The 72,089-nt window shown below is 37.5% G+C and overlaps 1 protein-coding gene across 2 annotated transcripts; it reads left to right on the top strand.

Annotated features, from left to right (window-relative positions):
- Positions 1–5,221: 5,221 nt before the first annotated feature.
- Positions 5,222–44,620, top strand: HTR7 (5-hydroxytryptamine receptor 7). 2 transcript variants are annotated; one of them, XM_054072087.1, is made up of 3 exons: positions 5,222–5,956; positions 30,033–30,784; positions 39,840–44,620. In XM_054072087.1, exons 1-2 carry the CDS (start codon positions 5,472–5,474, stop codon positions 30,781–30,783), a joined length of 1,236 nt encoding a protein of 411 aa, XP_053928062.1. In that variant the 5' UTR covers positions 5,222–5,471; the 3' UTR covers position 30,784; positions 39,840–44,620. The 2 variants fall into 2 exon arrangements, with proteins under 2 accessions (XP_053928062.1, XP_053928061.1); XM_054072086.1 differs by having other exon boundaries at positions 30,033–30,779.
- The last annotated feature ends 27,469 nt before the right edge of the window (positions 44,621–72,089 follow it).

The following is a 72,089-nucleotide window of genomic DNA, read 5'->3' on the forward strand; positions in this document are numbered from 1 at the left end:
GCCTGTGGTACAAATTGTTAGATTTTTTTGCTTTAATTCTGCCTTTAGCACTTTTAAGGAGCTAAGACGTTATCTGACACTACTTCAGCAACTCAGTAACATGAATATCATGGTGATTTTTATCATAATCTCAGTAACCTCCTTTGTAAAGGTTTAGACTGAATTTTCAGGGATGGGAGCTCTGTCTTTCTGAAGGCTATAGAATTATTTGCATAGATTTCACTTTGTTTGTTTTCTTTTCAGGTGACAGCTTGCAGTTGTTTGTATTTGCTAATTCCAAAAAGGGAAGACATCATTTCACATTTAAGTTGCATAGATGTGAATATTTATTTTGACAATGATAAAAAATGCCAAGGATGAGAATGGTTACTGCTCTGGTTTACTGCCGCAGAGTGGTGATGATGATTTATTTTCATGAAGACAAGAAAAGGCAGAAAAGAAAACTGCAGCTGCAACATCTTTGCTATAAGTTGGACAAGAGTGTTATTTGCTAAACAGTACATGCTGGGAATAAAAATCAAGCTTTCGGTAATATTTGTCCATGGAATTCCAACCAATCTCTGATAAAATACTCTAAACATTTTGAAAAGGTTTTTCCCCAAGTCAGCAGGAGTATATGCCTATACTTTATTTATTATTCCCAGCAGCAGGTCCTCATCAGACTTACTTTCGTTTCCAAGAAAAAGATGAAAACAAAAAGAAAGAAAGAAAATTACAACAGACAAATGAAAACAACAGTTTATGAAGATAGGCTGGCTCAGGTAAAGAAGGACAAAATAGGAGATGATAAGAAAGGAAGAGGAGAAAGAAAAATTTCTTCTTTCATTATTCATTACATTGCATACTCATGTTGTGTTATCTTCCTGCCATGCATCCAAAACTGAATTTTTTAAGAAAGGGAATTGTCCCACCCCAGGCCCACGAGCCACACGCTTGCGTCCAGGCCTGACTGGGGAGGGGAGTATTGTTAACTGCATCACCTCCCCTGTAGCAATCAGCTCTGGACCTTGAGCTCAGCCAGGCGAGGGAGAGCAGTGCTTACTCCTGCACCTCCCCTCCGTTGAACCCAGTGCCACAGACGAGGCACTCGGCAATATCCCAAGCTCCATCCTTGGGGAGGTCTGCTGCTGCACCACTTCCAGTATTCATTGCTGTCACCACAAAACAAACACACAAATGGGCAGCCTTCATATAAATGTTTAAGACAAAGAAAGAAACAAAGTTGGGCTTTACATTCCACCCCATTACTTAAACATCTGTCACAGAACTTACATCCAAAACTCAATTCTGTGATGTCTATAGTGGTGACCCTTATAAGAAGGGGAGAGGATAAGGAGAATAAGGCCAAGGAAGAGAAAAGATGTAGTCACATCCCAGATCCACGAGCTATCAACTTGCCCAGTGGAAAGACAGGTGGTATTTCCTAGATCCACAAGCTGTCAACTCGCATAGGCCTCTTTCAACTTGCCCAGTCAAAAGACATGGGGTATTTCATAGATCCATGAGCTATCAACTCACAGCCGGGCCTCTTTAGACTCGTACAGTTGGAAGACAAGAGGACTTTGGGATTGGGATATACCAGACAGAGGAAGAAAGATAGGGAGGAAAAGACAACTAGGATGCAAAAAAAGAAGCAAAGTAAGGCTTTACAGGAATGTAGCAGTACCTTTAAGCTTTTATGCAAAGATGAGGATGACTGTTGTTTTATAGAGGTGGCTGTGTGGCAAATGAGTTACTGTGCCAGGTTGTCAATACTTTCTCCTCTGCTGGTGAAGTTCTTGACTCACTTCAGTCAGAGTGCTCTGATTTAGCAGAGGCCTGCTGTATCACAGACTCTGCAAGCATTAAGTCATCTGGAGAGAGACAAAGGATCCAGGATTTAGAGCAAGTTCTTTCAACACAAACACTTAGATAGAAGTATTCTAGTGTCACTAAATAAATATGTGCTGGGAAAATTGTATTTTCTTAGCTAGCACTGACAATGTATATCTTACCCTACCTCACTAACATGGAGCCGAAGAAATGATACCAGTACCCTCTCTTAGTATGCATCACAAATGTGGAAGATGTTGTGATTATCTCTGTTTCTGAAGGAGGGGAAAATACCAAAGAAAAAAGTTAATTTTTTGAGACCAAAAAAAAGTAATCCAAGAAAAATGTTCTCTTGCCTTTTTTTTAACATCTGGAACATTTCTATATAACAAAAAAGAAATATCAAAGATGAGATTTGCAGATGAAGTACATTATCAGGTGTGAACAAAATAATTTAACTTCAATAAGTGTTTGAAAAATGAGGGATGATGGCCTTAGCACAGAGTCAGAGGTATACCAAAGAGTGAAGAGGTGCTTACACATAGAGAGTCTAAATCACTCAAAGGACAGAAAAATAATGATATTTATTGAAGTCTAATGACAGGTGAAAAAGTAATATATTGGGGGTAAGGGAGAAGAAAAAAATGTCAGCTTGTTATCCTTGACACTCAATCAGCCAGTTGTTTTATTTCTGTACACTGTCTGGAACAGCATGTTAGAATTTGTAAATAGGGTCACTGAAGACAAAAGCGGAGGTAGACTTGGAAGGATCAACTCCTACCTTCATGCATCATTATTTTAAACACATATAATAGATTGAGTCCCATGGAATGATCGATGCTCTCTGCTTTCGCAGACACTGGGGATGTGAAAGCCTCTAAAACCCTCAAGGACAGCACCTCACCAGATTTATCCTAGCCATGGAAAACAGAATGTTATTCTAGGTGTGTTCCAGTGAAAAGATTTCAAGGAAAGGATATTTAGAGAGGTATCAGATGCTTCATCTTGATAAGGTTTCATGTTTTCTCTGCAATAGTATGTAAAGCCCTTTCTATGTGGTATGTGAATTGACTTAAATGGGTTCATCTCTTCAAAGATAAGATTATGAGACTAAATACAAAGAATGGTAATATATGACCTTTGAGAAGGAAAGAACTCAGGTGATTAACTTCTAATGAACTATATAGGAATTTAAGGAGCAGAACAAAAGAAGAGGCTAAAATCCTCCTTTCAGGTTTGAATGGATAAGAAGAACGTGCAAATAAATGATCCTGTGCGTAATCCACTGAGTAGACTTAGAGAGTCACATTCCAGAAATGTATTGAAAAGCTGTCATGAAGAATGACTGATTTAATGAACTGTGTCAACACATTTGAAGGAAGCACCAGATTATAATTTACTCTGCCCTGGTGACATTTTGAGCAACTGAAAAATTGCATTTACAGTGAGTATTAAACTGTACAATGTTATCACCTTTTATTATATGAATCTATTTTGAACAAAATTTATCCAGTTCCTATCTGCTCAGCTGTACTTCAGACATAATTGTAAAAAAAATGCATTCACAGAGCGAAGAAATATTCTCCTCTCTCCGTGTTTTTCCTTAATACTTTAACTTCTTTTGATGTACCCTGGTCATTTCTAAAGACCTTTTTCACCCTAACATTTGCTTATCTGGAGAGAAGGGACAAAAGACTTGCTTTATCATCTTGAAGGGGAAAGTCACCTCAGGCTCAAGGCTCATGAACATGTTCTGGGTGGTTAAATAAGGAAAGCTTTTACTGTGAGTGGACTTAGTAAGGCAACTGACAAGAGGCAGGAAAATAAGTGACTGAATAGAAAAACACTTTCAGTTTGATAATGGTCAAAAAACTGCCCAACTATATCGCATCCTCACCATGCTTATTTTATTATCTTAGTCAAATCAAGATATGAGGGTGGAAGGGAAAGCAAGCAACTGAACTCCCAACTCGTGCTCACTGCCTGCTCCGTTTCTGACTGCAGGAGAGACAGCCTGTGCTCAGATTGTGTTCAGCACATCTGACCCAACCTCAACCCTCTGTCCCATGCCTGTTTGTGGGGGAGCTGAGCCAATGTAGAGTCACATACGATGGAAAGTCTGCTTTCAAGAGTAGATGATCCTAACAGAATGGAAGATTTCATTAAAAATAAGAAATGCTGTGAGCCAATTATGAAAGCCAAAATTGCTTTGGATTCCTGTTATCAGTAGTGCCTTCGAGTGTTCAATGAGGGCTTTCTGATAGCTAGGTACTTGTTAGGTCTTTCTTCAAAGCAGTTTTTTATGTCTGTATTATGTGGGCTCATACCACCACCTCTCTTACTGCTGGGCCACTCACTGTGGTCTTCCCTCTATCTGGTGCAAACTGAAATAAAAATTGCTATAGCGTTGCTACCTGCAAGATCTCCCAGCATTCAGGTATCACTGGTTACTGATCCATCTGGGGTCAATGGCCCTGCTTTCATTTCCTCTCTTTTTCTAGTTCATCTGGCTTCTGTATCTTGCGGGAAATAAAAGAAGACACTCCTGAGCAGGTGTTTCCTGGTTTAAATCCTTGCTATCTAGCATGTTACCATAGCAAGAGGTGTAATCTTCTGCTGGCATCCCGGGGTAACTGCCAATTCAAACAGTTAGTTTTCACCCCACTTGGAGGCAAGAATATGTCTCAATGAATGGAGGAAGCTAGTGAGTCCCAGAAATGGGCCAGTATCCAACATTTCAAGGAATCTCTGCAGGAAAAGCAGGTGCTGCAAAGCATTGGATGTTTTTAACTTTACTTAAAGGGTTATAAATGGAATGGTGAATAAATTGAAAATAACCTTATATAAACATTAATGAAGGAGAAAACATGGTAGTGAGATTCACATTAATTTAGTCAGAAGGTAGAAATATTGAGAATCTGTGACCCTGAAAATACAAAGACATACTTCAGAGATGACCGTGTTGTTGGACGTAGATCTTACAACGGCGGTCACTATTAACTCTCCGAGCAGCAGCCAGGATGCAGCGCACCCCAACCCTTCAGCACGCCCAGCTCCGGAGCGGGGCCAGCGGCCGGGCTAGAGGCAGGGCTGCACCGGAGCGACATCGCCGATCGGCAGCTGCTGCTGCTCGCAGCGCGTCCACCCGCCCGTGGCTTCTCAGAGGCGACCGACTGATCGATTGATCTAGCTAGCTATCCATCCGCCCATCTATCTACTTATCTACCTTTCTTTCTGCTATCTATTTACCTATGGGGGATCCAGATCTAGCTTTCTTCCTTTCTTCCTTCCTGTCTCCCTCTTTCTCTTTTTCTCTTTAGTTCTCTCTCTCTCTTTCCTTCTCTCTGCCTTTCCTTCTTTCTATCTATAGGGGTTCCCGAGCTGTCTGTCTGTCTCTCTCTTTCTGCTATCTATTTGTCTATGGGGGTTCCCGATTTCTCTCTCTCTCATCTCTCTACCAGAGGGGGTTTCGAGGCGGGCACCGCGGGGCGCCGCCGGAGGGAGCGGAGGGGCGGAGCGGCGCCCAGCCCGTGCCGGCCGGGTGGGAGCGGGCGCTGTGGGCGGGGACGCGCCCCCGCCGGCCGCCCGGGCAGCGCCGCGGGAAGGCGAAGGCTGAGCCCGGGGCGGGCGGAGGGGCTCCATGGGCGGCTCACGCCAGCATGGTCCTCGCCCCGCACGGCGGCCGCCCCCGCGGTAGCGGCAGGATGATCGCCGGGTCGTGGCCCCCGCGCGGCCCCGCGCGGCTCCTGCCCTCTCCCGCCCCGACGGCGCTGCCCGCGGCCACCGCGCTCCCCGCTAACGAGTCCCGGTGCGGGGAGCAGATCCTCAGCTACGGAAGCGCGGAGAAAGTTGTCATCGGGGCCGTCCTCTCCCTCATCACCCTGCTGACCGTCGCCGGCAACTGCCTGGTGGTCATCTCCGTCTGCTTCGTGAAGAAGCTGCGGCAGCCCTCCAACTATCTCATCGTCTCGCTGGCGCTGGCCGACCTCTCAGTGGCCCTGGCCGTGATGCCCTTCGTCAGCGTGACCGACCTCATCGGCGGCGAGTGGATCTTCGGGCGCCTCTTCTGCAACGTCTTCGTCGCCATGGACGTCATGTGCTGCACGGCTTCCATCCTCACCCTCTGCGTGATCAGCATCGACAGGTGAGCCGCGCCCCAGGGGCTCCGCGCCGAGGACGGGCACCGGGCAGCCCTTCTGCCGCCTCCAGCCCCCGCGGGACGAGCCGCGGGCACGCGAAAAGCACGGAGCGAGGCGGGAGGAAGCCTCGCAGCCGCTCCCGTTCGAAGGAGCCGCCGGAGCGGTGCGCGCTGCCCCCCGCGCTGGGTCACCTCCCGGCTGTCCGCACGGAGCGCGGGGGGGGGCTGGAGATGAACCGTATGCGGTCACTGTCGCTCATTTGCAGCTGCTTTAGGTCTTGCAGCTTAGGTCTCTAAACTGCTTTATGCCGTGGCTAGGGGTGAGCCGATTCTTCCCGAGCTGGGGACAGTGTCGCCCCTCTGAGTTCAGTCGAGTTTTACCGGATCGGAGAAGACTCAGAAATTACAGATGATTAGGACTGGATCGTTATTCTGGTACAGTTCCAAAATAACTGCATTTCAACTGATAGGACCGTTGTTGACAAATAACCTTTTGTTTGAAGGAAAACTTACTTTAACATGCTTGCTTTTTTGTTTGTTTGTTTAATTTCTTCTGCCCCCTTGAACTCAAGCTATGCTGGTTGACACGTAGCTTTTTCCAAAAGACACAGGGACTGGGGCAGTAGGGAGGTATATACAGACTGCAGAACGAGGTCTTAAGCATTTGTTTCTGATGTTAAGGCCATACCTAAGATCTCACATTTGGCCATGTCCCATGCAGAATGAGACTACTTGATTGCTTTATTCCATGCAGGTCCCATTCTAAAGTAAGTTCCAGCCTGTCCACTGCCTAAATCCTGTGCTAAGAATTTTATTGTGTAGAGGGAGACTTTTTTTTTTTTTTAATTATTATTACAACTTAAGACAATTAGGAGAAATTGAAGAACTTCCTAACTAGACTGTAGAATTAGTTTAATATTTCTGATATCCAACAGCAGCCTTGACTGTCTGCTTGAGCAAGTTTTGGGAAAGAACACTGCCTTAAGTGTCTGCAAAGAGTCTTTCAAAAGAGTTTCCCACAATAAACAGAGGTTGTTTCATGCCAAGGAACTTCACAGTTTATATTCATTTCAAAACTTTAATTTCTGTGTAAGGATCCCCAGCTCCTGTGTTCTCTATATTTTGTGACTTCTGTAATGGCTAGCAGTGATTTGAATGCTGTAAAGCATTTTGTAGCAATGAAATCCACATACAGACTTTGAGTATCAAAGGATAGCGCTTTTTTACTGTTCTCGCCTTGAAATTTGCTGGTCTTTAACTTAATTCCAGTGTTGTAAGAAAATACAAATAGGCTTATCTACCTTGCAAACGTTGTTCTCTCTTTTGCTATCCTACTTGTTTTTCAGATACGATTTAATTTTTCCGGTCTTTCCACACCAAGTACTTCCTTTCTTTGATCATTCTTGATGTCCATGTCTGAGCTCTCTACCTCTATTTCTAATAAACTTTTAGAGACAGGTTAATGTAATTAAACTTTCTTACCCAAGTAAGGGTGTGTAACTGATTCCGATAGTAGCACCGGAGTAAATAAGTTTTACTCTTTTTTGTTTCTTAGCTTAACATTTGAGGTCACTGCTGTATGCTGAACAGGAGCTTTGACTGAACTGGTTACACTGATGATTGGGTCTGTTGCTGTCTTCTTTCCATCCCTCCTCCACTACCCCCTCTCCCTAAAATACCAACAGGAGATATGTGTATTTAGACTGGAATATAACCTGTTGTGAATGACTTTTCTATTAACAAGTGCTGGTTCAGGCCAGAATTATTCTCCTCTCATCTTTGCATTCCTAATTCTATCACTGAATGTTTACTGAACATGATCTCTTCGTAATTCACTATACTGTTGTGTACTCCCTACTCGAAATGAAAATTCTGTGAATCATGGTGCTTTAATATCTGTCACCCAAATTCATCATATAGTTAAGATAGGTGATATCAAAAATAAAAGGAGACAAGCCACCAACCCATTAGCAAAATGTCTCTACCACCTGGCAATAAATAATGAAACAATCCCCACGTTTGTAATCGTATTTAGAAATGAATAATCTTATACTGTTGTAACACCACTCAGTCAGGCCAAAGATTAGCTTGGGATGTTAACTAAGCTTTGAATGATGAATATGTACAATATATGCAAACTAAGAAGAAATGGTGAAAATTAAATGTGAATGATGAAGTGTTGCCAATGTAGCATTAATCTTAATGGTGCTATTTTACCTGCAGTTGCTGTTCTTATGCAGTTGGGAAAGCCTTGAATGGTCAGTGAGGGAGATGTATCTCTGAAAAAATGAGTGTCTCTAGATATCGTGTTGTATGTGGTACAGGAGCTTGCAAATCACAATGTAAATAGTGCATTAGAGGATCAGACCATTTTCAAAAGCACCATTTTTGCATGGGGTAACTTGCATATTATCTGGGAAGAGATCATCTCTGGTGATACAGCCCTGATTATCTCAGTGCAAAGAATACATAGAGGAGATGAAGCAGGAAATCAAGAAGCAGGGGAGGGGTGGTGGATGAAATCCACCATTTGGCCTCTCCTTGGTGCCATTTAGATACATTTCAGCACTCTAGCACAAGTGGTCCTGAGGTCATGTGGGAGACATTTGTTTAGGAAGAAAGATTGAGATAGGGCAAAAAGGTACAGCTTTGAAGAATAATTATTAATTGCACTGCCACCTGCCTCTTTAGGATAGCTTAGGAAGCCTTTCTTGTGGTAAAGTCTCTCCTGAAGGGAAAGATGAGGCTTGTTGCTGTCAGAGGCAGTGCAGAGAGAGCAAATAACTCGGGTATTTTAAAATTTTCATTGCTAAACCTCTAGGTTTTTCCCAAGGCAGCTATGAGAAACATTTGAGGGTAAATAGCTGAAAGAATGTTACTATTGAATTAATCTTTCATTTTTTTCTTTTCTTTTTTTTAAAAAAGAGTTTGTTACAAACTGTTAGATGAGGTTTGTAAGGAGAGGTAATATCTTTTGTTAAACAAACAAATATAGCTGGTAGAAAAGAGGCTTTGAGGCCCTCCCAAACAGGATAAAATGAGTAAATTGAAGAGGCTTTTTGATTTGTTTCTCTTCCACAAGTATGTACTACTTAGCTCATGCCACTTGAGCCCCAAAATGCCAGCACCTGGCAGGTATAGTGCACACAGAGATATTTTACTGCACAGCCCTTAGTGGCGAATGCATTTTTCAGCTGAATTTATCAGCTGGAAAGCTCTAAAAAATGCATATGAGCATGGTGTCTATAAATGGGCCAGTTTCATTCCTTTGAAAAAAAAAACCATCTTTTTTTTTCCTAGTCAGACACATCAAGCATTGCTTGTATTTTTAAGTTGCTTCTGCTCTAAGGTGTATAGATTTTAAGACTGTGAAGTACGTTAGTATGCTGTTATGGAGATCTCTAACTTTGTACAGGGTGCATAAGAATGAAGCTGCTCTGAAAAGATCATTTTATTATCCATAAAGAACTAAATTTGTGGAGATCATTAGATATACCCTAACAATACCAAGATTTGGGCTGCTATGCTTTTCTTCAGATCGTATCTCTCCTTTTATTCCACAACATGAAAACCTCCACAGATCTTTATCAGGGTGGCCTGAGATAAACGTGTTATTTTTGAAGTATCTCTGTCTTTTTCACCTCCACACTTTAGAAGAAGGCTGTCTGCTTACAGGCAGGTCTGTCAGAACTAAAACGGATGTGATGGAGAGGGAAGAGTATTTCTCCCTTTTCAAATTTCATAAGGTTCAAACAGGCAAGACAGCTTGATACCCTGACAATCAGTATTACCTTCACTATACTTGCCATTCATGATTTGAGGAGTAGCTCTGAAGAAGGGTAGGAGTTGCAGAGACTTTGGCAAGGATAGTTGTGCCTCAGTGAATAGAAGCCTCCTTCAAGTATTTTGTTAATGTGTTTGATTTTTTTTTCCCTACTGGGTCCACTTTTCTGGTTCTGAATTAAATAAATTATACCACATTTAGACTCCTTTACATTTAAGAGTGAGTGAATGTTGGAAATGAATTACGAGAGATGGATACAAACCACATTGTAGTGAGTGTATGAACATATAAAAGGAATTAACTGAATTTGAACTGGTGGTGTTTGCATGCTGATTCATCATGTTCTTCTAACTCGATACAGCTATAGAAATCCTATTTTGGAGAGTATCCACTGGATAACTGCATAGGTAGCAATTTTTAATTAAATTTAAAAATAGCTCTTTGGCTTAGAAAGTGATAAAGTAATGTGACTAGTCATACACAGTTGACAAATTATAACACTTTCCCCCCACCCACACAAGTAATGAAACACTTTTGGGGAACTTTTCCAGTCTGTATCTTAGCCAGCAATTCATGACTATTCCAGACTTCCATTTAATTGATGAAGATTTGGAATTTGTATGCAGATGATACCAAAGTGGACCTTTCTGTTGATCCTGAGATTTTTATGTACAAAGATCAGTTCTCCCTCCCTCCCTGTTTGGTATCTTTTGCCATACTCCAAGTAAGTATGATCACTTAAGCTTCACCTTAGACTATGTCAGTCCCTAGAAACTTGCCCACTTTCTGTGTCCTTGGTGCATGCCCAGGAACTGAGATGACCTCAGGGTGCCTCACAAGAAGAATTTGGGGCTAAATTTAAAGATTTAAGTACTTTCAATAGAATCCAGGTGTCTAATTCCTGCCTACGTCCAAAACTGATAATGTGACCTGAAAACCTTGTCAGCAGTTTCCCTAAGCCTTATGCCACCCAAGAGGACTGAAACTATTCCTCTGCCTTCAGGCCACAGGTGGAAAAGGCTGTTGTCTCTTCTGCCAGCCCTGCTCAGTTCCTTCAGAAAATACTTGTAGAAAGATATGAAAAAATCCTGTATGTACATACAGTGCTCCCCATGAGATTTTGTTCTGTCTATATATTTACACAGAAATAACTGAGGAATCAGGAAAAACCTAAAACCAACTATAGGAAAAGTGCATGATGGAGTTACAGTAATTAAGGTCTATATTGCAGAAGAAAGTTTTGGGATCAACAGGGCAGTTAGTTCCTAACTGCCACCACTGTCACAACAGCCATTTTTTCCATTGTTCAGCCTGATAAACAAATGTAGTCTTTCTGAGTCTGTAAATAATTGTCTTGATTACAAAAGGAATAGAATTTAATAAAGGAATGATCTTTGACTTTTTTGGTATAATTTTCTCTGAAATTTACTTATAAAAATCCTTGTAAATTATATAAGGACAATATCTTATTTCTTTAAAAGAAATCCAGTATTATTTTTAATACTGTTGTTGAATTGGAAACATTTCTTTGGAAGCATTTGTGGCAACTTTTGAAACAGAGCACCTCATTTCACCTGCAGATGATACCGTACATATGGTGCTGTCTTTAAGCTACAAATGCCTCTTTTATTTCTCTCTCAGTATATCACGCAAAGATCTGATCCTTCCTCTGTGGACTAGGAAATCTGAAGGAACAGCTAGCCACTTAGTTTTCTTAAGCACAAAAGAGCTTAAGAAACAGCTGAGTCTGCCAAGGTGCAGTTGTCATAGAAGAAAGACTGAGGAGCAAAATAACAAGTTTTGATATATGAGTGTACAAAGCACGAGCATCAAAAAGCAATGCTCACTGCAGTTTTGTATTAATGATCACTACAATGTGTAAGGTGAGGGTAATTTCTTTCAACTAGAAAGCTTAAATTTTTAATTTTTCACATTATCCTGGATAGTCAACTATTTCTAAAGGATTCATCTAGAGTATATCTATTCCGATCTATACTGAAGACAGGAAAAAACAAGAATCTTTTAGCAAGCTCTTACTACAAAGGTTTAAGTTTTCCGTTCCTGAAGACTCCAGTTAGTAAATATGCCATAGGGAAAATTTGGTTTTGTTCTATTTGAACTAACATAACAAAATTAAAAGAGTGTAGCAGCTTTGATTTTCTTCTTGTACCTTACTGTTTACTCAGGAGGCTTTATAGAAAACATATATCTGACATACATGCGTGGTTCTGTACATATTAGCATGTATGCAAATCAGGTAGTGATTCACCTTTAACAGTAAAGAACTTTTTTGGATAAGCTACAGACTAGAATTAAAAATTCTGGTAGTGCCAACTGTTCTAACAACATACAGAGTTGAGATGTGCAGGGAAATCATGTCAGTACTGAGTATATTCTTTCTGTCTTTACGTTTGGCTGTGCTATCAAATTGTGAGGGGTGTTAACATCATCTTGGACAGCTATTTCACTGCAAAATGGTCATCATTGTTTTAAAAAAACAAAGAAAACACAAAAGCAAGGAGGGACATTACAAAAATAACTTTTTTAAAGTATGGAGAAACCAGGGTGAAGTCTATTCTTAGAGGTACATTGTGTCTTGATGAAAAAGCTGGCAACATAGTTTTTTTCCTGAGATATATCAAGGAAATGGGTGGGGGTTTGGTGCTGCTGAAAGCTTTAAACCAAGTTTTTTAGCTTATGGAATGTAAGTTAAAAATATAATCACAAGAAAAGCCAGTTATTCATTTTTGAAGAGCTTGCCTCATATTAACAAAGGGGGAAAAACTGTTCAGGGACCAAGGGAGACTGGGCAGAGTTTATTGTATCTATTTTAGACATTCATTGAGTTGGGTAAAATCAGAACTGCAAGCAAAGTCTTGCCTGCAAGGATACTGTTTTGGTGGGAGAATTCTGTATGAACCTTTTTACTTCTAACTCACCATGTGATCAGTTTTATGTATTTAAACAGATTGAATTTCTAGTTTTCATTTAAATAAACTTTGACTTGTTTTGAATTGAAAACTCTCCACTCTTTTGAAGAGAGCTTGTTGTTGTAGAACTGTGGCAGACACCTCTTCCCAATAACCTGGCATGCAGCTGTGCCACCTTTCCTTCCACTGAAGAATACTGAGCAGTAACCTTGCGACATTGCTATCATCATTTCTCATCATCTGCATAAGTACCCGTGTTCAGAAATGTGGCCTTTTGCTGCTGCAAGTTAAATTGAGCCATAGATGCAGAACTTCAAAGTACGTTATTTATGAACTCTTCGCTTTTCATGTGAGATATGTTAGACACTAGGGACAACACATTTGAACACATGGTTTGCAGATCTCCAGAGTGGGACACTAAAGCTAACTGCAAAAATCCTTAAGTCTGTTGTCAGTTGTGTCTCTTTGGTAGTTAGAGCACTGTTCCCACACTAGAAAATGAATTTTTAATCAAGGTAAAGAATAGTGGCCGAGAAGATTTACTCTGGTTACAGGTATTTAGAAATTGGCAGCACACATAAAAATTAGTGGAAATGGAAGGCATCACCACAGACAACAGACACATTTGCTATCATCTATACTTATTTTACTATTTACAACATAACTGTCATCATGAATATAGACCATGAACACACATTGTGATTGTCATGAAATATTTTAGATACACAGTACCATTTGCCAAAATAATTTCTGTTAGCAGTTCTCCATGTGGGTTGTTAATGTTGTTTATTTGCTCTAGAAGTCAACATTTAACAAATAGTTGAAATACTAAATCCCTGGTCAAAATCAGTGTGTTGTCTGGCTACAAATTACTTGGAAATATTTATACCCATGACCCAAAGCAGCTGCTGATGAGATGCAAAGCTTTTCTTTAGTAGTCTAATAAGAAATTTTGATGCTAAAAATAGTACAGCTTTGGCCTTAAAGACAATTTCTGCAGCGTTATGTACTTCAGTTCCCCTTTTACCTTAAGAGTCTGCATTTAGAGACCCACTTCTTAGCACAAGCAGTTTTAGCAACAACCGATTATAGTCTCTCAAGAGTGTATTGTCCCATATTAAAAAGCTATTTTTGCTAAATGAGTTTGGCCATTAGCAGAACACAATCTTAATATTTTAAGAAATAACTGAAATTAAAATAGCATAGTGGATTGTTTGTGAATTAAACAACACAAGAAGGAGCTTAACATTTCCAAAGCCTGTTACTTAACATGGAGCTTAACACGGCTGCCTAAATGTTGCAATGAAAGGAACATCTTATCAAATATCCCAAATGGTGGCAGTTTGCAGTGAGATGCCCATAAGCCAGCTGTGGTGATTCATCCTACACCGATGCCAAAGTTTTGCTCCTAAATTCAAAAGCTTGTTTGAAGTTGTCAGCCTGGCAATGAGAACTGATATTATTGGAAGCTGTAGGCACAGCAATAAACCTTAGGTAAATTTGTCTTTATCCACACAAAGTTGCTGCCACCACCTCTCAAAAGAACCTTAGGAACTGCCAAATTGCTGCTGAGAAAAGCAAAGGAAAGGCATTCATTGAGAGAGACAAGAATGTCTTCCTTCTGCTGATCCCACTTATTTCACTGCTCTTGTGTGTGGTGTGGCATCTGTAAATTAAACAGAGAAGAGAGGTCTGCAATCCTTGATAATCTCTAAATCCTGCTATCTTCAAGACTTTGGAGGAGGAGATGTCCTACCATCAGTTCTATCTATTCCTGGTTCACCATGAAGGTCTAACTCTAAATTCTGGGGAACATGAAAAGGCATTGTAGAAGAATTGTGAGCTGCCCCCACTGAGATGGGCAAATGGTCATTTGTGGAAACCAGTACTTGAACCTGGCCTCAAAATCTGTCATTCTGAACAGAAAGCGCAGGGGAAAAGGAGCAGAAACTCCTTTCTTGAGAGGAGAAAAGCAAAAGGTTTATTCTGTAGATTGGCTGTATTATGTTTTCATCCCTGTGAAGTGAGTGGTAGCAGTTTGTGTTGAAATTCGTTCTATATTTTAAAAATATTTAGCATTGCAGATTTTGCATGATTTGAAAAGGAGAAAAATTATGAAAGAAATGATGCTGAAGAAAAAGAGTGCACAGTAGTGAACCTCTTTTGTGGAGAAGCCCTTAATAAGGAAGGCAAAGAGGACATGTTGTTGTAGCTAATCTTTTTTTTTTTTTTTTTTTTTAGGTTTTCTATCTAGCAATCATTAAGCTTACTTGGAGCTGCTTTTACAAAAGGAGACCTGGTGAAATCTGAAATAGGGAGTATGGACTTTTCTGGGTTTGGATTAAATATTACTGAAGCAGCAAGCTGGAAAATAGCCAGCTACATGGTACTGAATCATGGCAGGATTGAGCAAGACACAGGAGGTTTGAAGTTCCTTGGAGTGGAGGATTGGTTAGCTACAAAGAATGGGTGCCAATTTGGGCATTATTTTTCTCCATTCCCAAATCTGCTGGTAAAAATAAATAAATATTATGACAAATGAACTATTAAATACTGTGGTTATGAAGGGCTGAACAAACAGTTTTACTCACCACAGTCTGGGTTTTGCTACAGTTATTTTTTTGTCACTAGATGTTTCTCCCCTTCAGCCTTCTCCTTCAGTAAAAGGGCACTTGCAGCTTGTATTTAAGGATTTTGAGTGAAGAAATACTTGTAAAGTAATGTTGAATTCCTACAGATTTTCTGTTTCCAGTTTATAGAGGAAAGCTTGCCTTAACCAATTTACTTATTGAAATAAACTTCCAAAATATCACTGAGTGAGACATCTTTTGAGGAAAATGACAGCAGGCAGGAGGATTACATATGAAGGGAAAGCTTGGGTTCTGGTATATAAGCATGCTGTAAATAAATATGTTTGTTAAAATGAGTGCTAAGAAAATAAATAACATATAGTTGAGAGATTTGGTAGCTACGATAGACCTCATTCTGTACCACATGCCGAGCAAAATATACTGCTAAAATATCAAGAAATGACAAATAAGTAGCTGTTTGTGTAAGTTACAAGGAAGGAATCATCTGAGAGCAGCCCTGTGAACAACTTGGGTGTACTGAAGGATGAGAAGCTTGACATGAATCGTCAGTGTATGCTCGCAGCCCAGAAGACCAACTGTCTCCTGGGCTGCATCAAAGGAAACATGGCCAGCAGCGAGGGAGGGGATTCTGCCGCTCTCCTCCACCCTCATGAAACCCCACCAGGAGCATTGTGTCCAGTTCTGGAATCCTCAGCATAAGAAGGATAGGAGTTGTTGGAATGGGTCCAGAGGAGGGCCATGAAGATGATCAGAGGGCTGGAGCACCTCTGCTGTGAGGACAGGCTGAGAGAGTTGGGGTTGTTCAGCCTGGAGAAGAGAAGGCTCTGAGGAGACCTTAGAGCAGCCTTCCAGTACCTGGGGGCCTACAAGAAATCTGGGGAAGGACTTTTGCATTTGCTTGTAGTGATGGGATGAGAAGGAATGGCTTAAAATTGGAAGAGGGAGGATTTAGATTAGACATGAGAAAGAAATTCTTCACGATGAGGCTTGCACAGAGACTGGAACAGATTGCCGAGGGAAGTTGTGGATGCCCATTCCCTGGAAGTGTTCAAGGCCAGGTTGGATGGGTTCTTGAGCAGCCTGTGCTAGTGGGATGTGTCCTTGCCCATGGCAGGGGAGTTGGAACTGAATGATCTTTAAGGTCCCTTCCAACCCAAACCGTTCTGTGATTTTATGATTATCACCTGATAAACCCACATTCCAGAAGTTTCTATGGGAAAGGACTGTGAATGGTATTGTGACAGGTTCTTGAATTGCAGATACACAGTTTGTTCTAACCTCCTGCCTGCCATCCTTCCTTGATACCTTCCCCTCATGCTGTGCTCTCTCCAGCCCACTGCCTCCCCTTCCAAAAGTGGTTATTGTTTCTTCCTATGACAGGACAGATTCTTACTAGGAACTGAGACATGCTATTCTTGATATAGAGGACAAAGAACTCCAGAATCTGCATCTTTAAAAACTGCTCGTATTGCAGGAGATCAGAATGGTATGTGCCATTATCAAAATATTTTATGAACTAGAAATTATTTTGCTAGAATTTGTTTTTTTTAAATTAGCACAATTAGAGTTATTTTCTGGTGATGTCCTCTTTTGATATTTCAGAACAAGCTGGTTCAGTTCATTGGCTTGTATGTGAAAAGCAGGATTCTGTGCACCATTGTGTTTCTAACCAGTCAGTTCAGGATAAAAAAGCCTTTGGATTTTTCCTTCATAAAATATAGAATGAAGACTAATTGTAAAGCTTTCCTGAAACACAGCATGGCTCTGTTTGTTTTTTGTACGGCACTACTGTCAGGATGCGAACTGAGCAGATGAAGCTTATTCTTCTAGTGCTCTAGCTAGAGTTGTACTTCATTACTTGCACTCTGGAAGTTTATCACAAACTCACTACCTCAAGTTTTGAGTAGTATGTTTAGGGTTTGTTTTTTTTTTGATTTACTCAACCTTGCAAAATTTCTTTGCTATGTTTGCTTCTGTTCTCGAGTAAAACATCACTGATATAAGTTAGCTAGCCAGAATATATTGGTGTTTAAAGAGATGCTGTGTCCTTTTTTAATCTTGGACTTATTTATGAAACAGAACCACTTAGATGCTTTGGCTACTTCAGTACCTCAGTTACAATCCCAAAGTTGCCATTTCTCACTTTTATTCTCTAAGTGGGGTTTCTTCTTGCTTTCAGACCTATTTGCATTGAGATTTACTTTGTGAAAGTATTATATTAGTGACGTGTATTTTACATTGAACTACAATAACAATATTTTAAAAGTACTTTTCAGGAAAGGGTTGAAATTAAAACCCAAAGTGCCCACTTTCTAGGAACAGTAGGTACTGCTGGCTGACATTTCCATGGGTAACATTGTAGAAAAATCCAGGCTCTCTACAGATTCTATACAAGATGGTTTGCACATCCTAAAGTTTTAGAAATAAGACTTCTAATTGAGCCTGCTTTAGACTCAGATTATCTTGTGAGTTTAACGCAGTTTATTGATATACTGTGTTTTTTTCATGCTAAGCTTGGGCAAAAATGTAAAACCTGAGGCGACATATACAATTTTTACATACCTGATTCAGCAGAGCATAGCAAAATATTTATGTGATTTTTGACAAATTCAGATCTGCCTTCAGGCCAATACGGCTATGGACAAAGCCAAAAATGTCCAAGTAGATTAATTCTATATTGAGATTAATCCATAACGACTATAAAGGTGTTCCTTAGGGCTCTTGCAAAATTACTGTCAGGGAGGAGCAAAGAAAATAATTTGGACCAGGTCCGTCCAGTATTTTTCCTGACTCTTCAGAGAATGGAAGATAAAGAAGTGGGAGGAGGGAAGAAGAATTCTAGAGGGGGCTGTTCCTTAAGTGCTTTTTCTAGAGATGTTATGTTTTATATTGTTTGTATTCAAGGAAGGAGGAGAGGGGACATGAATATCAGCACGTTTAAATAGCTATTCCCTAAAGATACTTTGTTTTAATACAATGATATTATCAGTTCAATGGGCTGTGATTTTTAATTTCATTCATCCTTTCTACTGTGGAAGTTTTCAAAATGCTTCATTTAATTGTACTAAAGGCATCAGTCATGATTTTCTAGTTAAAGTTGTAGGAGGCTTTCATTTTAAAACACTATTATAACTTTCAAAATAATTCCTTTTAAGCTGATGTTTAGTGTCAATCCGAGCATGACTCATGTAGTGGAGTTAGAGAAAATCACCTTAGCCATTTCTACTTCCTGGGAGTCTGACGAGGGTTTTCTTTTTAAAAGAGACAGTTTTTCATAGCTCCGTAATCACACCCCCACAGATTTTAGTTGAAGATATCTGTTAGCTTATCTCAAGCAAAACAAATGCCCCCCCCCCGGTTACACAATTGAAGCACCAACCTTGGCTAGTGATGACCTAGTGATCAGTCTACACTTAAACCGCATCTGAAGTGTCAAGCCTGGTATGCACAGGGCAAACCCCAATATTCAGGTTCCCCGATCACCCAAAGCAGAGCTCTCTGCATCTCCTTGTGTGTTTAGGTTTTCTCCTGTAAAAAAGAAAGGGGCACAGGAGGCCTGTGTCTTCTGCCAGTATGGTGCCAGGGAACAGCCAGAGTGCTCAGCTGGGTGCAGGGATGTGAGAGTTCTGCATTTTTGTGTTGTTGAACTGGATATCCCTGTACTGTTTTCGCAACCTTCTCCTCCTGAGAACCATCTGAAGACCCATTGTCCCATGCCTAAACGGAGTCTTCACCACTAGTCCTGAGAAACATTCCAGGCTGCCTCGGCTGCTGCCTCGGCTGCACCCTCCCACGTGCATCCGCAGGCACTTCAGTACCCTCTCTGAAGGAACTCCTAGCGTTTGCTCTGGTTTCACCTTGTTTCTAGCACATACATCTTGGGATCCACTTTGCTGTCAGATACAAAGGGGTCATCTGCTGAATGTATGTATGTGCCTACCGGTGTGCATAAGGGACAAGTTGGAAGACTGATAGATTAGCCCAAACACAGACACAGATCGTGTGGGCAATCAGCCTGTCTCCTTGCTCACCTAAAGGATGTTTGTGCAGAGTACGGAGATGTCTGGCAGAGTACAGAACTGAGAGAAAACACATTGCAATTCTTATTACAGCTTACTTGAATGCTTGCACAGAATGAGGTGATCCCAAGGCTGTGGCATGTCTGGTGGTTGTCTCCTGGCACGTCTCCTGGCCTGGCTGAAGCCAGCAGGCTAGCCTGGAATCACAAGTGCTTGTCTTTGCCACAGGACACCACCAGTCAGGATATGGGAGGGTGGGAGATCTGAGCTCTATTTGTAAATTTTGAGTCTGAAAACTAAAAACCTTTCTGAATGTAGTAAGGGGTGAAAAAATATGTTGAAAGTACTACGGACTGACAAAAGCCTGAAATCTTCATTGGCTTTCATAATATCTTGGGCGTGGGGGATGAGATGGGCAAGATTGGAGAATTTTCCAGTTCGTGTCTGCAATATGTATTCTTTTCCATTCCTCTGTTTTCCTTTGCTCAGCGACTGCCTCTGCTTAACACAGTAGGGATTTCTTATCAGCTAGTGCTTCAAGAAACCATGCATTTGCTTAAAGTTACTCTCTCCCACAGGAAAGACAAAGCAGCAAATAAACTTTTTCAGTCAGCAAATATCAACTGTGTGGAGTGCTTCTGCCTATCAGCTGGGCAGCTTAGGTTATTCTGATGACATCCACCCATCATGTTTTTCTGTGCTGGTTAGTCCACAGGATCAAATTAAGTTCAGGGACTTGAACCTTATTTTCAGTTGTATAACTGGCTCAGGCCAATGAGAAAATACATTATCTAAGGCTTTAGATCCTCTAAACGTGTAGGCATTCAGCAAAAGATCGTGGTTAATGCCTGTCTTATAACAGATTGTAATTGCCAGAAGGACAGTGAGGTTTATTCTGCAGGAAGGATCAGAACATGAGATCAACTCCTCAGGAACTAAAGCTGTCATAAAGATGACTTCCAGTGCTAAAGCATGCCTCCTCAATTTCTTTATTATAAGGAACAACAGACCTATATAATTTCTCCTCCAGTGCCCTACCAGCATCTAGTGGCCCAGTCCTTCATCCAATCCATTCACTTGCTGTTTCAAGATTCTCTAGATTGATAGAAGCAGGACAAACGTAAGTAACTCCCAGCATTTCTCTGTTTCTTTTCTCTCAAGTCCCGTGTAGCACCAGTTAGCAATATTTCAAGTCAAGCCTCATCGTTCCTCAGTAGTTTTTGAATGCATTCATGCTCAAAGTCTCCTCTACTGCTCCTCAAGCTCACTGCCAGCACCTCCTCCCTCCCATCATGGCAAATAATTTTCTTGTCATCCTCAGCTTAATTTACCCTTTTCAGAATTCACCAGTTCTTTTCTACCATACAAAATGCCAAACGTGATAAAAATGTCTTTCCTAGCTATCTTCCAACCTGAACTTTTTTACTGTACACCCAATCTCAAACAAACAAACAAACATTGCAACACAACCAGACAGAAATAAATGAGAACGTGATTTCTCTCTAATTCTTTTTTTAGAACCAAAGTTTTCTTATCTTAGCCTTCTCAGACAGTCTCAGAAGGCTTAAATATCTTTGTTGCCCTCTCCAAATGGGGCCAGGCATCTTGTAATAACGTAAAATGAGATACTGCATCAAACACGAAGATGATAAAATAGTCACACAAGACAGACATCAGTCTATGTGTAATTAGATACTCAGATAGGTACAACAGTTGACGTGATGCAAATGCACTGCATTTGTTCCTATGAGTCTAAAATATTTTGGAATAATAAAATGGCACTCAATATGGAATAAACTGAAATGTTACTTTTAAACAAAATAGTGTTTTCTGATATAAATCATCTTATTGAATATAGCAACAAACAGCCATTTGGGAAGATATTTTGCTTTTCCTTTTTCTCATTGACTGATTAAATGACTTAACAAGCAGCGTAAATTATTTCATAGGGTATGAATCTGTAACAGCGTACGAGAGCCTGGCCTTCTGCACTTGTGAAACAGTTTGTGTGTATGCTATGATGAATTCCATGAAGAATTTTTCAGTGAAGTGAGGCATTGCTTAAAAAGCCTGAGAATCCCCCCTCTAGCGAACATTCCTGAAATCTTAGTAATATATGTTGTGAAGTTATCCTATACTTCAACACATTTATTTTTTTTTACTTTTGAAAAGACAGAAAAATTTAGGAAGAGCCTTTTAATTCTTTTCACACTTCTTTTTCCACACACGCACAAAAAAATAAATTAGGTCAACATTAAATAAAGGGAATTTGGAAATCTGGGAAGGGGTAAGAGAGCAGAAGTGGGTAGTGTGTCCGCTGACAGTTACACATTTTCTTTTAGAAAGCATGAAATTATTTTTTTATTTTCCCTGCAACCTTGCATGATGTTGAGCAGTATAAAGAAAAATGTGTTCTTCCTATCTGTGACTTGCCTAGATTTAGAGAGCTTTTGAAGTGTTGTAGATAATCTATCAAGAAGTGAGGTAAGAAGCACTTTTGACCTCTCTATATAATCAATCTTATTGCATTCAATAAGCAATCCACACTTACATACAAGAAACCAGAGGTGATGAAAACCGCAAAGTTGGAGTTCAGATATTTTGAAAAAATTGAAAAATAGGAAGTCTGCCATTACATTGTGCAACTTAATTCCAAATATTTTGTTAACATAACCTGTAAGTTTTCAAATGCATCTAGATTCTAGGAGGTGGTGAATAATGGAATGGGATGAAATCCATTTCCCCTCTTATGTCTCCTACCTTTATGTCATTGGTGAGGATAGCAGAGAGGAAAATATATGTGTACTGTTTTTCTTCAAAGACAATAATAATAGTGTTTAGTCTATAATATAAAATATTTGTTTGGGTAATTGAAAAATATTGTCTAGGAAACACATATTATGAAAGAAGGGAGGAATATGGTTTCAGGAACTATGACTAAGATAGCAGATATTGAATGGAAGGACATTATCCACCTCTTTCTGGCAATATTGTTAGGTACTTCTTTGAATAGTAGTAGAATATATCCCTCCCATCTATGGGGTAGATGTCTTAGATCAGTAGGCAAAAGTGAAAAGGCAAAAATACAGAGCTAAGAGAAAAATAGAAATAAAGCAGGGCAAGAAAGAGAAGCAAAAATAGAATGAGTGGAATAAAAGAATGAAAAATGAGCTAAAATGAAGAAAAAGTATGAAGGTATAAAGTTGTGCAAAATGAGAGGAAGAAAGTCCATGAAAGTACAGAGAAACTGAAAGAAATGTAAAACAGGAAAACAATCTTCTGCTATGCAAATTAAATTCCTTTAGAATGAACAGATATTTAATTTTGATTGACTTAATTCTCCCACACTGCCAGGAAAACTTACGCTTGAGTTCCATCAGAAATAAACCACTATGATAATTCTGGGCAAAAAAGAAAACTCAAGTCAGAACATTTACTGTGTTAAATAGAAGTATAGCACTGTACTCAATATGTACCCTCTCTAATAGTGAGAATGAAAGTCTTCCTCCTGTAAAGAGAATTTAAGGTAATACATAAGGATCTAGGAAACTAGAGGCCTGTAGTCTGACCTAAGTGCTGGGGAAGGTCATAGAGTAGGTCATCTTGGGTGCCGTCTTCCAGCACACACAGGACAACTGGGTGATCAGGCCCACTCAGTTTATGAAAGGCACGTCCTGCCAAACTAACCTGGTCGCCTCTATGACAAGGTGACCCACTTGATGGATTGAGAGCAAGAAAAGGAACAATGGAATGTGTTAACCTTTCTGAAAGCAAAACAAATATTTCATTCCCATTCATCCAGGTATCACAATTAAAGTACCACTATTTCAATAATAAGAATAATATTAAAACTGTGTGAAACATGAAGCATAAGCATCTAAAACAATAGCTACCCAAACATATATTTAAGATCTTTCACGTTACTGCATTCACCATCAACTGAGAAGGACAAAGTAGAGCTTTAACCATTTCTAGCAAATACAATTAAGATGTTGAGACTTGCCACTGTGCTAAGACTTTTTATTAACTAAGCACTAATTCACTACATAGAAAAGATGCAACATTTAACTAGATAGAGCACAGAACTAGTTGGACAAATTCTCTTTTGGGATAGAGTTAATTTTCTTCCTAGTAGCTGGTGTGGTGCTGTGTTTTGGATATAGTATGAGAATGATATTGATAGCACCGTGATGTTTTAGATATAGCTAAGTAGCGCTTACATAGAGTCAAGGACTTTTCAGCTTCTCATGCTCTGCCAGTGAGAAGGCTGGAGGTGCACAAGAAACTGGGAGGGGGGACAGCCAGGAGAGTTGACCCAAACTGGCCAAAAGGATATTCCATACCATGTGATGGCATGCTCAGTATATATACCGGGGGACTTTCGTGGGGGTAGTGGCTGGTCATTGGTCAGTGGGTGGTGAGCGACTGCATTGTACACCACTTGTTTTGTATACTCTTTGATCTTTATTATTATTATTATCATTATTACCATTATTATCATTATTCCCTTCCTTTTCTGTCTTATTAAACTGTCTTTATTCTCAACCCACGAGGTTTACTTTTTTTCCTAGTTCTCTCCCCCATCCCACTGAGGAGGTGGTGAGTGGATGGCTGCATGGTGTTTTGCTGCCTGCCAGGTTAAACCACAACAGTCATACCATAATTAACATGGTTACGTTTCACATTGTAACAACGTAGTCATGCACTGTAATGCTCATGTCTCAGCGCTTAAGTTTTTTATGTGTCTATCCATTTAGTCCCATCTTAATTGCTTAAATATGCAGTGGGAATAGAATTTCCCTGATCACTTGTATTCCTTATTCTTTTTAAAAGTAGGTCTGTGGAATAGCATCTTCTACTTAGTGTAAGCACAATATATTTGGAAAAAATAATTTCTGTTAGGTGGTTTGACATAGCCATAGCAGAAATAATAGATTTGATCATTATTTCAACTTGTCATATTTATATTTAATTCACAATTTAATGTATCAAAGTACAAGGAAAAAAAATCTAGATCAATCACTATACTAGAGGCTAGTTCTGAATTCTGGATAGCTTTTAGGATTGGCATGGTTCCCCTATTCTTGTGGAGCGTCTCTTAATGTTGCAGTGAATTAAACAGAAAATATATGAAAGGTTACGAGAGCATCACAACCACTAAAGGAAGATCAGTATATCAAGATTGTTCTTCAAAGTAAGTTGTTATTGCAGGTGAATGATCAGACAGGATTCTGTAGCTGTGGTTTGGCAAAGAAACTAATACAAGGAGATATATACTGAAGCTGGAAATCTGCTGTACTAGAAAAAGACCACAGAAGCAAAGAAGTAAGCATTTTTGTGTCTCTGAAAGAAAACAGTTTTATGACTCTCTTAAAATACAAAAATAGGAAAACCTAGAAGAAACTCCATTTGAGCACAACTCCTAGTCAAGTGGTGAGTGGTAACAGAACAATATGTTGAGACCCCTGGTAGAAATAGATATGATATACATGTATATAATTTCCAGTACAGTATTTCTAATTCTATTCCATAGTAATCGAATCTGCTTCATAAAAGCAAAGTCAGACAATGAAAGATGCTAATCTGATTGCAAAATAATCAGCTGTTAGATCGGGTCAGTGAATTCTGAGAAATGAACGAGGACTAATTAGAATGGAAATCTATCTGCCTGTAAAAGTAGATGAGGGAGACCAGAGACGAAGGAAATACATGTGTGTGCTTCAAAAATGGCACAAATTATGCTGATGTCATGGTGCATTCAATTTATTATTTTTCGGGCAGGAGGCTTCAAAACAGTTTTAATGCTTTTAGCTGTTCAGTTTTCTGTTACTCTGTGACTTTGCTTACAGTGAGAATCGTTTTCTTTATCATTTAGCCATATAACAGAGAAAATAAAGAAAGATTTTGGACACAGGATCCCAAACTGGACTGTGCTGTTAATATTTTTGCTATTGTTGAGTTAATGTAGCTGTTAAGTCTCAGTTTGCTTTCTAGATTTTTTTTAAAGATGTGAGGACTAGACCCATCTCAAAGTTTCCAAGGTAGCTATCAACAACTCACCATTTTTAGAGCATAAATGTTTCAGCTACATTTAGCTTCCTCGGGGGGAGGGAGGGGAAAAACCCACAAAAAAAAAAAAAAGATTTTTTCTGCTAGGGAAAAAAATAGAGGTCACAGCACAAAAAGAACAAAGCAAACCAAACAACAAAAAAAAATCATGGCTGGTTAACTTGAAATACTACTAAGCCTGACGTTGCTATTTTTGTTCCTTCTTCGAGGAAAAATTGGTACCTTTATCTACATCTATAGAATTACTAATAAATTCAGCCACAAATTCAGAGTTATTCATGTCAATATGATGAGAAAGATCTTCCTAAAAAGTTCTTCTAGTAGATGATAAGCAGATGGTTGTGTGAACTCACTTCACAGTAGTGCAGATAAAGAAAATTACTTTTCATGATTTCCTAGATTAGAGAATGAAATAAATACAATTACAAGAAAAGAACCATATTAAACCTTTCGTATTTTTAGATACAGTAACATCTAGTGGGACATGGTGACAGTCCCGTTTGGAGTGCGATAATCACCGTGTAAGCAGTAATGTACGACAGGCATCACAACAAGCAAATAGCTAAAGACAAACATAAATAGGAAAAGAGAATACAGAGAGTCAGAGAGAGATAAAATGACATGCCAGAATCAGACACCAGGGTCTGTGGATGCCTATTAACTCTGCCATATACCATTCTACTTTTCATAGATGTTACATTGAACATGCTATAATAAGAAATGCCTGTGTGATCCATGGTTCAAGTGACAATGGAGAGGTTTTTTAGCCCTGTAGGATAAAAACTATTCTGTGTGGTCATTGTAATGCATTAGTTTAAAAAAAGCCAGAATGAAAAAAACCCAACAAACTGAACGGTCTCAGGATCAGTCCTATATAGTTATAATGGCTTTACATTAAATTGTCTATAACAATTACTGGTACTGGGAAATAATACTGGATCACAGGGAGCCAGATTTTTATTAAGCAAAAGGAACAAAGAGAATTACTCATTTAGCTTTTCCATTGTTGGTGTTCGTTGGGTGAATGTGGCAAATGGCAATTTTGTACAATAGCACTTCACAAAGGAAGGAGCTCTTTATCCTCCACCTATATTTGAACAGAGCTCCAGAAAGAGGATGGCAGAGGCTAATTTTTCCTCCCTAGAGCTGGACCCACTGTGAGCACCTCACACCTGAGTGACACTGGGGCACAGGAGGCAGCTTCTGATTTTACAATGGCCAAGAAGAGACTGAAGAAGTCATAAGAAACCAACCCAGAATAGGCATGTGCTCATCTGTTTACACACATTTCCTTAAAAAGAAATTTATTCTATCCCTCACCATATGCCTTCTTTTTGGTCTATATTGTCTGCTTTTATTTTGAGCTCTTCAAGTAAGGGGCTGTTTTTCCATCATCTTTTTTTTCTGTTGTTGTATCCACTAGATGCTAGTACCAGGTTGTCCCTTCTCATTTTTCTCCTCTCACCCAGCAGCCTTTCTTCTTGGAACAGGAGGACCATGATTGGAATACGCACTGTGCTTCTCGTAGTGTTGCCCGGCAGTTGTTTGCTGTAGGATCCTACACTGTGGTGTTCTGCATACAGCCTCACGCAATGCCTAATGAGAAATACTGTGACCAGTTTGAAAGAAGTAAGGGCTGTGCGTCTGCAAATACGGTCCGTTTGGGGAGTAACCTAGATGTAGCCCTCACTGTGCCAAGTTTAGTAATGGATAGATGCCCTGTCTGGCAGAACCATGTAGTCTAGAAACTCAGAGGAGGAAGAATAAGAAATAGCATTGCCCTTTTTTTCCACAAGTGAGAACTGAGGTACAGTTTCTTCCCCAGCAAGATGAAAATGAACATCTGTGGAATGTTATAGAGACAAGTCTCAGAATAACAAGTCCAAGATACCTCTTTCTTGCGGAGGATAGTTAAGATGTATGAAATAGGCTTTTTAGGAAATTTGGCTTTTTTCTTTCCCGGCAGTAAGGCCCTCAAAGTGTAGGTATTTTTGAATGATACGTTAAATTCAGCCGATTTACCTTTAGTAATTTTTTTGGAAGGTAGCAATAAAAGATTAAGCATTACAAAACATATTTTTGCATGAATTTGACACATTACTTTTGAAGTTCCTGAAGGTATTAAGTCTTGGACACTCTAGTGTATAAGACAACTGTAATGATTTATATTATTTTGAAGCAAGTAAGTTTTCAAGGGTAATGGGTTTTGCACAGAAAGATAAAAAGATAACATTCCTTAATTTATGTCTGTTGACTTTTTTTCCCTACCATAGTACCTTCAGCAAAATGGATAAGGCAGAAAGGATGCTGGTGTATTTTTATGTTAATTAATGTATTTTAATTTCAAATAGCATTTCTGAAGCTCAGATAACTTCCAAAACAGCAGTTCCAGGGTAAAACTAATGAATTTCAATTCTTTTCAGTATACTTCTGCTTTCACGAATTCTTTTTGTTATATTCTGATGCATAAGAAGTAGGCATTCAGAGCATGCAGCTCACAGATCTGATTTTTAGAAAAATCCAGTTTAACTGTTGTAGCTACGTAGTAAGGCTGACCTCAGAAACATGGTGTTTTTAACGACCAGTTGGGTAATAGCTAAAAAAAACCATACTTTGGGAAGGTGGACAAACTACTTAAAGATTTTTTTAAAGCACCACATTCTAAGTGTTGCAAATAATCTCTTTCTGCACAAAGGATGTTTAACTGTTTTGTAGCTAAACTATGCTATTCTCAGCCAAATTTTAAGGGTGTCACTCTTGTCCCAGAAGGACTGCAGTTAAGTTACTTAAAGCAGTATAACTTATCCTTTAGGTAGTTCAGCTCTGAAAATTCACCACCTTAGCCCTGCTCTTCTACATCTTGGAGCACCTCAGAAATCTCTCAGCTCCTTCACAGCACAGTTTCAGACAAGATACTGTGAAACAGAAACCTCTGTTGACTCTACTGTACACCCACAGCTGACAGAACTGGTCCAGTGATTATATTCTGGTGCTGATGGCGAGGGGAACAAGAAACAGCCTCTATAATGCCATAGCCTATGTACTGCACAGCTCTAATACCAGGTGATTGTACTAACTGTTCCTAGCTCACAGCCCTACCAGGCACAGCCTTGCTGGCAAAATCCTGGGCTGCTGTAATTTACTTGTGGAGGGTAGGGCACAATAAACCAGTTCTATCATTTTTAGAGCACTCGTCAGAGCGGTACTGTAAAATCAGTGATGTTGTTCTTACTCATCAGAACAGATTGTGAAATGGTGATTCTTTTTACTTCCAGAACTGTAGCATACCTGGATGCTTGTATAAAGTAGCAGTACTGGCCATAATTTACTGCATTGCAGTGAGATCAACAATGCAGCACTCCGTGAAACCAGGCAAATACTTATATTTGATTTCCTATGTAAATAGAGAGAGAAAACATGCTCCCAAAAATATTTTTAATCATGTTACTCTATTTCTTGTTTCTAACTCTTAAAAATCTTCACTGTGTAAGTAAACTGTGGTTTCTCTTGAAACTAAAATGATGTTCTGAAACCTGATTTGAAAGCGTTTCTTTTACAAGTAACAAAGTGAATAACACTGAATTTTTCTCAAATTTCTTTCTTTTGGTGGGGGGAGGAAAAAAAGAACAATTTGAGAAGTTAACTGTAACTCATAGGTAAGTTCTAGTTGAGCAGAAACCAATTTTCAAAGTAATAATATTACCTTTAAAAAGGTATCTAATTCCTTCTAAGAGAAAGTTCCCTTGGCCAGAAAGGAAGTAAAGAAATTTTCTGTAGTTGGGAGTAAACACAAACTTAGGATATTGCTGTCCAGCTATATAGAGTCGTAGTGATATTTCTTTTAGTTAGAAAAAAAAAAATACAGTTCAAGCTACTGCAGCTTAGGAAATACAGAACTTGTCAACAAACTATTTTTTTCTATGAAAACTTGACACGTTATAAACATTTTTCTTCTCTGTTTACAATTTGCCACCCTAAACTTAGTTTCTGGTAAAACAATATTTTGTTCTTTGGATCTTCTTGAAATGACAACATGATTGATTCTTATTTTATTCAGTAAAGTTTGAACACTGCATAAATATACTTTCTTTCTAATTAAATGATGATAAAAATAATAATTTTAGTACTGAAATAATCTACTCTTGGCGTACGTTTGCAGTTTTTTGTTCCCATCTGAAGCATGAAGATAAGAAAGATAACTTGTCATCCCAGTTTAGTGGCAGGGAATTTCATATGTGCTGCATATGTAAGAAGAATGAAGATCAACGCATGGTTCTTTTAAACTTAACCATGCACTCAATGCAAGAAGTGGTAGGCTTTATGGAGTGAGCATTCGTCTGTGCTCCAAGATTTAATAAGTTAACGAAATATAATTTAGGTTTCAGAATTTCCTTAAAAGCCAAAGAAGTGAGCTATCTGCATGAAGATTGTACAACTTCATTAAAATTGCAGTTTATTATAGCAAATGGGAGACTTCCTTCCAGAATGAAAGGCCTTTTAAACAGAATTTCAGCACTATAAATTTTAACACGAAAGACACATGAATTTACAGATTTGAAATACACACAAAGAAAGGATTAAAAAAATGTGAAATAGAAACCATAGCCAAAGATCTTTTGGTCTAGGGCAGACTATGTGAAATGACTTTTACTCACTGCGTTATGTAGTAACTCTGCGTTATCATTCTAGGTACCTGGGAATAACAAGACCTCTTACGTATCCTGTAAGGCAGAATGGAAAGTGTATGGCCAAAATGATCCTGTGTGTATGGCTCTTATCTGCCTCTATCACTATACCTCCGCTCTTCGGTTGGGCTCAAAATGTAAATGATGAAAAGGTTTGTTTGATCAGTCAAGACTTTGGCTACACCATTTACTCCACAGCAGTTGCGTTTTATATTCCAATGTCAGTGATGCTTTTCATGTACTATCAAATTTACAAAGCTGCAAAGCGGAGTGCTGCTAAACACAAGTTTACTGGCTTTCCCCGAGCGGAAGAAGTAGAAGGGATTTCTATGAATGGAGTTGTAAAACTACACAAGGAATCTGAAGAATGTACTAATTTCTCAAGACTCCTAAAGCACGACAAGAAAAATATTTCCATATTTAAAAGAGAACAGAAAGCTGCCACTACACTTGGGATTATTGTTGGGGCTTTCACTGTCTGCTGGCTGCCCTTCTTCCTCCTCTCAACTGCCAGGCCCTTCATCTGCGGTACAGCGTGCAGCTGTATCCCACTGTGGGTCGAGAGAACATTTCTATGGCTGGGCTATGCAAACTCTCTCATTAACCCTTTTATATATGCCTTTTTCAATCGGGACCTGCGGACAACTTATCGCAACCTCCTGCAATGCAGATATAGGAATATCAACCGGAAACTATCAGCTGCAGGGATGCATGAGGCTCTGAAGCTTGCAGAGAAGCCAGAATTTGTTCTGTAAGGTCACTCATCCTTTACTATGATAATTTATTGGTTTATCACATTAGCTTTTTCCCCACAGATTTGAAAGAAGGGTTATGGCAAGAACCAGGTTTCTTAAGCACTGTTAATGCAGTCATCAATGAACTGTAAGGTAGCAAGATTAATTCTTGCACAGCCCAGCAGTCCTTGTGAGCCTGGAGAAACAAGACTACCATCTAAAGAATTCGGGTGTAAGAGGAATACCAGAAAGGAGGAAGGTAAAAGGTGGTGCAAGATGTTTGAGTTGCTAGTGAGGAAAGAGCAAAGTTGGCCTAACCCATTTGTTTGGCCCTTAGCCATGAACAGCTTTCAGTAGGTCTGAATGCTGGATGCATCTTGTATCCTAGAGAATTTTTTCTGTGATAAAAGCCTGAGAATGGTGAAAAGTTCAGTATAATTAACGACTTTTCACTTTGCTATTATAAAAATAAACCATTTAAAGAGAAGCTAGATCAAAGAACTTGTATTGCTTAGAAATACTCTGCATTATTAAAAAAAAGAGAGAAACGTATGTCCATTAAACATTAATTTACTGGACTGCCTGGAAATAAACTATGTTGTGAAATTTAGTGTTGCCTTTGCACTGTACCTATGGCAGTGAAAGAATATGTTACACTTCCAATGTAATTATAATGAATTTGAGTAACGTCATGTGGACCAACATGTACTGCTGCATGCAGTCATGCAGCACAGTTAGCTGCAGTGCTGCTGTGCCAGTTATATCAGGTAAAGATCTTGTCCCGTATTTTTAACATAGAAAATATGCCTAATTATAGTTTATTCCAGGATCTGTCTTTGTCCTTCTTTTCTTTCTTTAATTCTCTTGGCTTTATCAGTTGAGCCCTTCTCTATAATAGATGGAGTCTCTGTCTGTGCTGAAGTAATTTCTGTTGATGTATGGCTAGTCCTTGTTCCACTTCAGTAGTTAATCTATTGTCTGTTTGAAAGCTCTTCTAGCTTCCTGGGATTTCTTTCTTTTCTGAAGTCAGTAAGGAGAAAATAAACGTAAGACTTCATGACATTGAGACATCTGGGCTTTATCCTTACAAACTTATTTTGGTCATCTGCTTAAAATGATTTAAAGCCCTGCCTTGTGTAAATATCAATATAATTTACTGTTTCTAGTTCTATTTCTTTTCCCCAATGCTGCAGCTCATCCTTCTCCTGACTTTAGTAACACAATTCTACTTCTCCTGACTTTAGTAACAAAGCTCTTCCCTCAGTGGAGCAGGGTGAAATGTCATAACAATATTTGTATTTAAAATTTAATAATAATAAATACATTAATTATATTAATATATTAGTAGCAATGTATTAATATAAAATGCACTTATTATGTAATATATTACTATGATAGCCTGCAATAATAATAAACTCAAAACAACTCATAAGAACAAGATGCTTTTTCTGGACCAAGTTAGCACTGCACAGCACATTCCAGAAGAAGCTTGGGATACATTAGTGAACAAAGATTGTTTCGGAGCTCAGTCTTCTTTTTCTGATATTGTGACTCTGATGAGAAGAAAACATGTTCATTATCAAATTGCCTCAGCAGCAAATCATACTTTAGGCTAACTTCTGTCCTGGCTTTCTCAAGTATGAAGCCAAAATGACTTAAATTAATTCAGTGATGTTAATTTGAACTAAGTAGTGCGAAGTTTGTGCCAGATCACTTGTTCAGAGCATGCTGACATCATCACAAACACTTGAGCTTTTAAGTGGCACATACACAAGACCTGAATCAATGTGCTGACCTATGTGTACTGAAACAAACTGAAGGCGTTTTAGATGGATTTATACATTAAGATACATACAGTGAGGAAGTACATTTTGGACTAATTTTTAAAGAACATCATTTTTCAACAATAAGAGAGAGGCTACATCCCAGCTTCAAACCAAAGTTTCTAAAGAGGTTTCAAATTGATTTGGAACAGTCTTGTTTCTTTTAAATGTTCCAGAATGTTCCAGGCACAGAAGGACAAGAAGAGTTTTTGACCCAGAATATCCATGAGCTCTGCAATACAGAGTGTTAATTCAAGCGTATTTTCCATATTCAACATGAAATTAATGACATTTCTAACTTTGTTACCTGTAAGAGTAACATTTTTTGAGTCCCTAGCATAAGTGAGGAATTTTCAAAGGCCTTCTGTAAATTTCTTTTCCTCTGTGTGAGAATACACAGAAGAATATACAATGAAATATATTTGTGAATATTCCAAATGGGATTATAAAACTCTGAAGCCAATTTCATAATCCTAGGCAGAAGTTTGAGCCTTTTTTATTTTACAGGGAAGTCTAAGGAGTTGTGTTTCCTCCAAATAAGTTGGGGTTTGGTTTTTTTTCAAATGAAATATATGTCTTATGAGTCAGAAATTGACATATTAGCTATAACTAAAGGCAACCGCTTTCCTGAGGGAAAACATCTTGCAGGACTCCACCTCCCCTCTACCACCTGTTTCAGGTAATGAGAGTCCAGGAAAGAACAAGTATTGTTATTGGTTCTGTGCCAGTCCTTGAAATTTTTGGAGAGAAAGAGCCACCTTTAGTCTCTGAATATGTTTGGAAAGAAAAGAAAAACAGAAGAAAATAAAAATTTCTGCATACAACCAAAACTAAACAGAATTATGGAGCCTGTTGTTAGATGGAGCTGTGTTTGAGGGGAAAAGTAAAGAGGATGAGAAGATTAGAAGGATCTCCCATTACCCAAGCACACAAGTGACAGCGCTGAGAATAGGAAAAAGCTTTCAGACAGAATTCTGACTGAAAGAAGCTTGGATACAGGAGCTAGACTTTTTCCTTTTAAAAAGATAAATAAAACTGCATCAAAATACCTAACTGCAGTGGTAGCATCTTCTTTAATTAGAGAATTCGTTACTCATCTTACAAAGGGGTAACATATAAATGGATGAGTGAGAAGTCTACTTCAGCACATGTGCAGACTGGTATGTGCTCATAGCAAAGCCTAGAAGAGATCACATTCCTGGTCTGTGTGTCCTTTCAAATGTTTCTAGGAGAAAGCAAGAGAAGTGAATTAGGTAGATGGAGTTGTGGAAGAAAAAGGTAAGAAAAACCTACCAGAACAAGCCAGAGCACAGGGAGGCTAGTGTAGCACTAATGATGAGGACAGGGAAAGATAAAGGTAAGATATCAGAAGCAAGACATGGAAGCAGTTCTAAGTTTCATATTTGTGATTGGATAATTGCTTTTGGGAAAACATAGAAGCAACACAGGTACATACTCAAGATTTTGAGGAGAAAGACAAAAACTTTATAAAATATGGCTCTGGAAAGACTGTTCCTACCTCATTGCTTAAAGGGGAACTGGATTCTGCATGTCAGCACTGCTTTGGATTTAACAGAAGTATAGTAAAAACCCAAAACTTCAGCATGAAGTGAGTCTTGACTTTATGTAAGACCCACCGAGATGTAAAAGCAATGACGTCTAAGCCAATCTTTCTTTTTAAGAAACAGTACACATTGTCTGAATCCAGAAACTGTAGTCAGAGAAAGATGTGAATGACAGTCACAGCTAACTCTTTAATCCCACTCCTCAGAGATTTGGCAGATTTCAGCTATCTCATCCTTAATTCACAATCTGAGATGTGACAAGTGCCATGTTGACTACAGGGTATGAAAGACTTGAAATATTGGGCAATCTTGGGTTTCCTGTGAAGATAGCTGTCAATTGGTGTAATATTTAAGTGCTTGACAAGAAAGGCTCGAGTTAGTCCTGCAGTGCACAGGACAGCACTGTCAGAAAACAAGAAAGCGTGGGAAAAGCTATCCTAGGGAACAAGATTGCCCATTAACTATAGTGCAGAACTAGCCTTGCCCCAGCTGGATTTTTTTTATGCCTGAAGAAACTCAGTGCAACAATCATGATTAGCTACAGTACCCACAGGTAGTATTTCCTGTTAGAAAGCTTAGTTGTATTACTGTATGTCCTAGACCACCTTTCCACCAGCTGGTAGTTCTGAAATGGGTTTCTACCCACTATGTGATTTCTGGATGGTGATGGTTGCAGGAAAATGGGATCAAGTTTTCCTTCCATTTACTAGACTAACAAGTTTTTTAATCAGCTATGCTCAGTTCACACTTGCATTTTCTTTTCAGGATTTCAAGAGGGTGCCTAGTCTTTTCACTTCCTTTATTTCTGTCATGTGGGAATGTACCTCTCCTTCTTCAGGGAAGGAAGTAGCCACCACAATGCATTTTTATGTTAGGGTTTGGGATGTTTCGCTTTTCTGGTTTGCATTTCTGGGGAAATGTAGCCAGCTATACTGGGCTCAGGGATGATCACTTGGTTGTACCATGCCTAAAGACTGGGAAAAGCAAGGTTATACTGGAAAATGCTCAGGCAGCAATTTCAGAGTGATTATCATGGCCTGTACCTGGAGCTGAGGAAACCAGGAAGCAGCTCTGCAGCTGCCAACGACATCTAGACCACCTCTTCACCCAGCACAAGGAGCCTCTTGGTCACAGTCTTCATCTGCAGCCTGAGATCTTCAAGTGCTGCCAGAACTATCTAAGCATCAACACACGGAGATCCAGTCAGGCCTTTCTACTTAACCCATCTTTTTGTTCACCTCTAAAGTGTATGTAAAGATCCTCAAGAGCAGCCACTGAGTGAGACAGGTCCCTAAAACTGAGTTTTAGTCACAGCTGTGCCAGAGATCCTCCCCTGAGCCTACCTTCCAGTATTACAAATGCTTTTTAGCTAAGGTAAACGCCAGTTGTGGACAAAATAAAAGCCAAAGAGCAAAGGTCTGAAATGAGTACCAAAAAAAAAAAACCAAACAACAATCCCCGAAACCCAATGAACTCTTAGCAGTACCCCATCTATAATTTATCCATAAAGGTAACACTAGCTCTCACAGGACTCCAGGTCAGGGGATCCTGGATGAGCCTCCTTTACTTGAAACGGTCTTTGCATAGCATGCCGCATGCCAATAGTTTAACTGCCAATGTATGGGTTGTACTTTACTGGGAAGTCCTTACATCTTTCTAGTGTCTTTCTGCTTGGATGCACCATATTTATGTTATTTTTCCTCAATAAACAGAGCGTAAACCAGCTTACAGCAAGGGCTGTAGGTGAATAGACTCAAACTCAGCAATTCTCCTCAGTGTAAGCTTAGAGCAGAATTTGAGGTAATGGTTTTGTGAAGAGTTGAGTTTGGCTGGTTTTGCAGCCTTTCCTGCCTATCTTGCACCCTCTCATCTCTGCTTCTTTCAGTTGAGTTAATTGCCCAGAGGCCAATCAATAATTGTTGCTCAGAAATTCTGAAGTGTCACATATGCCTGTATTTCTTCATTGCCGTTCCTGCTGAGAACTGCCTCTGTAAATCTACTGCCAGGCTACTGTAAACCACTCTCCCAATTCAGCAGTAACATTTGCTCTGCAATAGAACCAGGGAGGAACAACATGGAGCATTTCCTACAGTTATTTTCCTCCTCATTCAAATAAAATTCAAGGTTTTGTTGCTGTATCAATTCATTATGAAAACTGCATTCCCCTTGCTCACTTGGTACTGCTTTTTTTGAGGGAAACTGTCTGTGGTAGAAGCCTCGTACCTTACTTTTTCTGCCAGCTCTTGCAGTCTACCAGCCTGCAGGTTTAATACTGTAGCGCAGTATTGTCACTTACCAAATCCCTCTGTTTAGCAAGAGACTTACTGGGTAGTAATAGTAGAGCAGTAAAACATGTGACTATTATGATAATATCTCAATATTATATCTATTGCTTTACACTACAGTTTCATGAAAAGAAAAGCAATGTGTTTCACACTTTGTTCAGATGACTTACCAGCTAGTACCACATGCAGGAAGATACACTAAACAGTGGGAAATAAACCTACTACAATTAGACATAGAAAAGGAAATTATTTATCAAATTAATACTATAGGTAATGCAGACAGGGTCCATTCATCCCCCCCGCTGCTTTATGGCAGCCTCTGCTCCAGACACTGGGGTCAGCACAGAAGAACATTTTTGAGGTAAGTTTTGGGACTGCTGACCAAGATGCTGTAGGTGCAAAACTGGAAGGTGTTCTGAAGCAATGCCATTTGTTCTTTCTCCCAGCTATCATCCTAGCTTTCCTTACAATTTTTCTTATCTCTCATGAGAAACTATGCAAAGTATAATCCGCTCAGAAGATGTGCAAGATTAATATATTATGAAATCCTGTTCATGGTTTGGTTAGGAATCGGTTCTTGTCTTTTAAAACAATGTTTCTCAGGCAGACACAGGCAGAGAAAAGAGAGAAAATTCAGACACATGGGTAATAGTCCTAAAACTGCAAAATTATTCATGTCCTGGAACAGAAAACACTCGGTCCTTATTTCAAAGGGAGGAGGTAGAAATTATAAAGACTGGATTTTTAACTTATTTATTATTTTAAGAGCAGTGCTTAGGCAAATAACAATAATAAAAAAAAAGAAGTGGCCTAACAAACACTGCCTTAGAAGAGCAATCTTTGCAATGTGCAAGGAATACAACCTTTTATCCACATTTACTGATTTTTATCCCCTAAGCAGATTTTGCGTCTAAAAAGTGTGTTCAGTATCTAAGTGAGGTGAATTAATACTGTTTTCTATACTCAGTTTCTAAACATCTTGCCAAACAGGTCTACCTTTCCCCACACTCCCTATTCTGGCATCCCCTGCAGCTGCCTGGCTGCGTTGCCAAATTCCTCCTCATGTAGCCGTGTTTCCAATAATGCCAAATGGCTTTTACTCACAGAAAATGGAAAGATGCTTATAAATCCCAGATTAGTTTTCTCTGCTGCAAACAAAAAAAATCACTGAGATACTGTGTTTTCTGAAATATATTAATACATGGTTACTGTAGCAGGATAATATTTCAAAGATTTGTAACTTTCTGACTTTCCTGATTGAAATTATTTCTGTCATTTGTGATCTTTCATATAGAACCAGTCAAGTTACTTCAGCAAAAAAAATGCAGAACAGACCAATGCACTTTTATATACCAACATACCAGACTGAACAAATATTTTGCTTCTAGTTTTCCATCTACTCCGTCAAAACCAAAAAAATTTCAATTAATTCCGTAGTTGTGTGGTCTTGCTATTTCCAGAAAATTGTGTTTACAGCGTACTTATTTTTGCTTTCTGAGAGGAACCACTGCAGTATACTTGTTCAGCACTTATGGAGAATCTATGTTTTAAAGCATGGAAACACATAGCAGAATGCATATGAATAAACTCGCTAATGTGTCAGAAAACTTTCCATCTTTGGATAATCTAATCAGGATTTCTGCAGGTCTGTGATAAAGCAACTGAGATTAATCAGTCAAAGCTACCATCATGAAGATGGTTGTAAGGAAAAGATAAAATTTGGCAAACTAAACTTACAAACTTTCCAACAATAGTTGTAAAAGCAAAACAACCCCACCCGATAATAAAAACAGTTACAATATTTTTGTAATCTCAATGCTTAGACAGCAGAATGACAAAATATTAGTTGCTTTACAGAATACAGAAATTAATACCTTAATCATACATGTTTCCAAACTACGAGCTAACTATCCAAAATTTTGGAGACCGTTTTCCCTGTATATTTAATTAATGGAGACTTGCACTAAAGAGTGCTGGAGGAAGTTGCTGTGATTTTGCAGCCTAGTAAAAAAAAAATTACGTAGTCATCTGTTTGCTGTAAGGAGGATGCGCACCTTCTGTATACTGACATACTATCAAGAATCTATTCAAAGTAACTATTGTTTTCCCAAGCCAAGAGCATTAAAGAAGCCTAAATGTTTATCCTGCTAGAAAAGAAATAATAATAGGAACCAAACAAGCATAGAGAATTTGAAACCTTTTGGGTACTTCATTGTGGACATGCATACAGCCTATCTGTGCCTCCAGGATACTTGTAGCTTTTCTTAGCTTGTATTGAGTTGTTTGACAAAATCCATAAATTATACTTCTCTTTTCAAAGCTGTAGATACAGCAAGTGAAAATCATGCTAAGGACATTTAACTTGCGATTACCAAAAAAAAAGACTCAGATGTTCATTTAGACAGATAAAGTTAATGCTGCAAAATAACCATTTTTAAATATTAATTTTCTCTTTCCAAAACAATCCCGTCAGCCCAGAAAATAACGAAGATCAACAGCACCAAAATGGTTTGGAATTACAAGGATTTATAAAAGCAAACTTTTAGCCATACTAATGAAAGGATTCCCTGTCTTTGGTCCATGTATTTTATTTAAAGTTCTTCCTCCAATGAACGCAATATATGAACAGAAAATAGCACTTCGTAAGGTAAATTATATAAAGTCTAGAATTTTATTCTGGCTTTAAAATAGGCCTACAATTAGCTAAAACATAACATTTTAAAGAATCCTTGCTTTCCTTTATATTTAATTTTGAATTGGGTCGTGATTATCTGTTCAGTTCTCAAAAGTTCCTACCTACCTGGCTCCCTTTAATTTGGATTAGTTTTTGTCAAGGTATATTTTCATGTATTAAAATATTTGAAGTGACTGAGAATGAAGGTTCATCTATAAAGGTATATTTTCATGTAATAAAATATTTGAAGTGATTGAGAATGCAGGTTCATCTATAGCACTGTCTGCTCTTCATACAGTACTAATGTGAATAATTCAATTAATTCAGTCAGGAGGCTGTAACAAGGGACAGGACTACTTTGCTGCATGCTATAGCCAGGTAGAACTGGAGTTGGGGTGCTCTGAAAGCCTGTCTTGTAATCTCACAGATATTTCTCTGCATTTCAGCCTGGTTACTGGAGAGGAGTTTTTTCCTTCACCAAACTTGAGAAGAGAGGCAGAAATTTGCCTTAATGATAATTAGAGTGGTGGTGTTATAAGTAGGATAGAACACAATGTTGCTGTGCATAAGACATATATTCTGGGCAAAGATTTTGCAGTTATTAATTGTCTATAGATGATGTTATGAAATTGAGGAAGAAGCCTTCATTATTACTTGGGCTCCTTTCTCCCTCTCTTGTATGTTGCTCCTGAACATTTCTCATCTAATTCATCCACTTTCTTAAAAACAGGAGAAGTTCTGATTTCTCCAGGGAAAAAGAGTCATGACCAAATGTGCTTCAAAGCAGCCAGAAAAGCCAAGGCAGAACTGAAAGAAGAAAATCTGAGTTGGCTTCTGAAGAACTGGATAGATTTAAGAAATGTACTTCATCTTCTTTTGATGTGAATGTGCTAAAAATACTCAATGAGCTCAACACATTACCTTAAATACATTTCTATTGGAAGTAGTTACATCTTGTTTGTTATGGAGAAAAGTGCTGATATATACAAATAAAAATAGTTTTCTGCCCCAGAAAGCCAAATCATTTCAGCAATAAGAGTTTGGCACACAGGGTGGGGAACCAATGCAATTAAAATTCAAAGATAAAGCACTGTACAGATTTCCACCATGTTAAAACAATGTAGACAAGCAGTCATTTATATTTACCATGTTTGTGGATCGTAACATTAGTATTACTATTCAGGGATCGTCAGTGAATGTATTTTGTGGTACTACTAAAAGAAGTTTTCAAGCAAATGGTGGCTCTGTGGATGCTTTCAGGGCTTGTGTTACAGAGATGCCATGCACCTGAGATGGGATTGAGAAAGGCAACAATAAAAGACTGATTTTTGTAAAAGCATTCTCTTGTACTAAGTAAATGTCTGTTTGTTTGTTAACATATACATGGTTTGTTCTCTGTAACCTTTTAAAAGGGCTTCCTTCAGTTACGGTCTGACAAAAGTTAAGGGAGGGAATTAGAACACACATGTATTACACCTATCGTTAATTTACAAATGTTTACTTTGCTTTAATGCAATTTTTGTGATCTGCCAATTTATTTTAAAAAAACAAACCACAATTTCTCTCGCGTTTTAACTCAAATAGTGGTAAAAGGTTGGAGAATTTCCATAGTACTTTGCTTTTTTTTTTACTGGATAGCCAAACTAGACTGAGAATTACAATATTTGTTATTTTTTTATGTGTGTTTAAGAAATGTTATGTCTGCCGATGTTCGGTTGTAATTAAAATAAATCCCTTTCACTTGACAAAAATTTAATAGGCAAGTATTAATGACCATTTGTCCCAGGGAAAATTGATTCAAGGGATCATTCTGTAAATATGCCTTTGAATATTTTCTTAATGAGCTTTGCATATTCATTTCTCCTCAGAGTTTCCAAACTATGCATGGCTATACAATCCACAATGCAGCAGGATATAGCATTCCTAAAGGCTATCTTCTTTAAAGGTACATATCAATGAGCCCTTGCCTTATTTCCATAATCACCCAATTTGTGAGTCTAGTCTCCTACTTGCAGTTTAACCAAAATGCTGCTGGCTGCATATTCCATTACAGCTTTGGTTTCCTTTGCTTAAATTAATATACAAGTTCACAATAGTTGTCTAAATAAGGAGCCAGGCATACCAGCACAGGTCAACTCATTACTTATCTGTAAAAGAGAAATATGGACTGCAAATCAGTCCACGTTAAGCCTGTGTAAACCTGGGACAGAGAGCCTAATCCATCTTCTGCTCGCTACCCTGACAACATAAGCTAAGTCTTTTAGTTACACAAGAGAGCACTGGAGTAACATATTTTCATTGTACAAGGTCAGCGTGACTGTCTTCAGTACTTCACTTACAGAACTGATCACTGTGAGCTCCATATTTGAACCAAAATTAGTCTTATAATTTGTTTTATTTACCAAAGGGAGTGACACAGCAATGCTTTTTACTTGCTTAGCCTTAAGTATTTAACAGGAAATGGGACAGTTATCGTCAATGGCCAATTGACCAGTTCTGATTGAATTACATGAGAATACATTCAGAGAAACTCTGCTGTAGTGAAATTACACTGGCAAATAATATTATAACTGGATATAATGAGAAAAGGATATGATAGGTCCACAAATATAACAGTAAAAAAAGAAAAAAGGCTGTTTCTTTTCTTAAAAAACAAAATCCTTCAAATAAAGAGAAGGGATAATACTTTGAAACTAATTTTTAAGCTTTATGGTCTCACTTGCCTGTTCATTTCACAAAGGGAATGAAGCAATTTTACTTAAGTGAATCAGACTGTCACTTTCCTTGTTCATGATTTTGTGTCAAAACCTTAACTTCTAGGGAAATGGAAAAATTATGTCACATAATTTAAATTATTAAACCCCCCCAAATAAATAAACACTATTAGTGATATATTTTTGAGAAAATGCATTTTTTTAAATGCTGTTATTCTAAGCTTAAGTGAAAATATGTGTTTTAGGAGAAATATAATGGAGGACAAGAGTCAGAGCTTTCAGCTGTTAGGGATCTACAGCTCTACATAGATATATATATATGTATATGTTTATATTACACACACACATCTATCCCTCACATATTATGATGCTTTTGCCTCATGAAAAGAAGGCAAAAAACCAAATTAATACCTAATAAACATTTAGCTTTTAAAAATATGTATTAAATTCGCAGAATCTTGCAGAAATTCTCTGTTTTTTTCCATAGAATTTTTTTCATCCAGGAGTTTTCAGACATATAAACACCACAAAGTACTTTGGGAGATACAGAACACTGATACTTTGTCATACAAGATGAAGCTTGGTTTTTTTCCTGCTGTAACTGTCAGGTCTGTCACCTCTCTCAAACTGATGCACAAACCCATGCAGTAACTAGAAGAGTCACTCAAGGCTAAGTACGTATTCAAGACAAGTAAATAATGCATACAATAGTTTAAAATATTAGAGAAAAAATAGGGCTGATCAAAAGAAGTCAAGAGATTAGATGGCCTTCTAGGATAACGAGCCGAGCTTTCAGCAGTCCAGCAGAGTGAATACTTCAGAAACAAGGCTGAGACTCACGGTTCTGGATCCATAGAAGATGCCTTTCCAGCTCTATCAACAAAACCTCTTCTGGGATTTGACAGTGAGCAGTTTGCATTTTCACGGGCTGCCTTATGGTTGTTACGACTGCATTTGTCAGTTGTAAGAAATAACATGGATTTCCCAAAAGTTTTGCAGAATCCTTGATGTTTCATTAACGCACCCCAGCCTGTCTTGTTCCATATGCATTCTTGGGGTCTACAGAAAGATGTTTGGTGCACCAGTTTACTATACCCAGTATATTTACTATATACTATTATATCTCCCCAGTCCTTCCCTCATTATCTATTTTTCATCCTGGTTGATCTGTTTACAAACAAATTCTTTGTCCCTTGATTGTAGTTTTAAGTTCTTGTTAAATTAGTTTTATTCATATGACAAAGTATTAACTTTCTTCAGGCCTGAGCAAAAAGTAAATACAATGATAAAAGAAGGAAGTTTTTCTTATTGTCACAAGATGCACTTTTGAAAATGTTACACAGAAGCATGAAAAAGCTTATCTATATATATTATTAAAACTGTAAAGATAAGAATTTTAATAGATAAAAGTGAATTTTAATTTATTATTTCAGTCAGGGACTTTTAATATGCAAAAGTCACCAGAGGATTCAGCTGGAATTGTCTGCACCAAGATAAATATTTTTCCATGATGAGATCTAGCAAAATATAAAGATGATTAACATAAGAGATTATTTCCCATGAATAGCTTACCAAGAAATACAAATACAAGGAAATGAAGCTCTTCAAGTTGTAAGTGGCCTGCACTGAAAATATTGAGTGTTTTTGGTTGTAATATAGGTCTTGTTTGTAAAAAAAAAAAAAAGAATTGCTGCCACTTGGTTTGCAAATTATTTAAATTTACACAGCAGACTAATTTAACAGAAAAGGGTTCTTCTGTACTAGATACCCAGTTATATTATGCTTTTAAAATGTATAAGCCCAGGGGGATATTAAAATGTTAGTTTGAATAGTATCTAAAAGGTAGTTACTTTTATACAATAAAATAAGTAGTCTACTGAATACTAATCCTTTTGTTGTGCTTTCTTTGAACTAATGCTACAGAAAATAGAGTATCTATTTGCTTAAGTAATTTTAATTTAGATCCACAGAATACATCTCATCTACAAAAATACATCTGATTTTTTTTCAGTTTAATTCATTTAAAATCCTTATTGTATCAAAATTAATGTTAAAGAAAGATACCTACAGTCATCGAATAGCATTGAACTGAAAGAATGAGAGATGGGAAAATTTAATGATTCTCCTGATGAAAGGGTGGTTTAGTTTGTTAAGTTCAAGCACTGCTATGAAGAACCCTGCTGAGAAGTTCGAGATTGATCCCTCCAAAGAAAAGCTTGATTTCATCTATTTGAGCCTTTTAAGGGAAGGGCAAATGGTCAAAAATTTTTAGTTGTGTTTTAGTCCAGAAAAGGTTCTTGAATAACCTAATCTAAATATATCTTTGGATTTACTTCTGGTCTTATTTAAAGAAGTCATGCAGCATATTGTCCAGGAAATCCTCTGCCATTAGACTCTTAATAAAAAACAGATGACTGAACATTTCTTTTAAAAAAAATCCAAAGACCTCAGTGCTACTGTAGTCAAAACTATTTTCATTTAGAAACACATAACTTGAAATGTTTGTATCTTGCTTTCATTCATACCCATTTTATTTCTTCCTTTGCAAGGGTGCATATATGAATACTGTATAGTTATGTTCTTTTCCTTCAAATATTTTTCCCCATAATTTGCAGACCACTTTCGGAGTTTTTACTCATAGTAAAAGTTCAAAAGCCACAAGCTAGGTAATACTGATCTACAGCCTCTTACCCCAAACATGCTTTAGATAAACCAGACCTTTAGAATACATACTTGGATACTATGACCTATTCAATGCACAGAGAGTATCCATCCTGGGACATCCACAGAAAACAATATTCAGACATTTTAGAATATGTTTTGTTTATGCAAATATTTTTCCCTTTTTCCTCTATTGTATCAATGTCTATTTCTTTAGCTAACATCTTCTGCTATAGTTAACTACCAATCTAAATTCTTTTGTTAAAAATATCATCTAAGTTCACTCAAATAAATGGAGATGATTTTTAGCTTAATCAAAATAAACTAGTGACACAGCTACACATGATCATTTGTTTACTTTTTTCAGTGTATCATACAAGAGATTTTTAGAAGAGTATTTTGAAACTGCTCTCAAAAAATCAGTGTTGTATGTAACTATTTGAGTTTTTCTGAACAAACTGCATCCCTTCAATTATCAGATTCAGAAAAGATTAAAGACGCAAACAGCAACACAAACCACGATGGGAAATCACATTGGGGAAAAAACAGTGAAAGATGTGTTTGAGACAGTAAACATACACGCGCAGCCCTCCAGAACACATGGAAACCACACAAGCAGTTTATACCTGTGTTCTCAGTCTCGGGTTACTTCCCAGTGCCAGAATCCAGATGTAAATCTGTGATTTGTACCACAAGACCTGAGTGTTTGTTTTCTCCCCAGTACTGTCCCCCACTGGTGTGTCTGTGGGGATGGGAGCAGGATGCACGGGCACTGAGAAAGATGGGTCATACACCAACGTGTCTCCTGCTGTGGTCAGCTCTGGAGCACATCAGAGGGCATGTCTGCCCCCCAAAGCACAAGCTGTTGAGGAACAAGTGCTCAGTGAGGCCTACAGACCCAAAGTTAGGTCACCAACTTTTTCGCAGGGCACACCAGGCCACAGTTAACCCTTTGTTCCTGGAGAAACGTCTCCAGTGGAAAGTCTCATCAGCTACCTCTAGGGCAGTAATTAGTGGGAATGGAGCATAGCCGAAAAGCCTCACCTTTCTAGTTCCCATCTTTCTGAGTGTAGAGGTCATGTAACTGGACATCTAATAACCACTACTCAGTTTTTAGCAAGAATAATGCTAAATGCTTTCTAAAATGATTTCTGATGAAGTTACAGCCAGGGCAGATGAACTGCGGAAGCTTCTTTCACACAGTGAAACTTAGGTTGATCTATGCATAAAGTAAGAAAATCCAAGAACCTCTCTGCTGTCCTAGGTGTTTTACATATGCCCATTCTATGTTCATTAGTTTGACATTTACTGCTCCTATTCCGTCAGCAGAATATTGATTTGATTTTCATTCTTGCTATGACAATGACACAGGTATAATAGCACTATGAATGATGCAGTAGATTTATGATTGAGTAAAATACGACTTCTAGGAAGTAATTACTGGTAAGAAACTAAATTTTAATAACAATTTACAACTGGATATCAGTTGGTTAAATATAATTATTGTATTCATTAACATGATCTGTAGATGAAATACTGGAGATAAAGGCCCAGCTACAAGCTTATCTCTCATCTAAAACATTACGGAGATCAAGATACCGAGAGTGATCAGTTTCTTGAAAAGGGCAGCAAGGGCAAGAAGAAAGTAAAGAGAAAAAACATGAAGACCTTCTACACTGGGAAAGCTTTCTTTCATATTTGAGTGTAATGTGAAACTACACTCGACTTTCGCCACACATATGACTAACAGTAATTTTTGAACAGGAAAACAGTACATCTAATTAAAAAATAGCATAAAGGAGAAGTTTTGTGGAATTGAATGAAATAGTTCTAAAATTTCTAAAATCCAATAATACCTCACCTAGCTGCCGCTGCAGCATGGACGTCTAGACAGCCACCTCTCTGACTGCAAGGTTCTGCAAGGCACAGAAGTCTACTCCAGAGCCAGTCCATATGAACAGGAAATCCTCTGCCCAAGTTGCCAATCTAGTGAGCACAGACCAAGAACGTGGACTGTGCACCCACCACAACCAGAGCTCTAAATGTCACAAATTCAATTACCTCCTTTTAGAGGTGGTTGTGACAGTAGTAGTACACGTTTCTTACAAAATGGTTAGAGTGCTTCATTAGCGCATGGAAAATCCAGCATCAAGGCTCACCTCAAATTCACAGCCTCCCTGCTCCCAGAGCCCCCCAGCCAGCAGGCTGTTTAGAGTGATAGAAACAATGTCCATCTCTTTGGGTGAAGACACTTCGCAGAAAGCAATTCAATGCTAATTGGACCAAAAAGGAACTGAAGTACTTGCCACCATGGCCTAGTACTTAAGATGTTAATTTACATCTTAGGAGATTTTATCCAGTGGATGTATTGTAAAAGTCAGTCAAAGTTACGAATAAAATTCTGGAAGCAGAAACCAGGACTCAAGCTTACTGTTTCCCAGATGACCATCACCTCATCCTACAGAATCAAGCTTCTAGAGATTTTGTTTGGCCCACAGATCTCAAATGTCTTTCTACATAAGAAAGCATTACTTCAGCAGTGGAAAGGGAAAACATTCCACCACCAAATCAGCAGATTTTGATAATTCAGTGCTTTATTGAGACAGCTGAGGATTAGCTCTCTTAGGGTTAAGGATCACTGCCTGTAGCAAGTGCTATAAACTCTAACGTTTTCTATAAAATGCTGCCAATATAACAGCCCTTTCAACAAAAATAGAGAAATCCACTCTCTAGGAACAAACACAAACATTAGAAGGCATATTCCTGTTGCAAAAAGTAATTTTAAGTATAACAAGGAGCATTATACCAGCTAGTTGTAAGAAGCTTTACTGCTCTTGAATGCCATTCTGAGGCTCCCACCCCCTCTTCAGACACTGCAGAAGAAGCCTACATATGTAATAGGCGGTGGCATTTCATTTAGGGCATCAGGCACCTAAGAAGTGAAGCTCTACTTTGGATTCGATACAATTATTTTCAAAATATGTTGACACAAACATGTGGATGAAGCAATGGATATTATAATCTTTAATATATTATAATCTTTAATTAACTGAAAGAAAAAATATATTGTTTTCTCCGAGGATCGACTAAGATATAATGAAAATTATTAAATTTATAGAGCCACTGTGCAGCTAGCACAGGGAGAAAAATGCTATTTTACAGTGAATGATTATATTCATTAATATAGCTTACCAGAGTGACTTAAACCTTCATTTGCAACTTTTCAATTTTGTGTATTTGAAGACACATTTCTATTAGCAGCAGTAGCAATTCCTTTGTTATGATACATTTTGTAATTATAGTAACCAAGAAAAACCTCCAGTGTTACTGGTAATTTGCACATAGATAGTGACCTTCTGTAAAATGAAAACCAATATCAACCAATATGAATATTTAAGTAATTTATCTAAAGCCTTTAATTTATATTCACCTTGCTGCTTGAATAATTATAGTAGTTCATATTTACTTTACAAAGGCTTTAATGCTATACATCTCCTAGCTTTTCATGTAACTTACTCACTAGATACAGAAGTTTTAATCCAATACAGATCTTTTGATCCATTATTGATTATTCACTTAAAAACTGAGAAGATTAATTTATTCAGAATCTTGTTGAGATATTCAGCAGCTGTTTATTGCTGCTACTTATTACTCTGCATTTCAGGGCTTGCCAACAGATAATAATATATATGTTTCCTCATATAATTTTATGCTATGTGGATGCATATATTCCACTCGGAAAAGGTCATTTTTCTTCATGATGCTTCTCAATGTGTTTTTGCAAGGTTATTTTCTAAACCTCTAAAATACTGATGTTTCTTATCAAAGCTTCCTATCTTCTAGGACTCTCCTGGAAATTCTTTATCTAAATATATTGCTATGCTTTACTGCTAAATTTTCCTTGCCATCTCAAGGCAGTCTTTTCCAAACTAACCCAAACACGCACTCTGACCTCGCCAACTTAAGGCTGGAGCCTAAAAGCTGGGACATCTTCCCTTATACTGCAGTTCAGTCACTGTCTTTGACCTTGATTAAGAGGTGACATTTGCCATAGAAAAATAATGACACCTTTATTTTAAAGATGATCTTACTTAAGATTATTTATTAATTCAATTTTACCTAAGCAAGACTAGGATATCTTTGTCCTACATGTGTTATGAGAATGCAGCACAGCTAATTTCCCAATTAAAAGAAAAGGCAAAATAGGAAAAGCATTTGCGGTAGCAAGGTCCGTTAGGAGGATGCAGGCAAGGTAAACCCAAAGAAGGAGCCCAGATAGGAAGCTCAGTTTAGAGAAGTTTGTGCTCCAATTGTTTAGTACAGCATAACTGTATGCTCATATTTACAAATATACTCCCAAAATGCAAAAGTGAAGCTCTCTCACATCTCAGTAACAACTCCGAAAATATCAAAATATGATACTGAAAACTTGAGAATTGACAGCAACTTTAACAATTTGCTGCCTCTTTTTTCTTTTCCTCAATATAACTTTTCTGAGTGAAAGATCTTCAGTCAATTAAACATGAAAGCTTTTGTATCAAAGTAAGCTTAAAAATGTTATTCAAAATTATTCTGTTGCTACGAAGGAATGCTATAGCCTTTAAAATGCTCTCTTTAGAAATGTCACAAATAACTGACAGTGAAAGAACATTTTTCAGTTTGTTAAATTATCACGTAGAAAAGGCTGCAAATAGATTGAATTTTCTCCGTTTCTCTGAATTGTCCTAGCTAATTATCTGGTTAAACAGTGCAGCAGGTTACAAAATGCATACCTAGATGAAAAATAACCTGCATGAGCTCCCAAAAGGTAGTTCCCTTTATCTGCTATAGTTCCACACCCACAACTCACACAGTATCTTTTTCCATTTAGACTTCAAACTCTTATCTGCAAGTTGCAGTCTGTACAGTCTAAACTGTGATTTAGTGTACCAAGTAGTAGAGTAGTCTTCACAGAGAAAGATTAAGCCTTTATTTCAGAAAATGGTCCTGAAATTTCTTGGGATACAAACTCATATGGGTACCTCTGTCCTCCAACTGACATTTGATAAATATTTCAATCTTTTTTATTTGTAGTACAGAACCGTAGTTGTTGGCTAGCAAAGGTTTTGAAAGAAACTGGAGCACATCAACCTTTTGGGGACTACAGTGGAAACAAACAGCTACATCTTTTGTTGGTGCCATGCAAATACGTCTGCTGTCCATCTAATTTGAATCCATGAGGACTCATAAAGAAAACTTCATGAAGAAACTAGAAGATTTAGGATTTATTTTCTCCCTCTTATGTAGACAACCAGAGCGCACTATTTTTCGTTATGGATTTTTTTTCACCACATAAGTAGCCAAATATGATGGTCCTGTGATTGGTAAAATAGGCTATGGATTCTTAATCGAGCCCTAGTATGCAAACTCCCTGCATCCCTATATGCTGTATGCTATGTTAGCAGCCATTTGTAAATTCTAGCTTATGCCAGCTATAAAAGGTCTCAAAGGACCAAACTACAGAAAAGTTTCTCCTTCTACACTTCCTTTGATCTCCTGTGATGATAAGCACAAAAAAATTACATTTTCAGAAGTTAACTTTCTCTTTAAAGGGATCCTAAAAATTGACAGTTAAACCAATTTTTACAGTTGTGCAATAAACACAGTTAAACTGAAATTCTTAAATTGCCTTCTTACCCAATATTTAAACCAACAAGCAAAAAATCTTGGATTAGAAGATGAGTTTTAGTCCTTGCATTTGTGCATTCTGCTATCTTTCAAAAGGAGAAATTAAGCCTCATGAAGTAGAAATTATTCACATGTATAGATTCACAGTTAAATATAACCTTTACTTTAAACTTGATACTTGTCTTTGATGATCAAAAGGATATTATGTTGATGTTCAAGAAGTTACACAGATAATGCACATGTATTCTGAATACTAAAATTTAAGTTTTGTAACAGGATAACAATGTTTCTAATTAAGAATTAACATAGCTACAGATTAAAGTTATTTTAACAGGTGTTATATGTCAAACTTTTAGAATGGAAATAGCAATTTAACGAATTTGATGAAAAACACCATTTTATAATTGATTTGTTATGTAACACAAAAGAGGAAGGGTTATAATGTTTTGCATTTCAAAATCTAACTGATTTATTGACCTACAGTAATAGAATCTGTATTTAATGAGGTGACTTAATGGCTTCCTGGTCCCTCTGTCCTTCATTGTTTCAGAACTCATTGGTAACAATTAATTGCATAATTTATCCTGGTTTTACAGGGAATTAAACTGAGAACACTCAAACCAGGGCATCTCATCTGAGATCATATTTACAAAAAGCTGGCCAGACAGTTAAATACACTGTGGTGCCAGATTTGTAGTTTGAGACTTCAACTAATTCAGTAATATGACCCTCTGTAATGCAAAGTGGCAGTAAACACATACACCACAGGCTGTCAGTGATAAAATTGTAATTTCTTGAATTTTAAAGGAGTATTCTTACGTAATACCTGTTCTTATCTAATACTCTAGGCTTCAGACAAAGGATTCACTTGATCATCTTCTATTGTTTCAAGCATTATTTAGGAAAGTATCAGAACAGGTTGTTAATAGACTGTTGAGGGTGACAGACTACCTTCCAACTACCATAAGTAGATAATATCAATGAGGCTTTCATTTAACAGAGTCACATTATATATTGTAAAGGAAGCAGTAGTTTGTGAATGAAGGCTATGTGAAATCTAAGCTCAGTTGTCTGGATGAAACGTCCCCTGGGGGCAGAAAAATGCACATTTATAATAGCAGGGGAAACACAGAATTTGTACATAAATCAGTAGAACTCAGAAAATTCAGAGATAAATCAAACCCTGCCTCATTATTCTCTACTGTTACTGACAGTAAAATACAGAGCCATATAGACTGATAAGACTATGTTCAAGAGGATTCTGCATTACTAGAACAAAAGAAGGGTGCTTTGGCGTTACACTTAAGCTTTCTAACTTATGTCAGCAGTAAACAGAATCTTCAATGTATGTATGTAATAATGTCATAAGCTACTTTGAAGTAGGACACTAAACTGAATTTTCTGCAGGCTACTTAATTATTCCCTATGGGAATGAATGGCATCCTCGAAAAACAAATTTTGTTAATTAACACATGCATTTGTTGTTTACTTAATTCTGCTGTGGTTTATATCACATTATTAAACTATTTTTCAATAAAGGATAATTATTTATTACTGAAGGTGCAGGGAGTAATACTATAACTAGTACTTCAATTTCCAGTCAACATAGATAATTTAACATCTACAGGTTGATTACCACCCCTCTTCTGACTCAAACTATAGTTACTAAGTCTTTTGTCTTACAGATATAATGATCTATCTCCCATCAAAACTGTGTTTACATGAGTTGCTTTTCTACCACAGTATCACGGAACAAAATCTTTGTTTATTTTTTCTTGTATTGAGCTTGTTGTCACTTTGGCTGCTGGTACTTCAGCTTAACACATTCTTGGATTTTTGTGCTAATAATCCCAGATTCAAACTTCACCATCAGTCTCCTGACTGGCTAGATTTGCAGAAGGGGTCAGATTAAGGAAAGCAGGTGAAGACAAAGGTTGCAAACTATAAATACACCAAGTAGTTTGTAGAAAAGCTTTTCTTTATGAAGGTCTGGGTGAATTCAAATGAGTCCATTGTGCAAATGCTCACCATATACAACACTGAGCAATTAAAACTCAAGCATGACATTCCTGCATGGCAAGGTGTGCCAATAAAGGCACAATAAAGCCATGCCAATGTGCTCACCCACAGCATAGGCCAGTGCTCTTCCCTGACAGCTTCAGCCTCCTCCCCAGCGAGGCTGAGCAGCATTTTGTTGCTTCTTAGTTATTGCACATAGCTGCTCAGGGCTTGTATGAACACAGAGCAAAACAGACCTGTCGGATTCCTCAACTCTGAAGGACCGTTGAAAAATAAGCAAAGCCTGGAGTAAAATGGGGCAAGAGAACGTGGCATAAACTGAATATCAAATTCACTTCATTCAGTTAATGGCACAGATTACAAGGTGTAATACATCCTTGAACAGCAATGCTGTAGGGTCCCACACATACCTATGCTACAGCTTGTACCTTAAGTGCCATATATGACTGATCAATGGGATAAAGTAAGCGAAGCTTGAAATTAAAAAATGCATTCATAAGGTTATAACTCATGATGGAAGCAAGGAAACAAATGCAGGCGGAACTAAAAAGAGACCAGACACTAAAAGATGAGTGTGACTGAAAGACAGCATCATATGGTGAAAACAGAATGGCAAAATTAATGATATAAAAGGTATGAAGATTGACGCAGAGTACCGTGAACCTGGAGACTTAGAGGTGAGAGAAGAACTGAAATAAAATTGCAGCCCTTCTCAAAATGGAGACAGCAGGTTTACCAAGGAGCTCTCCTACATTTCCTCAGGACTGCCAAATACCTTTAGGTATTGGGCATCCAACCTACCTGAAGATGATACGAAATGCTATTACCATGTGAAACATGGTAAAAATTACCACCATTATTATAGTCCCTTCCATCTGCCGCAAAATCTAGGCAAAAAAAGAGCTCACTGTATATTGAATTTTTATCCAATATTGCTGTTAGGCTTGACTGAGGGAGGAAGGCTTATGACATTGCTCTCTCTAGAGGGTCTGGCATGCACCACTTTTACACAGTGCTGCAAAGGTCTAGTGAGGTAGAACTCCAATACTGAGACCTCTTGGCTCTGGAGAACTTTTTAATGGATTTATTGCTTTACTTTTGGCTAGTCATCCTAGCAGTATTGTATACGTGTGTATTTATACCTGTGTGTTCATCTATGTATGTACAGATATGAATACACACACTACACACTTAAAAGGCAAAAACCAATGTTGTGCTTCAGTAAACTGTTCAAGCATATGTTTAATTCCCTCATTAGTGTTCAAAGCATATAAGCACATATTTAATCATGTGCCAGTCTCATTGAGATCAGTAAGACTAAGTGGAGCTCACATAGTCTGATGGAACAAAACCCCAGTTAGCCAAAAATGAGGGAAAAGAGGGAATTAATATGGCAGTATCCCAGACAATTCCTCTTTGTTTGGTATTTTCCTTGAAATTCTTATTTCAAAAGCATAAATACATATAAAAGCTTTTGTGTGAGACCACAACTATGAGGTTTTCTCTGCATTAACACAAGAAAAAACAACTCAGCAGCTATTTCTCATCTCTGGTATCTAGATTGTCTGTAAGGGAGGTATTGATGGGAGGTGGGGAAAGAAGTGACCTCCAGTTTAGTGATACACTTTAAGCTTCGATCCTAGACCAATAGACTTTTAATAAGCAACTTTGAAAGAAGAATCTTAGCCATTTTTTAAGGTTTTAGTTTTTATAACTTTAATAACTCTTTCTTTCTCTGTTACCATTTTGCATATGTCATTTACTCTAGAAAAGTTTTTCCTTTTGTGGTTTAAGTTATTCAGATTTTCCATTCAACCTACTATGTAACAGTCTTGTATGTAGTTTAACCACCAGCTAAATTATTTTAAAAATTCACTCAAATAAAAGGAGAATGAAAATAATATATGAAAAAGGAGCCTGCATGACACTTAGCCCTTAGGCAGGAGTGACCACTAAGTGACTTTGATGGTGCTAGCTGTCAGGAAGAGATAATCATGACTGGGAAACAGATTTTTGCATTTCTCCCAGGAAAAGTTTCCTGCAGAGAATGATTTCTAACCAGGGTGACAAGGTGATGCACTACTATTGTCACAGTCCTGAAAATGTTTCTCAGTCAGATATATTTGAAGTCAGCTTGCACGTGCTAAAATTAAATAGCCTCAAATAAACTATTATTTGTTTGTTTTAGTAAGCTACACCTACGGTCTTTTCACAACAATCTTAATGATATTTCATTGGTAGATGATTATGTTGGTCAAACAGCATTTAGACCTTAGAAGTAAATTACTCTATACATGTCATGTATAGACAAAATTCTTCAGCTAAAAAGACCATATTTCATGAATCATCAGCTCTGGGCATTTTGTGACCCAACTGCACCATTTTGGATTAGGAAAAAAAAAAATCTCATTATTGTCACAAATATCTTACAATAATAATCCTGAAATTTCTACATTGCTATCCACTTAATTAATAACTTTAACCATCTCTCTAGACCTGCACTTTTAGGCCTCCTCCCGATTTTGCTGGTGTTCTTTACTAAGGTATCTCGAAAAAACATACCATCTTCTCTGACATTCCAACCACATCTGCAAGATCTCAGGATATTATGCTTAAACATGCCTTTTTTAAACATTGACTCAAAAAACTTTTTTCTCTCCATTCAAAATAATGTCACTGAAACAATTCTTTAGATCCTCTACACTCCTGCATTCTGTCTCTGTGCTGGTTGTCCTTTTACCCCTGCAAGTCTTCTCATTTCCCCTTAAACCCTCTTGTCATTTAATCCCTCCCTCTAAGCAGTAAGTGAGTATCCCATTGCGATGTTAATCTCTGATATCACTGTGCCAGCATCCTTCCTTTTTTTTTTGACTACTCATCAGCTTCACCCCTCAGCCTTTTTTACTTAGTCACCTACACACCTCGTAGAAATGAAACCCGGTCATTTACTACTTAGCAAGAAGATGGGTTTGTTACATTGATCTCCTATGGGAACGCAGGCAGCAGCTTAGAGCACAACCATGAAAAATGCTAAGTGAAAATTGTACCTCACTTTCTTCACCCATGGTCTCCGTGTCCACTTACAAAGACATAGCTCTGATGTTTCTTTAAAGATCAGAAGCTGAGTGCTAAAACAGTCATCATGCTGCGCAGAGGGTGAACTGATGGCCTTTAAACTGGAGCAAGTTTGTCTTATGTCCTAAGCAATAATATCATAGAACCACTGAACAGTGTCTCACCACTCTCATTGTCAAGTATTTCTTCCTAATGTCTAATCTAAATCTTTCCACCCCCAATTCAAAGCATTATAAATCTCACCTTTCTTTGCATACATATCACTAGATCAAATGAATAACCTGTTAACAATAGAAATAAAAGTTAGTATTAAAATGCTGCAATTTAATAACTTGGTTACCTTTTGTGCTTCTCAAATAAGGCAAATATTAATGTATAAAGTGTGATCCACCATATAGTTTGGACTTTTTATATGCAGTAGACAGCTTATCTTAGAGAACTCTGGCCTTTACAGAAAGACAGACTTCAAAAGTTGCCTTTTAATCACTGAACTTTCAAAACAAAGCTTATTTATAGGATTCACAGTGCAATGTGCTTTGCAATATACTAAAGTGTCAAATAAAAGCTAATGTATCATTTTTCCTTAACATTCACAACTTCTTCTAAAATATGAATTAAAAATGTGTGTTCAGAATAGAGATACAGCGTGGTTTAACAAACAATCCTTGTAAATGGGAGCTCTGTTAAGTGGAAATGTTTATAGCTCAGAGCTCAAAGATGAGGTATTCTTTTCTTCATTAGCCATATCACCTCTGTCAGCCCTGCAGTCCTCAGGAGGGGACAGTGGAACTGGCCCTGACATTTTTGTCATTTCTTCTGTGTGGCTTCTTTGTTACCAGCTCATTTGCAATCAGGAGTCAAAGACAGTAATCAAGCGAATGAGCTCAGTCAGAGCACAATGCTAATTGCAATTTTATGCCCACAGAGGCTGTGGTGGACACCAATAATCAGATGTTCTTGCGCACAGGAGCAAAAGAGGAGACTATAAAATTATGTTCGAAATGGAAAAATGCTATTTTAAGCTGAGTTTAAAGAACTCTTTACAGGAATAGGTTTAAGCAACCATTGCACATGGGAGACAACTGCAGAAATGCTAATCTGTAATAATATTACACATTGAAAATGAAGTCTTTCAAAACAATCCTAAATCATGTATTTTGTTCTGTTTTCTATGATTTTCTTCTGTGTTGCAAACTCACCTGAACTCTGAGAAGTTCTGTTGTTTTTTCTACTCTCCCTTTGGCTGCCAGAAAGCCTTCAGCTAATGCAGGTTAGCAGGTGATCATTGCTATTGCACCTCGAGTTTGGAGCCTATACAGTTTAGCATTTATAAGATAATAGGAATACCTTTATGCCAAAGCAAATCAAGGAAATGAACAGAGCTATTCCAGAAACAGACAGCTTAGCCTGCTTTGAATTCCAAGTTCACGGTTCTGTAACAGTAACTCATGAGACTGTGTCAACTCAGAAAATGATTTGGAGTTTTTGTTTGCATCTCTTGGTTGCCTGTGCATTTGTAGGCATGGGGCAAGATTAGTATCCTTCAGTCTCAAAAACCACCAAGTGTTTTGTTGCCTTTATTTATTCTGTGTTTTTAGGGTGGCAGGGCAGCGTGAGTTACAAACCCAAGCTTTACTTCCTGCAAACTATAGAAATGTTGAACTATAAGCATTTGTGCTGCTTCCAAAACTACAAGTTTTGTCAATCCCAGGTCCTGAGACTCACGTAGATAACGTGTAAGGAGAAGAGAACAAAAAGATACCCATTTTTTTTCTCAGGTTAGTAACAAATGGGGCACTGGGAATCCTTGACTCATGGCTGAAATCCCGGTGAATCATTAGGCTGAATCTTGCTCTCATATGAAAGATTGGACCAGAGAAAACTCCTTCAGCCTAGTGCATAGATCAGCATAGAGCAACTTCAGATGAACAAGAGGAATATATTTTTTTCCAGTAGTCCTAAGACACACTAAATGCTGAGTTAGAGATTTTGGCCGCTTGTTAGGTTGGAACAGGCACACATTGACAGACACAAAAACCAAACAGACAAATCCAATCTGCCCTAAACTCAAAGAGCAGCTCTGGCTTTTTCCAGGACGCAAACCCATCAAAGGCTTGTGAATCAGCAGAGCCATAACACAGCTCTTGAGAGTCAGCCAGAACGCATTGAGCAATCTGATCGCCTGCCTCTTTGACAGCCCTGTACCCACAAGGAGTCCAACTCTTGGAAAAAACATTACAACAAGAGAAATAAACCAAAGGCTGCCAAGTGTTATCTTAGGTACATAATTCTCAGGTCTTTTAATCTTACATATAAATATACGTTGACTAAATAAATCTCATAGTGAGGACGTGGGTACAAAAGAAAATTGAATTATTACTATGAGAAGATTTTTTTAAATATTTCAGTGCTGAAAAAAAACCTATTCTGACTTAGATTTGTAAAAAAGTATAATATTGACATCATTTCTTTCAAGAACCTGAAGCTCTCCATTGAACAAATGTACAGTGACTATTTTCCTTTCTATTCTCTTATTCATAGGCTGCACTATATTTATACCCTAAGCTGTTATAAATAAGTGGTGCCTTTTCAACTCTGATTTGTGAGACCTCTTTTATTTCCACATAAAGTTGCTGCTGTTCTTTAGTATTTTGCCTTCCTTTTATTATCAGCTTAAGATAATAGCATGGTTATGGCTTTTAAAAACAGATTTGTGATTCATGTCTTCTAAATGGCTCAACTGATTATTACCTTTATTTTTTTTTTTTTTTAGAGCATTATGGAGCAGGTTTTCTTCTTAATTTCAATGTATAACTATGTGGCTAGTGCTGGTGACATAGCCAAGGTTGGTAGCCATCAACCTGCATTTTCCAGTAATGGCACATTGTAGCAGCAGCAAACTTATGTTTATCCACAAACTCATAACTATGTGAAATCACAGAGGTGGCTGAGAAGACAGTTCTGGTTTCACATGCAAGTCAACACTGGCTTTTTTTTTTTTCAGGGTAAGCATAAGACCATAAAAATGAGATACTTCTGGCTCCTGGATTGATGTGAACACCTGTTATACGTGATTATTTTCATGTAGGATGTGATGTAAATATCCACAGCTTTAATTTAGCTCTTCAAATCAGAAACATGTTTGCTGATGACAAAAAGACAGATTCTTTCCTCTGAGTTCTGCATTTTCTCATCAATGATCATCTGCTTACTCATCCCCGCTTTTGGTTTTAGGATTTCCTTGCGATCCATTTTGTGATTTGGGGATTTTACTTAAAATACAAAAAAAACCAACAAATCAAAAAGAAAAAAACCCAAAACCTCCTGAACCACCAAACCAAACTCCACATCATTTGGGAAAAGAACTCAAAACCCAAAGCACAGCAAGCAATCTACAGTATTTGAATGCTTTTTTTTTTCCTTTTAATACTGGCAAAATAAATAGGTATGGTATGGTTTGTGCTAGTGCTACTTTAAATGTATACAACACAGAGTCGCTTAGCAAGTCAGACTTCAGACACTGAAGAAATGTATATTTGTGTATGGAAAACACAGTGGTCTTAGATGGAGACTTCCCTTCCATAGCCACGACACCAAATCTTCAGTGTTTGCAACTGTGCAGGTTTTTATGTGCTTCTGTATTTATAGTATTGCAGAAGCCTTTTCTGCATTTCCTATGCACTATATCAAGTATCTTTTCTTTTTCATTTTTCAGTCCTGCATGTTTTGGAGATGAGGATTGGGATCCATTCTTTACTAATCAGTCACAGACTTACATCCTTTAAACTCTCTTTATTATTAGGAACAGCCATTGGGAATATTTTATTCCCATATTATTGGGAATAAAAGAAAAGACATTTCTAAAACAACAGTAAGTGTGATAAAATTTGAGCCATGCATCTTACAAAGCAAACAAGCAAGATGTGACAAACACAAAACAAGAAATAGGAAATTTAGACTCAGTGTTCTATCAACAAGTTTCAAAACACTCTGCCCAGGTATTCCTATAATAGAAAAGCCCATCTGCTCTGCACAAAGCTAATGAAGTCACTTGGCGTAATATGCCTTCACTGACCTCCTCATTGCCCAAGAAGTCCTTTTCAACCAATAGAGATGCACCTATAACATTATGTTGACTTCCGTTCTTACTTGAGTTAATAAATTCCCTTAATGGACACATGCTTTTAATTTAAGATCTTAAAACTTTATACATCGTATAATTTTCAAGATTAACAAAGAATGGAAGTTAAAATTGATTTATCATGAGATCTAAGCCATTTTAAAATCAGATACATTAACAAAGATAATAGGGGTTTTTTTCAGTCTAGATTAAGGAAATTTATGAGCACTAGAAAATTTTGCAGATTGCCTGTGGGTAGTACTTGGCATCTATGTAATTATGTGGGATCTCTGAAGGCATTTAAAGGCCAATTGACTGCTTTTAAATAATCTCTTTAAACTGATGCAGCGAGGATATGAAGATTTTTGTGGCCAAATGAAAGAACTGTATTTTAGTGTTGCCAGTTCTGCCCCAGCAATTCATGAACCTTGGAAGTTCATCCTTCAATATATTTTATAGTATATATATTAAAAATTAATCTCAAAATTGATGTTAGAAAAGACTATTTAATTTTAAAATAAATTAAAACATTCTAGAGCAACTGGAGAAAAATTTGAACCAGTGAACACTTTAATTACAGAAAGTAACTTTCAAAGCTTGCCTGCTTATAGAGATGAGATCCAGGAAAAGCAGGTTTTCTTGGCCTTTTCTTCCTATGTTTCATGTCTGCCCGCCAGTATTGGCACTTGGGCCATCTATCATAAGGGAATTACTGTGCACATGGTTGTCAATCTCCTTATAATTACAGACTTGCCCCCCCCATGCATTGAATCATTCCACATATCCAGTTTTACCAGTTATTGTATTTTTGAAAGGCAGAAGAAGGCATTTCCTTCCTTCCTTCCACCAGGCTGTTCATATTATTTATAGAGATACATATCTTCCTGTCACCTCTTTGGATTATGTTAAAGTACACTGGTTCAGTGCATCTCAATTTCTACACTGAGACTGAGCTGTATGTTTTCTTATGATAGCTAACAATAATTTGGCTACATATCTTAATTAAAGGATATTATGGTACTACACAAGTAGAATGTCAGTAAAGGCTGTTTTGAATGGGAGGTTCAGTTTATTAATAAGTGGAGTTGCTAATTTTCTCATGTAAGAAGTACACTGAAGGAGACGATTTCTGCCTGCTTCTAGTTCACCTTCTAGCTTTCCTGTAGCAGGAATCATACTATTTGGAATTGCTTATCACAGTGGCATTGAAAGGCAGTTTAAGTTCTAACAAGCACATTACGTTCAATTATATTACGCTCAGATTTTCTGCATCCGCCCATGAAATTCTACTGCTTTGACCACTAGGCACCAGGCAGCCAGAAGAAGCGGAGCAGCTGCTAATACACAGATCCTCCTGAGTGAGACAGTCTGTTTAAAGTACAAAATCAACTCACCAGTACAGCTATGCATGTTGCAGTTGAGGACACACTCCCATGAAGGCTGTCATTAACTGTATTATACATTGATCTTTCCTACATTTTTCTGTGTTGTCTATAATGAGCTGCATTAATTCATGTCTCTCATGCATTGTAAATCTGATTAATCCAGAACAATTTCCACCAAAACGTCAATCAAACAGACTACCACAGAAGAGAAGAGCTTTTTCTTCACAGAAACTTGCAAATGCCTGTATTAATTTTGAAGAGCATAAAATTTAGGGCTCAGTGTTGGAAGAAATAAGGAACTATTCTACTCTCTGCTCTAAGAAGAAAAAAATAAACAAACTAGTCACTTATACTGTTAGGGAAGTATTTATTTCACTGTAATTTATAGGAGGAATAAAGATATGCTTGTCTTTATGCAAAAACTACATTATCTTTATTAAACGTCTAGGTTTTTATCTATTCCTAATGATCTATTTCTATTAATTATTGAATCACAAAAGTATAGAACCATAAACAGCACTAAGAAGTCGTTGAATGAGTTCTATTTTCTTTGTTCTCCTGAGAAATTTTTGTCTATCTTGTTCTGAAAACCTCTGATGAGGAGAGTTCTCTAATGTACTAGGTCAGTTATCTCCACGTTTAATTTTCCCCAGAGCCATAGAAACAGCAGTTTATATTAAAGCTGTCATCTTCTGACTAGTTCCTTTGATCACTTGTATGACAAAGTGATGATCACTACAAAGGATCTGATCTCAAAAATTCAATCTGTTCCTTCTTCCCCTTAGAAACCAAACAACTACCTCCAAAGTGATAAGTTTTTTCCATTAAACACAGCAATTTAGAAAACCAACCAAACAAACTGGGTTTTATAAACACGTGCAAGTTGCTAAATAGCAATATAGTTATTTGTCAGGTATTTACAGAATTCAAGAACATAAATCAAGGAAATGCATAATTAAATGGAATTCCAAAGTGGAAGTATTCACTCGAGCTCAGAAGCATGCATGGATGTGAATAATCCCAACAGCTCATTCAGGTTTGTTCCTTCAGCAGCAGTATTTAGAACTGTAAATTCAGAAGTGCAAATCTTTCCAATGAACAGAAATGAAGATAATATTTGCACACTGTTGGGGGTAAAGCTGTGTCTACTATTTCATCGTACTTTTCCAATTAAGCTCTCTGTATCATGTTCTTGATTCCTGTTAGAAATACTCGGCCAAAGTATTGGTCAATTGAAAAACTACTCAATATTTAAGAGTTAATAAAAAAAATGTAATAAAAGTTGTCTAGATACCAAAATGAAGTTAAGATTTCTTTCCTTATTAATTATTACAGAAAGCTTTACTGAAAAGTTGCCCTGGATGAAATAGATATTGAACAGTTTCAGGATTCATTTACTTGTAAAACTATACAAGTTTTCAAATAAGTAAAAATTTCTCCTCCTCCAGTCTAGTTTCAGTAGGTGTGACATTCTCTCCAGCAGTACTTTTTTAACAAGTGAATAAGATCAAATTCTTGAACTCATCATATTACCTTAGAGTGTGCACTCTGAGCATGAGAGAAGGAAGAAAGAAAAAAAAATACAAGATAGGAAGAGAATTTGGTCAAGAAAATTGACCAATTGACCAAATTGACCAACATAATTTCTTTGGGTTAGCCTGAAATTGAAGAAGTATATTTAATTTTTTTAACTTTCCCCAAATTATTTTGAATGATTTAAAAAAAAAAAAATCAATCATCATCTTATTCACACAATGTTTAGTGGCAGTTGCAAATAAGGCCCTTATTCTTTTGGGAGGCTCAGGTTTCAGGGTTTTATCACCTCATAAAGGAATGCATATTCCTCTCTAAAGGAAAAGCAAGGTGCTCTATAGAGGCTCGAGGATAACATAGTTAGGTACATAGTAGGCCTCGCATTTGTCAATTGTAAAAAAAATGAAATTCTACTCTGCTTTATAGTCTTGTTTATAATATCACCTACTCTGCCTGCACAGAAACTTCAAGTTCAGACAAAAATCTTATAATATCCCTAACTACCAGCTTTGAGAACAGAGCTGAAATAATTATATAGAAATAGGTTTGAATAAAGGGAATCAAAATATGAAAAATTTAAACCTGAATTCAGGTTTCTGTGATTATTCAAAAAAAATCAAAAGATTCTTAGCTCTATCAGTGCCTATGTTGTTTTATAAATACAAGTTTGATAATAACATTAATTTTAATTAAGCACAATTGCAGCACAATATTTCTTTATGGAGTTTCTGCGTTTCTTTACAGGGTTTGTGACATAAAGTGATGGTAATTATATTTACTTCCTTTGTAAACTGATTTGTGATCTACTGATGAAGCTATTGCACGAAAGAGGTAAGTATGTTATTGCTAAACGATATGGCTCAGTACATTAGTAATGCAATTATTTCTTCAAAAGCAGGAAAACAGTAAGTGGCTTCTTTGCTCATCAACTGAATTTACAGCATGATTTCCAGTGCTGCATTTCACCATTTAACAAATTTCTAACTGTCCAAGTCTCTCATCTATGGTATAGTTAAAAATTCAGGTTTTCAGTGCTACAGTATTTTAGAAATATTATAAGACTGATAAAAAACAAAATTCAAGTTTCGTCTCTATTGTCATTCTGAATATACTATATAATTTAATTAACACTTGTGCAACCTAGATATTTATTTTCAAAACATATATTTGTGGAGAAGTCTTATCCCAGAGAAGCTGAAAACTTGACACACAAGGGTTTAACTAACTTTTAGACTCTCAATTCCTATACCGGTAGCAGGAGCCTCCAGTAAATCTGCTTGAAGATCCATCAACACCACTGACCTGATAACTCCTATATGTCACACACTTGATCGCACACCAGCTCTTTGGAATGATCTGTGTCCCATCGGCATGAGGTCTGTGGCCACTATAGCTCCATCACCAGGGTTAGAGAAAACTCTCAGATTTTTCCTTGTTTTTGTCATAGTAGGAATGAATTCAACTGGGACAGTTTGTTCTCATCACCTTGAAAACCAGCAAGAGCAACAATGTATTTTGTTCCCTGTGATCAGAGCTTTGCACTGCCAGTGACACACCCCTGCCAGGATCAACAACCTGCACTGCACAGCAACTTTCCCAAAATCATCTCCACTCAAACATGAGCTGGTCTAAGATTACCTGGCATCACGCAAAGAAGTGTTAGAGTTTCAGTTGTAGTCCATATTGGTTTTAGGTGAACTCGCCTGTGCGTATTGAGAACCAAAGGGTGACGGTCTCTGCATTGCGAAATTCACCCTCAGATCATCAGAGGATCTACAGTCATTCCTGATCTGATGCAAATTAACTGAAAGAAGAGTCAGGATCCCATTTGCTCAAAGACCATGGTCAGAATTGTCATCTTCCTGAAGTTTTTTCATAGCACAAAGTTGCTTCTGCTAATTCAGCCTCAGAATACTATTAAATTCCTTTAAATTTATTTCCTTTGTGCGTTTCTTTACTACTACTTGGCTGATTTAACCTATGCAATGCCTGCAGGTCTGTTCACAATGACTCTCACTTGTTTTATATGTTTAGGAGGGTTGGAAGAGTAAAACCACAAATCGAGTAAATCAAGAATAAAAAGTATATTTAATGGTACAATTTAATTTCAGGTTCTAATCTTCACTGCTCCATGACAGGCTTCCCAAACAGTGAAATGACATAATCTATCCAATAAATAGTAGAAAATTAATTCGTGCAGCTGTCTATGATTAAAATAAGCCAGTATGATGTAACTTTGTTTATGGCATCAGTGGACACAACTAGCAATAGGTGTTGATGTTTCAGCTTAAGGTCAACACCAGCATTAATGGTACAAGACCCTAAAAAAAAAAAAAAATCAAGGTTCTTATGTCTTTTAAATGCTGTTAGTTATTAAAACATGATTCACATTCTGTCCCATGAAAGCCAAAAAGGATACCAATAACACCAGATTTACTACTATATTTATCAGTGTTCTACAGCAGAATGGAATAGAAAAGAAATATGGCTAATCATGACATACACCTGGTTTCTAGTATTGAGGTATAAAATTTAAAAATGTACTATGGATTAACGGTCTCTTCATATACCACATGACAATATTCTGACATGGGTTGACCATAAATCATTTTAAGGCACAGACATTTCTGTAATGGAAAACTGACAAGAGGAAGTTAATATCTCTAAGGGAACAGGGAGTTTGAAAATTGAATTTTAACTGTACTGTGGGCAGTAAAATAACCTTCAGACTACAGGTACTGCATGCTACAAAGCCATGGAAGAAGTTAAATAGGAATGTTTCTGTGATTCATTAGTCAAAATTATGGTTTCTTTAAAAAAATGTTAGGGATTAAAAATTTCAGGTTTTTTCTCCCATCCATGGTTAGAAATTACATCTGCACCTTTTTTATTGTGTTTAGCAGGTAAAGGATAAACAGAATTTTTCAGTAGCATTTCCGGATTTAGGTGGAAATCTAAGAAGGTGTATTAAATACTAACACTATCACTTGCACATTTCCTTTATAAAAGCTTTTGGAATTTTCTCAGCTATTCTTCAGAAAATAATCAAGCCTCACAAATTCCCTTAAATAGCAGCAAATAATCCACTGTCCCTAGAAAACGTTACATTCCCTCAGCTTGAATAGCATCATTCACTACGATGAATATGTTCTTGGAAAATGAGTGGAAAGATTTCCTTTAAATTATGTCAACAGATAAAAGCAACGCAATGAGTGCATCATCTGCAAGGCAAAACATATCCTAAGGAAGAAAGGGGATGTGAGTGGTTGCTCACATAACTTCTGCCCACAGTAAATCTGAAGGCTGTGCCTCGATGAAGCTTTCCTTCTTCACCTTCTGCCTCTTAGAAACCTCTTAGAAACCTTGAGGTAGATAAGGGTGAGAAGAGTGCCAACAGGTTTGCTAGATCTCCTTTATAAGGCAATAACCAATATTCAGAAATTCATCATTATCCATTCCCAGCACTTTCTCCACATCAGAACCTCAAAGGAGGCTGGAGCTGAGAGGTGAAAACAAGCAGGATGTTTGGGCTTGAAGTAGCACAGGATCTCAGCCGTAAGCCTACAAAGGCTCTTTACCTCTCCTTGATCCTTACTTTCTTCACAGCTACCCTTGACTGTATCCAAAGCTCACCAAAGGGTCAGAACCTCCAAGACCACCAAGATTACATTTTTCTAGGGAAAACTTCCACAGAGCTGGCAAATACAAAGTAATAAAAATGAGCAGTGGCAACAAGGATGTATTTCAGACCTTCAGTTGCCTTTTATCATCACAAAGTTTTCATCTTATTTTCTTCCACATTTACATGTCTGATATTAAATAAGTTAAAAAACCTTCTTTGAATAATACATAGAGAAATAATAACATCTAATTCAGTAATGTTTCTTGTACATAAATCTTTCAGGCATGCTAATACCAGGGAGTTTTAACAAGCATAACAAAAATCAAACTACTCTAAAATTTCTGATTTTCATGGATCACGACATTTCTATAAGACTTTCTCAACAGTTCATCTTGAGTTTTTTTTAATAACCTGTTAAGGTTAGAAAACCATCTGCTCTCATCAGTCTTGTGGTTGCTTCATTGATACAAGGAACTCATCAGGCTGAAATCCAAACATGTTTCCATTTCTTCCCTAAGTCACCGGATCAAATCACTACTGCTAAATGAACAGACATGCTACAGTTCTATGCAGTAGTCCTATCAAGTCTGAGACATAATAATAGAGAGATTAATTCCTACATATCCACAGTTCTCAGATACCCAGTTCCTCTGCAACCTCAGTGTAGTCTGCATGAGGAGGAGCACCCAAAATTCCTTTTCTTGTGCCTGCTGGGAAGAAATAGCTACAGATTTTACATTCTGGGCACGCATCAAGTTTCCTGAGGCTGGATCCACACATCTGCACCAAAGCAAGCATTTCTGCTCCCGGAGCTTTAGAATGTCTTCTAAAACAAAGCTATTGCATGCAAGGGTCAGGCTGGCATGGAACCATAGCCATCTGCACAGGGAAAAAATCCTGCAAGTCAGAGTTGAGTCCCATTCACCTAAGTGCAGATAAACATCACACATTAATTGCTGATTTTTTTCCTGCTAATGTTTTCCACATTCAGTCGTAGGTGTATACATTCTTAACTACACAAGACCACCACTAAAATGATCAAAGAAATGCATTACTGTAGATAACTCATAGCATAAAACAAACACATTACACAGGGTATAAATTTCATTTCATTGCTTTCACATGCAAGAAGTTTACAAACCACCATGCTAATTGAAAGCATCAAACATTGTTTTGTAGTTAGTATAAGGAAGTCAATCTTCTCCCAATCTGCATTCAGTCTCTAATTAAATACTAATTAGAAATCAGTATTTCACTTAATTGAATTGCCATACACTTTTGTTCAGAAGCTGTTAATGTATTTTAAAGTATTAATAATTGGAGCAGAATTCCCATAACACGTAACAGTAACATGAGTGTATTGTTGTCTTAATGACATTTTATGAGCAGGCATAAAGTGGTTTAGAATCCATGGTTCTCAAGACACCTCAGGACAGCATCCAATATTGAAAATATCAAGAATGTACCAGCTACTGCCTATATGACTGCTCCCTCATCACCTGAAGAATGAGTATTTCTGGGTGCAGAAAACATGATTTTGCTAATTCATGCAGTGCTGGTTATGAAGTAAGTACACCAGTAACTTAACCAAAGCTGGGAGAAATCAGCAGAGCTGTAAATGAGGCCACAAAAATCAGAACATAACTACTTAGTTATATGCCTGAAACTTGAGAGTCAGAAACTAATTCTCTCACCATTATAGTAGCTTTCTAAAATACTTACTATATTCTAACTTGACAACACTGAGCCTGCTCGTATTCATATCTAGTACTTCTGCTTAGTTTTCTTTGTGGCTTCACACTACTTCACCCATTAATTACATACTTAGATTGAACACTACATGGATTTTGATTCATGGGACTATCATTGGCCATACACACTTGCAAAATTATTGTACTAATTATTGCCCAAATTTTATCACTGTGAAGTGTTCCAGTGAGATGAGGATGTAGATCACATGCTACATTATCCTTAAATACTATTTAAACACAAATAGAGAGGTGTTCTTTTCTCCTAGAATTACCTGGCAGAGATTGGCTCCCTTTTCCTGAGCGTTAGTACAGCAAAATATTCACACGTTTCATGCCCTTCAGGCTCATCAACGTCAGTGAATGAACCACTATTATGCTCACTGTTGTAAGTACACTACAACATTAGTAAATAAGCTCACATGATGACTTTGTGTGTTATACATAGCAGAGATAAATAATTAAGACCACAATTTAAGTTGTAAAAAGTATTAAAGTATATTCTACAGGTTGAAAAACTCTAAAGCTAGAAGAATGATCATTCTTGTTCAATCTCCCATATAATGTAGACCAGAGTTTTCCCTGTTCAAAATCCACTGCTGAATTGCTTCTTTTCTCTAAAGAGTTTGGACCTAAATCCAACAAAACAAGTGACATGCCCAGAGTGAGACGTTGCTCTTCTGTAGGAAGCATTCTTAGAAAATAGAGTGGTCTCAGAAGGACCAGCACAGCCTTCTTGTAAGGTCAGAATTCATCTAAGAATTAAATAACAGCCTAAGAAAGTTTCATTTTTGTTAATACATTATTTTTGAGGATAGCTGAGAAACAGTCTTTACGCTTAACTTTAATAGGATTATTGCCACTGAGTTCAGCATGGAACAGTTTAGCCATAGATATTCTGATGACTCTCAGTTCCCAAAAGAGAAGAGCAGAGAGCTCTTTGGAAATGCTTTATTAAATCAGGAAAGAGAATATTGACCATTGTAGCAAGAAACTTCCTCTCAGTGTAACAGTCTGACATATGTGCTGTGTAATAGAATAGTGGTATTTTTAGATATGAAACAAACCTGCTTTTCTTCTGCTATTAACATAAATAACAATGATGTCAGAGATGTCATGAGCAACCACACTAAGAAAAAAATGCAGGGAGGGAGGTGAGGCTTTTTTTTTTTAATTGTTTTTTCAGTTTTACTAGGTGGCCTTTTATCTGTGATCTGAAAGAAGAAACCATGAATACAAACTAGCTTTCCAATATGAAAATACTGATTTTTCTCACAATAATAAGTAACTAAAAAAATTATAGAGGAGTAAGATGATATTTATTGATGCAGTATAGCTATATGAAGTGTATTGCATGACTTGGGGATAAGGCAAAAAAATCTGAAACATCACTCAGATGGGAATTAAATTTGCATCAGGAAAGTTTTAGTTGAATATTAACATTAAAATATATTACACTGTGGAACAGGTCTGTTACCAGTGAGGAAAGTAAAACCACAGGAAAGAACCTTGTACTTGCAGATATCTGACCTGAACGACCAAGATCACTTACCTAAAAATCTCTTTTGAACAGCTCCTATCACACCAATTCTTATAGAGTATACTTGGGAACTGAGCTTTTAGTCAATCGACTAAGATAACATCTGGAAATCATATACATTAACTTTATTCTAGACATTCCTAAAAATAATGTAATTTGCTTCCCTGTTTAGGAAAAAGGAAGTATCTGAAGTCACAAATCCACCAGTGCTCGGGGTTATAAAGCAGATGATAGATTGTAGAAATGTTTCCTGTGAAGATGGCAGTTGACAAAGAAGCTAACATCAAGCACGCAATTTGACCCCCAGAAGCTATGAGTTGAAAGTCAAGTTATTGTACCCTTAAATTTAAAGGGAGGCAACTACTGCAATTTTCAAAAGCAGTTTTCTCCTAGCTCCCCATAGAAAAACTTTGAAATCCTTCAATAATGCTGAAGTGTTTTCTTGAATAAATAGACCAAGGAAGGAACTAGTTGTATTGGAGATTAAAAAGCCAGCATGGAAGAGTGCAAATTGCAGTCAAAGGATTAACATCCAATTGTGTGTAGAAAGGTAAAAAAGCCATGGCTTTAAAAAGAGAAGAGGAATTCTGAAAATGAGATCATTTCACCAGGACTATCAGCTACATTGCACATTGAAAGTTACCTAAAAAGACAGTAAGATGCAAGACATGTATGCCGATTAAATGCTTAACTTCCACCTTTTCAAGGAGAAACCAGGATTTAAAGCCACAAAAAGTTTTACTACCCAGAAGATGAATTTAAGTCACCACTTCAACATTGCAAAGCTGAAAATGCCAATTTTATTTCAATCAAAATCAGCAGAAGATCTCATAATAAACTTTGAGCATTCTCATCTCCGCTTAGCTAAAGCTTTATTCCTGGGCATGTGCAGAAATACTTCATCTTTGCCAGGGCTGGGCAGACAGCCTCACTCAAAACCAGCTCCTACTCTTTGGTCTACGAAAGAGGTTTTATTTCACATGAAGCAATGAGTGCATAGCATCCCTCTCTCTGTGTTAGAATACAAGTAGATGAGAAATTAAGGATGAGAATTAAATGGCTGGCAAATAACAGAAGCAGGGAAAGAAGAAAGCGACTAACCAAGAATATATAGTGTATTAAATTTGGTGGTCATGGAGGCGGTGTAAGGGAACATCCTTTAAGAGCACACAGCACTAAAACGCTAGGTATTAAGTAGTTAAAAATGAGATTTAAAAAAGCCGGGGAAAAATAGATGGGGAAATTGGGTCTCTGATAATAAAAGAGGAGAACGTGATAAGGAACATGTTAACATTAACAAGTTATTGAAACTTTTGATATACTGCCTTGTAAGTATCATAAATGAAATGGCAAAGACAGAAAATACAAGAGTAATAAGAAAAAAGAGGATGACAAACATCAATTTATACAAGCAGACAAGAATGGAGAAATGATTTACCATATCAAAGGAACTGATTTACAAGACTAATGTCAATACAATTACTTTTTTAAATCACAGAAAATCTGAAATGTATCAAGTACTCAATGGCAAGTAACTGAATAAAACATCAGTAAGCAAAATTCCAGTAAAATACCGAATGAAATATTCAGAGCTGAAATATTTTTAAGATGATGGGCAATCAACTCAATTTTCTAGAAACACATCCTTTATGCAACCAAATTTCTTGTTTTTTAGAGAACTAGTGGTGACAGAGGAAGGGGAGATGAATAAAGTAAATCTATTTAAATTCCAGTCAAGTACCTGATATAGCAGGAACAATTCCCTGTCGTGTCCCATTCCTTTCATACAAGTCTGGTGATTTGAAAGCTGCAAAACAGTCAGAAATGGCCTAAAGAGGCTATCAGGCATAAAGATGATGAACTAATAAAATGTTGTTTGTTGACCTGGCTTAAAGAATGAGAGTGCTGTTACAATTATCTTTTTTCCCCTAAGTTAGAGACAGGGCAATTCCTTAGCATTGCTGAGAGCCCGGGCAGCACAAATGTGGTTTAACATACTAATTTGCATCTCTTTTTCTAATCCCTTACCAAGAGTTTCCAGCTGCTATACATATTTTTCCTAGCATATGATGAAAGCTTATCCTTAAAATAAACTTTCTTTTCTTTAGAAATGCTTACTTCTGAATCAAAAATAAACAGGCAACTTATAGTTCAAAATACTAGCGATATTATACTTTAATATTCCTAATATCCAAGGCAAGAGTTCGAGTGAGCTTTTACTTTAACAGGTGGGGAAATGTTGGGTAGGTGGCAAGGAAAACCCAAGAAGTTCGTAAAATCTGGTGGTAAGGTTATCACTGTAGTAATTTAACCTAGAAAGACTGGAATTAAAAGCAGAAAATAAACTGAGTTTGAACACAGCAAGAAGAGAGCTTTATCTGGACAGCAGCCACACCAAAGAAGGGAGGAAGTGATAAAATTAGTCTTATTAAACCCACAGCTGAAAATGTAATATGGAAGCAGAACTCAGACTGAAGTTCATAAAAGCGTCAGGAAGCACGAAGGCAGTGTAATCTTTCGTAAATAGCTCTAATGGTAGCATAGTTGAAATCCTTTCTATTTATGATTTCTCAGGCAGTTGCAAAAAAATTATAAATCAAACAAATTAAAGGAATAAGTTTTCTGAATATGCCATTTACTTGAATTCTTCAGCTATATATTTTAGTAGTTGGACAACAAATACAGGTGGGGGGAACAAAACTGTGCACATAGGAGAGAATTCTGAGCCAAGAAGAAAAAGAAACAAAATTTCAAGAAAATGGAGAGAGAGAAGATAAAAAGTAAAGCTTCTGTCCAATGATACAATAAGGCCCCACCCACGAGATGTATCATATTTTCTTAGTCAACTGGAAAAAGGAAGGACTATATAAGCACAATTGGAAACCTATTCCAGCTC

The sequence above is a fragment of the Cuculus canorus genome, chromosome 7, assembly GCF_017976375.1.
Source record: "Cuculus canorus isolate bCucCan1 chromosome 7, bCucCan1.pri, whole genome shotgun sequence".
In the NCBI taxonomy this organism is placed as follows: Eukaryota; Metazoa; Chordata; class Aves; order Cuculiformes; family Cuculidae; genus Cuculus; species Cuculus canorus.

Coding starts and splice junctions, on each gene's coding strand:
- HTR7 (XM_054072086.1), top strand. CDS start 5,472: ATGGTCCTCGCCCCGCACGGCGGCCGCCCCCGCGGTAGCGGCAGGATG. Junction 5,957..30,032: donor TGCGTGATCAGCATCGACAG/GTGAGCCGCGCC, acceptor TTATCATTCTAG/GTACCTGGGAATAACAAGAC. Junction 30,780..39,839: donor GAGAAGCCAGAATTTGTTCT/GTAAGGTCACTC, acceptor TCTTAAAAACAG/GAGAAGTTCTGATTTCTCCA.